This window comes from Sesamum indicum, linkage group LG7 (genome assembly GCF_000512975.1).
Source record: "Sesamum indicum cultivar Zhongzhi No. 13 linkage group LG7, S_indicum_v1.0, whole genome shotgun sequence".
Lineage (NCBI taxonomy): Eukaryota > Viridiplantae > Streptophyta > Magnoliopsida > Lamiales > Pedaliaceae > Sesamum > Sesamum indicum.
In genome coordinates, this window is record NC_026151.1 from 2,103,997 (window position 1) to 2,165,152 (window position 61,156).

The 61,156-nt window shown below is 35.1% G+C and overlaps 3 protein-coding genes across 3 annotated transcripts; 2 read left to right on the forward strand and 1 right to left on the reverse strand.

The window, feature by feature from the left end:
- On the forward strand, positions 27,469-32,011 carry LOC105165944. Its single transcript, XM_011085100.2, has 6 exons — positions 27,469-27,649; positions 28,010-28,142; positions 28,276-28,379; positions 30,357-30,528; positions 30,622-30,762; positions 30,837-32,011. Exons 1-6 carry the CDS (start codon positions 27,600-27,602, stop codon positions 31,803-31,805), a joined length of 1,569 nt encoding a protein of 522 aa, XP_011083402.1. The 5' UTR covers positions 27,469-27,599; the 3' UTR covers positions 31,806-32,011.
- On the forward strand, positions 37,668-38,715 carry LOC105165945 (ATP synthase delta chain, chloroplastic). The gene has a single exon (XM_011085101.2). It carries the CDS (start codon positions 37,743-37,745, stop codon positions 38,550-38,552), a length of 810 nt encoding a protein of 269 aa, XP_011083403.1. The 5' UTR covers positions 37,668-37,742; the 3' UTR covers positions 38,553-38,715.
- On the reverse strand, positions 48,022-48,684 carry LOC110012289 (uncharacterized mitochondrial protein AtMg00810-like). Its single transcript, XM_020695250.1, has one exon. It carries the CDS (start codon positions 48,682-48,684, stop codon positions 48,022-48,024), a length of 663 nt encoding a protein of 220 aa, XP_020550909.1.

Sequence of the window (61,156 nt, forward strand, 5' to 3'; positions counted from 1 at the left end):
GTTGAACAGTGTGTAACATCACAACAAATGCCTAAAGACTAATTGAATAACCCACGTAGTTGGATTGCACATAGGATGACAACTATGAAACCAACTTCTGAAGACTAGTCTGAAACATTTCAAGTGGAGAACCTCGAGACTGGGTATCGAAAGTCCTAAATAGACTTACACTAAGTATTCCATTGGATAACTATTGTGTTTCATCGGCGACAGACATGGGATGTCTATGCAATTTTAGTGGATTAGTTCACAAGGTTGTTAACTGACTGAACTGACTTACGGAAATCATCATATAGAAGCCTCCAATAATACAGGAGTAGTCCTTGGACTTGAAGAATCGTGGCAGTCGCATGCATATGATGGCTAGATCTGGCGAGAGATGACTGTATCTTAGATGTGGTCGTTATAAGCTGTCCAATGTAGTCGAAGTATGTAATGAGGACAGTGAATTTCAAGATAGAATCCGTTCCCTATTAGTATATGATGGATATATCTCCTATGCGCTCTGAGATGGTTTAGATTCTCTATATTTATGGAATAGCAATTGGTCGAATAGAAAATAGTTTAGGTGGTCGATCAATAGAGTTAACGCATCTCAAGTGTTCAACATAGTTGCCTGGTCCAAGATGGGAACTGGCGCCCAATTCCATGCCCTAAACTGAAGCCAGGAGATGCTCGACAGAAGGACCGGACCTGTATGAAACTCGAGAGCCTAAATATTCACGCCAACATTCACCTAGTCTCTAGTGCCATTGACCGTTGCTAGACGACTACCCATGGTGACGGGCGTTTTTGTTAATGATTAATTGGAAAAAACTAATTAAAATAGATTTAATTAATTATTTGTGTTGGACACAACGTCTAAGTCCAACTGAGGGTAAGCCTGAAGAGTCACATACAATTCACTATGGAATTGATGGAATTAATTTGGAATTGGTGGAATTAATTTGGAATTAATTCAAGAAGAAACGAATTAATTTAATTGAATTAAATGCAAGGAGAATATATATATATATATATGCTTTGATCATTCATTTAATAATCCATTTGATGGATTGCTCAACAATTAATTAATTGGATTAATTAATTTTTGAGTTTCACCTTTAATTAATTAGATTAATTTATTAAGTTTGGCTTAATTAATTGATTTGATCAATTAATTAGGGTTTGGGTTTAGATTTATTTAATTAGATTAAATGAATCTTTGAACTTTGTTGGGCTAAAATTAATTTAATTAATTATTGTCTAATGGATTTTGGTTGGGCATGATTTAATTTGATTATATCAAGCCCAATACATACTTGAAGTTCCATTTGAGAGATATTGGAGCAAGTTAAGAAGTTGAAAGTCCTCACCATAATGAACATGATGAAGTGGTTTTTTTATCATGTTGAAGGTTATATGCATGTGTGTGTATAGGTTGCCTTTGAGGCAAACTTGATAGTTATTGAATTTTGAATTCAGTTGTATGTAATAGACAAAACTACACACATATCAAACGTAACCTACCAAGCCACGAATTTGCTCATTTTTTCTCTATCAAAATATTTTCCTTTTGTTCTATATTGAATTGAATTCAAGTTAGAACATATAAAACAATGCAAAAGCACTAAACAGTAGTGTTTGTTTGGAGTTATTTTTCTTCTTGTTCTTTGTCTATCTAGCAATAGGAAAAAAAACTATATCTATTCCATATTGTGTTGTGTACAAATTAAAGGGGTTCTAATTTGGATACTAAAGTGAACGGAAGAGGAACGAAAAGGGAAAAAATGCACATTGCTGCTCATCTAAAGAAACAAAAGGTAAAGCTTCATGTTGTATTTCTATACTTTTGTGTCATCCTTTAGCCACATGTCTAACATGCTTATATATTTATTATTATGCTTCTGACAAACATCGAATGCCCGAGTATTTCATAGGGAACACCCCTTTGAATCATTTTAATTTTTTTTATTTTACACTTCCTCCACGTTCTTGCGCCATACCAATTCTTTCATCGGATCCACCCAAATCTGCTCCAAACCCGCCCCATTGCCACTCCAAGAAAATAAATTATAAATCACCTTAGGAGATCTTAATAAATTGTTAGATTTATCTTAGAATTTAGGAGGGCTTTTTTTAGTTTCAAAGAGTTTACATTTCCATCATTACATGCAATATTGTGGATTAAATGATTTAGGATAGCATGGACACCCTTACACTAGGTCCTATATATAATTTGGAGCTTCATTTATACGTGAATATTTAGACAGAGGCCTCGCAAATTTTGTTTGGAATACTCTTTTTTTTTCAACATGCAAAGTTACACATATCACAACCTTATTGTCTAATCACTCACCTATATTATTAGATAATGTATGCAACTATAGTAAATGACACAAATTCTTTAAATTTAAAAAATATACGGTATGAACGCCCATAATACATAAGGATTGTACCCAATGCATGGATTTATAGCAATAATATCCCTCTAGATTTTGGTTCTACAAGCAATTGTAATAGGTTAATATCATTATCCTTAGCATAGAAGAAAAATACTTGGGTAATATTGATAGTAAAATAACATACTTAAATAATTGCTTAAATCAAATATATACACAAGTTGGTCCTCAAAATAATGATGCTTATTATCAAAGGAAAAAGAATTAAAAAAAATAATGAAGTTAATAAAAATAAAGGAACAATATTGAAACAAAGAGTTAAAATAAATTGAATAAATAATAGAGAACTAAAGAATAAATTTTATCATGCATATATGCAAGCTATAGGAAAAAAAATAGTTTTATTAGTGCAATTAAATATTCAAATAACAACTGAATATTTAATATGAGCAAAACAAAGACATCTTAAAACACTATTTACATATCATTACAACCCAACTGATATCTTTTATTTCATGAATCTTATTATATGGGATTTGGAAGGCTTCCTTTGTTAATGTATCTTATTAAGGTTAAAATTTCAATCATATAGGGCTTATCATTATATTATAAATTTACTTGTTTTCGTATCTAGGTTTATTAGGTAACTAAGTAGTATAAATAAGTTATATAATCCAAAATATTGAGACCAGATCTCATCTTATCTTTTATTCTCCGTGTTTTCTATATAAACTTCTCTCTTTTCCTTTGATGTGTTTTCTTATTAGCATGTGAGGCTAGTTCTTTTATTTTTGATAAAAGCTATGGTGAATATTTGATTCAAATATATTGTGAGATCTAATTTGTGCTTTCTACTTCCATTCATTGAAGTATTTGTTTTTATTCTCTAAGCTCTTATTATATATAATCTGACTTTTGAATGATTTGATGTTATTATTCATTATCAAGAATATTTACTTAGCCAATTGAACTTTCAAATTCATAATTATTTGTTTAGTCCAATAACTAATGACGACACGACATAGTTCATTAGGTCATAGTTACCGATTGTGTTAAGGGGATTGCACAATCTAGTTTAAATAAATCCTCATTGAAATTTGTTTGTTAGAATTGGGCCTTTCTAATTCTTAATGTTATTTGAAAATTAAATCTTGAGTACGTTCTCAGCATTGCTTACTGATTAGAAAATTAGACCACGGACGTTCCTTGACTAATGAAAATACAAGAAAATGTGAGGTTGTTAAGTCGTAGCAATGACCACAATCAATTTATACATTATGAGTGATTATTACATTTACATCGATGACCAATAGAGGAATCAAGCATGATTCTTTTTTGAGGATATGAACCCATCAATAGAAAACCCGTAACTGCTTTTCCATTTTCGTCCAATTAATTTATGCAATGTACTATACAAAATAATATCTAACATAATTGTAAACCATATAAGACCATACATGTTACAAGTAATCTCTCCATTTCAAACTATATTGGTCCCCAAATGAATAGCTTAAGATAATTAATATTATTCTTACACAAGGACTTTTACACTCAATAAAGAGAAAAAAGGCTAAAGATACATATATGGCAAGAAAAGAAGGTTCCAAGAAAACTTATGACAAGCTACAACGTAATTTTATTCAATTCACATCACAAAAATTTGATTTCCTGGAAGTACTAATAACTAGAACCCTCACATTTAAATCAGTCTCATACAAACTTATAGTCAATGGGTTCGAAACAACTAAATGGACATAAACAAAGGCCCACGCAAGGGGATAGATTATCACCATATCTCTTCATACTTTGACCCAATATGTTAATATAGATAGTATCTGATGTTATCGGAAAAAAATAATTTGACTATATTAAGATACACAAAATGTCCCAAGCATCCCCATCTTATACTTTGTTGATGATTGTATGTTCTCATTTAAATCTTCATATAAAATAATCAATACTATTCAAATCATATTAAGATCGTTTGCCTTACCAGCATACCGAACCATTTGTTGGAAAAAATAAAAATATTATTCTCATTAAATATTAACACAAATGAAAAAATAAATATACTTGAAATTAAATTTTATTATACAAATGGGACAAACAAAGAGAAATATTTAGGAATCCCCTTAACAGGAGGAACGACAAGAAATAAAAAGTATTTTTTAAACTTCTCCCCAAAGTACAAGACAAAATATGCAGTTGGTACACAAAATTGTTATCCCATGCAGAACAACTCATTTTCATAAACATGTGTTGAGTACTATACCACTTTATACAATGAATATTTTTAAATTTTTCCATAACCATTATAAAAAAGGCGGGTTTCGGGGAGGGTTTTGAAATGGTATTTCTTTACTTTGAAACGGGCAGATGAATACTGAATTTATTTGGAGCAGATGTTGGAACAGATTGAAATCCGTCTCTGCAGTTGGCGTTATAGAAATGTAGGAACAATTTACGAAAAACCGTTCCAAATTGAGACGATAATTGTATCGGTTCTTCAAATTCATTCCTAATATCGATTTAGTCTGAAAAGTTATTAATTTAGCAATTGGAATGGTTCGGGACGATCTCTGGAATGGTTAGTTATGGTTTTTAGTTGAAATTTTAGAACGGTATTTGTATTACACGTGAGTTCATTTTTAAACTGTTTATTCTTGTTAGGAACGGACTTTGGAACATTATTTTGCAACGGGTGGTTGAATTTGGAACACATTGTAGAACTACGTTAGTAATAGAATTAGGAACGGTTGGCATAATTTGAAATACATATGACATACTTATTAATAATGCTATTTGTAACGGTTTGGTCAGTGTAGGAACACTTTTTGAGGAAATCTTTGGTGAGGGCTTTAGAACTGTGTGTAACATTTTATTTAGCATTACTAAACCCGTTCCTAAGTTTGATTTTTTTAAATTTTTATTATTTATTATTATATTTAATAAATATGAATGAAAAAATAAATTTATACATTTTAACAAATTTTCAAATATAATTAATTTAATTTAATAAATTCCTATAAATTTAATTAATTAAATAAATATAAAATAAGGGAATTTAATAAACATTAGGAAACATAAATAATTTTTAAAAAATTTATATTAATATAAAAAATATTTAATTACAAAAATGGAAACAAATATAAAACCTAATCTAACGTCTCGACCTAACCGATGTGATCTTACATGGCCAGTTTTGGTTTTGGCGGTGTTGGAGGGTGGCGATGGAGATATGTAGGTCCGGCTAGAGACGTGGGCCTCAAAACCAAGGTCGAATACTCAGCCCTTGTTCTTGCCCCCGACTGCAACCAGCCACAACTGTTGCTCCAACATCGCCATTGAAGCCTCGGACTTGGCGGGGGCACTGAGTCGTCGGTCGTGGGTTGGGGCTAACGATCCTCTAGCATTTTCTAGAACGTCTCCTATAAAACAAATAAAATTATTAGTACTTTATTAAATAAATAATTAATTATTAAAAAATAATCTCGTCGCCCTCGGCCCACTCCAACTGCCATTCTCTTTCTTCTTGTAGCAGCGCTCAAATAATTCCATCTGCTTCGGCAGCTGACCGAGCTCTTTCTCCTGTATAAGGAAATAGCAATTAATTAATTAATTAGCATAATATTTATAAATAATAATTTAATTAATACACAAATAATTTATATTTACTTACCAACTTCCTGTTGTGCATGTCGACTGAGGAAGACCCCCCTCCTCAATAGACAGTCGAGGACGCGATGGCGATCGCCACCTGGTTCACCTTATTCTTTGAGAACTCCTGTTGGCATTGCTAGTACGCTTGGCTTGGAGCTGGAGCCAAATCCCATTGGCCAGCCATAGGGGCCTGACCAGGCTGGACGAGGCGACGGAGAAGTTTTCCTGATGTACTTTCCGGCCCACATGTGGAAGACCCAGAACAAGGACTCATCGTCATAGTCCCACCAGTAGGTTAGCTACAGTATTAAGAATAAACAAAATATTAATAAAATAAATTAAACAATTAGATTACATATTAGATAAAAAAATAATTTAAAACTAATTACCTTCATACTCTTGAACCAGAAATACTAGTGCTCTGGCGGCACCTGCCTCAGACACGGCCATGGGTTGGGGAAGTGTCCCCACGACCGCATTGATGCGCTTGCAAACTCCCGGTCAAACCTTAAATGTATTTTAAATTAAATAATTAATTAACCTTTTAAAAATAAAATAATTCATAATAAAAAATTAGGTAAACTAGCTTACCTCGCCTCATGGAGGATGGTGGGGGGATTGATGGTGGTGGTGGAGCAGCCACTGGTGTGGCAAGTTGCTGTAATGCGTCATCCGGAGCCGTGCATACAGCTCCAGATGTAGCAACATTATCTGGAGTCTACAAGGCGAGGGACGGTACGGGTGTATGAAGTGGTGTGGGTGGTTGAGGGGATGCTTCCCCAACCTGGGAAGCATCTGATGGTACTAGTGGCAGTATCGAGCCACGATCGCGACCACACTTCTGCCACGTGGTAGAGGCGGCGTACCACTAGACATTATCTACACCAATTATACAAAAGTATTAGTCTAAATTTTTGTGTTATTGACATTAATATGTCATTAATATATTATTTACAAAAAATTATGAAATTGATCTAAATTAATTTTTTGATTATTTACATTATTATGTAAAAATATAAATATGTATTGGGAATATTGTTCTAATTTATTTTAATTTTTTATTAATATGTAAAAATATTAATATTTGGAAAATTGGTCTAAATTAATATTATGATTATATACATTATTATGTAAAAATGATATGGGAATATTATTGTAATTTATTTTTAATTATTATGATTAATATATAAAGTGTTAATATTGGAAAAATTAGTCTAAGTTAATTTTGTGTTATGTACATTATTATGTAAAAATGATTTTGAGGAATATTGTTCCAATTTCTTTTTAATTTTTTGAATATTATGTAAAAGTTTATTAATGTATTATTGTTAATATTGCATTAATTATTCTGAAATTCTTTATTAATGTGATTAAAAATTTGATTAAATTGCATAAATTACAGAAATTGTGTAATAACACATAAATTGCATAAATTTAACATATATTGCATAAATTGCATAAATTACAAAGAAATTTCATAAATTACACATGTATTGCATACATTACAAATAAACTGCATACATTACACATGTATTGCATAAATTATAAATAAATTGCATAAATTACACATAAATTTTAAAAAATACAAAAAAATTTATAGAAAATTTTTAAAATACCAAAAATTACCAAAAAATTAGGAAAAATTGCAAAAGTAGTTTTTTGAAAATTATTTCTAAAAATTATTACAAAAGATAATTTTAAAAACAAAAAAATTTAAGAAAATTTTTCAAAATACCAAAAATGCAGAGAAAATAGTTTTTCAATTTTTTTTAGAACATATCATCTGAAAATTACACAAACACTAACAAATGCAAAAAAATTACCAAAAAATTTTATAATTACCAATTATTATGAAATTTTGAAAAAGAAAATACATAAAAATATTTTCAATAACATTTCTCTTCAAAAACTGAAATTTTTGTAAATGTTTCAATAAAATTTCTCTTAAAATAATTTCAGAAATGGGTGAGGGGGAGTCGGGGATTTTTGTTGTAGAAATGAGGGTGGGCGGAAAGGGCGGGGTGGGGTGGGGGATTATGGACAAGAGTTACTTGGGAACCTGTTTGATGGCGGCTGAGAGGGAGATAACAGCAGCGGACGGCGATAGGCGAAGGGTCACAGGTGCAACACCCAGTAGAGATTGAGAGAGAGGAAGGGAGAGAAAAGAGAAGGAGGAAGGAGAGGGAAAAAATCTGCTAAGTGTTTTATATATATTGATTTTTGGAACGGGCGTAGGAGCAGTCATTTTTAAGTAACCCATTCCTACGCCCGTTCTGAACTAACAAAATGATAACGTTTCTTGTGACGTACTTTGCTTAAAAAATCATTCCTATTTAGTAACTGTTTCAAATCTGCTCAGGTTTGCGAAAGACCGTTCCAAGATGGAACGAGCTTCAGAATGGGTACCCTGGCCGTGTTAAATTTCGCCTTTTTTTTAAGTGAACATCATAGACCGAATAAATATTATCTATAAAAAGATTTTATGGCAATCTAAACTACAAGAGGAAAAAAATTAGTTTAGTAAAGGTGAACAAATATGTACAACACTATATATGAGAGCTCTACAATTTCCTTGATATCAAATCTTCAAGCATTGATACATATTTTAAGATAACATGTAGTTTGCTCTACAAATTCGGAGGAGATTGCATATACACATCAAAGAATATGTTTCAAACCCTTGGATTGAAATTCAAAGCTAAGAATTGGAGGATTACCTTCATTTCAAACAATGCAACACTTTTTATTTAAATTTATAAATTTTATTTTTTTCCATATTTTTCTAGTCTTGTAATTCTTTATTGCAAACTTGACATTTTGTGTGAACAAAATTTTGGCATGCCTAGTGGGAAAATCTCTGCCCTTTTTCTCTTCTTCATACATCAAAGTTCAATAACAACCAAGAAGGGTCAACTCCCCATGAATAAAAAGACATTTTTCGACGTCACCACGATCGGTGAACCCTCTACTTAGAGCAAAACCATTGACACAACTCCCTCTGACGATTAGAACTGCAAGTCCTACTGAGATCAGCTCAAGGTCTACTCCTTTCACTACCCTCTCGCCCTGATGATTGAAGTGACAACATGGAGAAACAACATGCACCAATGGCCCAAGCCATCGCCAATCTCCAACAGATCGTTGAGGAGAAATACCTCAAAATTAGTCAATCGATGAAAGAATAAGATTCTACAAATATTGAAGAATGCAAGCACAATCATACCTCCTTAAAACCATATTGAAAAAGATAAGCAATTGGATAAAAAACCACCAAAGCACGAGTATATGGAAAACTCTACTCATTCTAAGCTGACACTACGAAAAGGGACCATAGCTGGGGGAAAGCTTGAAGAACATACATGACAAGGATGCATGAGTAGGCAAAATGAATCTTGGCTTCATGAAGGATGCTTGAATGATGGTCTAGAACCTCTTTTGTGCAGAATGTTCTTATTGCAAACATATGTGAAACAAAATGCTTGAATGGCTAACAGATACATGGCGTCATGAAAAGATGCTTGCATGATGGCCTAGTGCGTATTTCATGAAAAGGGCCTTGTAAAACTTGGACTATGGAATCTTCCATGAACCCCATCGCGTGATGGAATGACAATTCAGAAGTATAATTTTTCCATCGGATTGTAAAATAGGTGACTAGAAAGCTAATTAGATTGGGCTTTTGTAATTCATTTCTAACAATTTCTATGTAATCTAATATTTACATTTTTAATAAAAGTAATATTCAATCAATGGCGTTATCTTTGTTGTGCAATTAAGAAAGCATTAACATAAAGAAGTAAACACAACAAAGAATCACACCATTGAATAAATATTACTTTTATTCGAAACAAAAATATTACATTACATCAAAATTGTTAGAAATGAATTGCAAAGCCTAATCTAATTGGTTTTATGGTCACCTATTCTAACATTCTTCCACTTGACCTAAAGCCAATCACTCATTTGCCTCAAACCTATCTTCCCAAGATGTTTTTCATGATCTAGGATACGGGCTTGGTCAGCGAATTCGCTATATTTTCCAATTGAGTTGACTCAATCCATCCTTACGTCACCTCTACCTACCATCTCTTTGAGCAGATGGTATCATCAATATGTTTGGATCAATGATGAGATCTCAATTCCTTGACTTGTGTTATAGCCTCGTTGTTATCACGAAATATGACTAGTAGCTCGGCAATGGTAAGAACTACACCCAACTCCTAGATGTAGTTTTTCATCTAAACCACCTCCTTAGCTGCTTTTGAAGTGGCTATGTACTCAGTTTCGATAGTGAAATCAGTTGTAGTATCCTGCTTGAAACTTTTTCAGGCAACCACACCACCGGTAAGCTTGATTACAAATCCTGACTGTGATTCGGCATCATCGTCATCCAATTGGAAGCTAACATAATTATAGCATTCCAGTATCAACTTTCCACTGCCATAGACAAGGACATATTTTTAGTCCTTCCCAGGTACTTAACTATGGTCTTGACTGCAGTCCAGTGTACCTTTTCGGCACATGCTTGATATCTGCTTGCTCCACTCAAAGCATGAGCGACGTCAGGCCTAGTGCACTGCGCAACATGTTGAATGTTGCCTACAGCGAAAACATAGGGGAAGTTCAACATCTCTTTAAGCTCCTCATCAATCTTTGGAGACTGTTTCTGGACAACTTAACCTCATGTTTCTTCGGAAGAAAACCTCACTTGTAGTGTTTCATCTTAAATATCTTTAAGACTTTCCCAACATCCATGTTTTAGGTCATTCCTAACATCCTCTTAGATCTTTCCTAAAGATTTTGATCCCAATGATGTAGGAAGCCAAGTCCTACATGGAAATTTAATTGGATAACCATACTTTAGTATCTCCTAACATCTTGACATCATTTTCAATGAGCAAGATATTGTTCAAGAAAAGCATAAGGAACGGAACAAAGCTCTTGTTTACCTTCTTGTATATAAAAAGGTCAAAGTTATTCTTGATGATATCATAACCCTATATAACTTTATCAAAATGTATGTTCCAGCTTTGGGAGGCTTGCGTCAAGCCATAGACGGATTTTGGAGATCACAGACCTTCTGCTCTTTTCTTTCTTCAGTGAAACCCTCCGACTGATTCATATAGATCTCATCCTCAAAGAGACCGTTAAGGAAATTTGTTTTGATGTCCATTTTTCATATTTCATAGTCATACCATGCTGCTCCATTTAGCATAGTCCGAATGGACTTAGCTATGGCTACGGGCTAAAAGGCCTCTTCAAAGTCGACCCTAGGTCGCTGAATGTATCCTTTTGACACAAGCCTAGCCTCAAAGGTTGTTACCTTCCCATTATCCCCACGATTACGTTTATAGATCCATTTGCACCCAACGGGCTTAACACCTTTACGTTGGTCCACCAACGTCCAAACTTGTTTCAAACTCATTGAGTCCATTTCAGATTTAATGGCTTCAAGCTACTTTTCAGAATCGGTGTCCAACATCACTTCTCCAGACATCTTTGGATCATGATCCAACTAACAGATCACGCCTAGAAAACAATACCTCTTGGGAGGATAGGCACTCTAGCTGAATACGAAGGAGTGGAACATTATCAATTGGAACATCAAGTATAGATGATGTACCTGCATTCGACTAAGGTGCCTCACTTGATTCCTCAAGGAGTAACTCATCGCGTCGAGTATCCAGTAGAAAAGTTCTTTCCAAGAACACTGCATTCCTTGAGAGAAATACCATTTGCTCAGAGGGTCACAAAAATAGTACGCTCAAATGAATTTTTCAATAAATGAGAAGTAAAATTGTTGACCCAAATGTTTGAACAACTTTTTCTATAAACAAGAGCGAAAAGACAGTAACATATAATATTAAACCAGAAGCTAGTGTTTGGGATGCAGTGCACTTGTTATATTTTACCCTGCCACTACTTCCCACAACGGCTCGTCAATGAGCAGGATCATTTTTCTTGGAATCCAACGAACACTAGGGCAATTAAGTAAGCTAGGTAAAGGTTACATGGAGCTCCTTCAAGTGATTCCAACAACATCAGCCACATCAATAGAATATTTGGGTGTCGAAGCACTGATTGACCTTAGCAATCGCATGACAAATGGTCGTTGGATTAGGGTTAACATGTGGGGAATGGGCTTCTTCAACAGTTCATACAAATGTCGTGATGACCACTAGATCCATGGCCTTGCCAAAATGTCTGTAGTAGAAGAAATATTTTGGGGGAGGACAGAGTTTAATGCACTTTTAGGATACAATTAAACATGCAAAGCAGGTGAATGATTGCTGATGGGATACTAATTGATACAATATTTATATAGGAAAAAAGGGAACACATGCATCTAATTAAAGGTTGGTGGTAGATAGTAAAGTGGCCAACAAACTTAAAATAGTAATTTCTAGCATCCTTGATGTAGCAACAATTTGACATCCATTTACTTGTTCGAAAACAAGTGTTTTTGGGTGACAAGTCAATATTTTTTAAAAAAGTAGAGCCGCCACTTTAGTATGTATATGCATAACAACATATCTTATCGTTTCTCCTTTATATTTGTATTTGCGAATAAATCATTACATTATTCCATAACTTAAAATGTTGGGGCTTTCGTATGACAAAAACAAGTGGGGTTGATGTAGTATTCTCACATTCTCCTCACAATAATAATTTTATAGCGCTTAGTAATAATGCAAGATATCAAATTTAATCTCAAATTGGCATGGTTACAAAATAGGAAATTGAGTACCATATTATTACATCTGAATAGGTGCTTATAGGGGAATTATAACTTCTACATATAGTATAGCCTCTGCATATCATAGAGTATAATTCCCCATCTTCAGGAAATCACAAGATGAACTAAGGTTGAGGGTTTGAACCAAGATATCATTCTACGTATTGTAATGGATGCCAAAGTATGCTAGGATCGCGGTAAGGGTAATTGCACTTTGTTGCACGTTTTTGCCTTGATTCAACACAGGCAAGTAAGTCTTCCTGCAACTCCTGAATTATAGCGTCTGAACAAGAGAGATATTCCAATAAACCTAGAATAACCTCGTTAGAGAGTTGGCATATAGGGGGATCATCCTAGGTGAATGTCCCACAGTACGACCCCTTGAACCGGAGGAATTAAACATGAAAAAATATTAAAACATCTCATCAATTAACTATAATCATTAACCATATAAGACACGAATTTATGAAAAATAGCCAATAATCAAATGGACGTTAGTCCTAGGGTATCCACATAATCATATTCCGGGATTTGTAGTCGTCCAAGATGTCCTAAGAATAACATTAAGGCCACAATTGCATAAGCGAAACACACTGTCCTTGTCTATTAAATGCTCGAAAATGAATTGTTTTCTTGATCTAGCATTTGAACTGGTTGCAGAGCTACATCTCGAAGCCATCTTATCTTCAGACATTAAATTAAAGTAATTGTTAAGAACACCAGAGCAGCTGGTTTTAATATCATGAACATTAAGCATTTATATTTATAAGAATTTGAAATTCACAATGATTCGTATTTATCTATTTTTAGTAAGTCCTCGATGGCGTAGTTTCACTTAAACTTCAAATAAAGTTCCAAAGTATGTAACTATATGAGGAAAGCACTAAAATCAATTTGGTCACAATTACATACGGCATAACATTCATCAATAATTGCTTTAGATGTAGGTAAATAATTAACACAGGAGAATGGGAGAAAGAACAGCAGCCCACATACTATGATTTATTTTCATATTCATAAGGAGAGTGAAACTTTAATAAATGATATAGTAAATAAACTATGATATACTGGCAGAGAGCATAACAAACACCTTATACATGGTTTGATGATTGATTCATTTGAGATTCCAGGTAATGTAGTGAAAAAGTTATTGTATTATATACAACACGATGAATGGAGAATCCTTATCATGGTCAAAATATAAATAAAGCCCAAAGATAATAGATGACCACGGAAGAAAACCTAAAATTGAATTACATTAATTTTCTTTCAGGAAGAATTCTAGATTTTCCTTGCATCAGGCAAAGCAGTTGGGTTGATGTTTATTGCAAGTGAATCGATGTATGAGCAAAGAACCAAGCCCAAAACATGAAGAATAGGGTTGCACGCAAACATATAAAGTTGATAGATTGATAAGAAATTTTATCTTATTCTAGTGCAACTAAGTAATTTGGCCACACTATCAACCATATTGTCCTAATCTAGTAAATACACATTATAGTAGTTATACATATAATCAAAAGCAGATTGAAACTAGTAAATGACTTACAAATCAGTCACTATCCAACTAATCCACAAGAAAAATCCCAAATACGCTATTTGGGGTATTTATCCCATATCTTAAAGTAACAATAGCCAACATATACTACACAAGACATAGAACAAATCAAAAGGACTCAAGTGCAAAACTCTCAGCCACAACGGAGCTCTACAACTGAGAAAGTTATACATCTTCCTTGGCATTAAATTTTAAGCTTTGATACCATATTTCAAGGTGACATGTAGTTGATCCAAGAAGCACGAAGAGATTATGGATCAATATCAAAGTACACTTCAGACCCTTGAATCGAAGTTCAGAGCGAAGAATATGGGAATTATTTTCACTGAAGAGATTGTAATACTCTCTATTTAAATTTATAATTTCATTTTGTCCATATATTTTTAATCTTGTAATTCTTTTCTGTAGACCTAAAATTTTGTGTAAACACAATCAATATATATAACCTATGGTTTTTAAATATTACATGAAAGCTGTAAATAATGAAGATAATACCCTATTATACTACTTTTAAAATGTAAAGTACTTTCAAAGTAAATACTCTCCTAGACCTCTCTTAAGGCGCAACACAAGGTCCTCTTCCTCCTCTTCTCTACAATTTTAATGTTTAAAATCACCATTTGGAATATGTTTGTTGTTTCCGCTACCTCTTTTTGTTGTTCTATTTTGCATTTGCACTCATCATGTATTTGTGAATTGTGCTAGGACTTTGGGACTGAATATGGCTAGTTTTGCTTGATATGATCTACTACTATTGCTCCTTTGGTCTTTTAGTTGGCAGGTTGATCCTTATTGGAATTTATGTCGCTTCCTTTTATCTTGTGAGCACTTTGGGTTTGTTTTTAACTCCTGTGCATACTTGTATATTGGATATCATGTTCACTTCTTTGCTTGAAGTGCTACATGCCTATTCTTTTGTGAGAGGGTGAGTGATTTTCTTAATTTTAAGCATTCCTCGTTGTAACTCACCTTCCTCTCTAACTTTGACAGCCTCTCTTTTTTGCCTTCTCTTGATCTAACTATATTTGGAGACGCTCTCCACACGTGGACGCTTGTTGGTTTTTGTTGCATAGTTTGTGTTACAGGTACTTTGTTAGATCCAATGATTTGAGAGTTCTGGCAGAAACTTTTTGACACATTAGATTATCGTCTCCAACTTTTTATAAGGGAGTAGTACTCCTTATTTACGCTTTCCTGCATTATTGTAGGGGAGTAGTAGTCCTTATTTATACTTTTGATGAATCTATTGTAAGGGAGTAGTACTCCTTATTTACGCTTTCCTGAATTATTGTAAGGGAGTAGTAGTCCTTATTTATATTTTTGGTGAATCTATTGTAAGAGAGTAGTACTCCTTGTTTATGTCTTTCTAGAAAATGATAGGGAGTTTGTACTCCCCATTGTAAAATTACTTTTATTTTGGCTTTAAAAAAGAAGGGACAGGGACCCCGAAAAGTTCCCCCCACCTCGAGTGGTTTAACTAAAAGTAAAATAAAAAAAATAAAACCTTTTACATTACAGACCAAACCTTACCATAGTCGGATTTGGAAACAAACACATAAAACAATTTTGATTATAAAGGGATCAATAAGATGGAATATTAGAAATGGAACTAAAATTGAATTCTGGAATCAAAAATCGCTAGATAATTATTATTGAAAGACATAGTTAATAATATATCCGACCACCTACAAGTATTACACATAACAAACTTTTGACACCACATTAGACTTGGGACTTAGACCCTATATAACATTCTATTAACCAAACCATTATCGACAAAATACTAGTAAACCGAATTTCCCATATAAGTTAAGAAGATAAATAATTATGAATTTAAAATAAGACAGGAAGGTTTACCATAAAAATCGTCTACCAGTACTTGATACATTACTACATAGTAGAAGAAAACTCATAATTGTACTTTGGGGGGGTGGGGGGGGGAGCCAATTCTAGTGTTCTTTTCTTCACATGCCTACTAACACACCATAATTGCCCATAGCAAACTTTCTTTCAAGTTGAGATCTCTTTAAGGGTATTTGAACAATATATGGATCTTGAGAAAAGAAAAATTGTTAGGCCTGTTGAAATGTCCCCAGTTAGAATCCTCCGATATTTAAGTTAATTTGAGATCTAGATAGAATAATTCAAACTGGAATATTTTATAAAAGAAAAAAAAATACAAGTGGATCGGTCCGGGAACGCGCAAGCGGATCGGTAAATTAAAAATTCATAAATTAAAAATCGAATTTAATAAAATCATGATTCCAAGGGGTGTACTCTTGAAGTTCCCAGGCATTCGATGTAGTAAATAAAATAAGCAATAGAAACTAAACCAGGGCTTATGGTGAAATTAAAACGAAAAGTGCAAGAAACGTAAATCAAGGAATACCCTTTTGTTTGATTTAATTCGTAACTCCTTTTGTTGATTCATTCACGCGAGACATAAATGTAGAAGTCCTCTAAAGATACGTCAACACCACATTGGAATATGAAATTCCTTAATTCCCTTTGCTAGAAGAGAATAAGGGAGAAAAACACACACCAAGTGTTTTGAGAAAGGGGGCGGCCGAATTTGGGGGTTCTAGGGTAGGAATAATTTTGTGCTATATAATCTTATTAATTATTCCAAATAACTAATATATATACCTTATATGGATGTACTAGAATGTGTCTAGGTTGATTCCACAATCCATAAGGTAATAATTCTTTGTTTCAAATAAAGAATAACTAACATAGCACTTAGCAAAAGTGAGAATTGCTAATTAATTATTTCCATTCCTAGAATTATCCAATGAGTTTTAATTAGGGGTTCTTTGGCTGATTTTATTATAATAAAATACAAGGCCCAACTAATTTTAATTAAATCTAATTTAATTAAAATCCACCTAATTAAGCCCATCATATATTTAATCCAATTAAATATATAAGTCTAATAAGTCTTTATTAATTAATAAGTCCAACTTATTAAATAATAAGGGCAAACTCAATATAAATTAATCCTATTAATTTATCCTTGGGCTCCTCCAGCCAGTGGATCTTTCTCATTCGTAAGTAATCCAATTACTTATAAAATTAAGTCTCAATTAATTCCTCGTCCTTCTCGGTGATTTGTGTGTGACTCTTTAGGTTCACCTTTCAACTAGACTTGGGTTAGTATCAAACACTATGGGTGGTCGTCTAGCAATGGTCTATGGCACTAGTGACTAGGCGAATTTTCATATGAACTTTAGGCTCTCGAGTCCATACGGGTACGGTCCTTCCGTCTACCATCTTCCAGCCTTAGTCTAGGCTTGGGATTGGGTGTCGCTCCATCCTAGACTAGGCGCCTATACTTAATACTTGAAATCACCTTTCGCCAAATTGCTCGACATAGGGACCTCTTTTCCTATTCGGCCAATGACTATGGCCACAGGTTTGTAGAGCGTGAACGCATCTCCAAATACATAGGAGATACCTTTGTCACGTATTAATAGGGGATGAATCCTCTTCTTGAAACTCACCATCTTCACTGCATGCTTTGACTATACTGGATAAGGCTTATGATGACCATGTATGAGACACGATCACCTCTGTCACAAATCCAAGATGCATTCATCATACATACATGACTGTCGTGATTCCTCATGTCTGAGGACTACTCCCATACTATCGAAGCTGGGGATTCGAGTCATACTCACCAAACCTCCAAGCTTCCATATGACGATCCCAGCGAGTCAGTTTAGTCAATTCGACACCTAGCTAATCGACCCACTAAGATCGCATAGACGTCCCACATTTGTCGCCGATGAAACATAGAACTCATCAAATGAATGTGAATTTTAATGCAAGTTTCCATAGGACGCTCGATACCGATTCTCGAGGTCCTCGACTTGGAACATTTCAGACCTAATCCTTGAAAGTTAATTTCATGACCGCCATCCAATGCGCAGTTCAACTATTGCACGATTGTCAAAGTGGTTTGTGGGCTTTGTTGGGATATTTAAAAGAAATGTAAATATATATAATGAGCACAATAAAGGAAACTCCAATTGCGAATACTCATTTTATTCATTAAATAATATTACATGGAATGGAGTTATTGTCAGAATGCATTACATGTATGCTAATCTAATTGGCTTTCAGGTCACATATTCTAACATTTTAATGCTAGTGAATTGTAGTAAATGTGCCTTACCCTAACATAAAGCATAATGAATGTATTTATATGGGAAAATATTCCCTCTTACTTGGTCCACGTGGCATCATCATCAACTAAGTGTAGTTCGACGATCGACGATCTTGATTTTATGGTTATTAGATTGGGTTATTGAAGCGGCCCGACCCAAACCAAAGTAGAAGGGTGCGAATCCTATGGCATAAGTTGTATTTTTCTTTATGAAGAACAACATTTATGTCCTTTTGCAGATAATTATAATATAGTCTTATCAAATTAGGAAGAAACTTATGTCCCCAATATGCACCCTCTGTAAACTAGAAGAAAAAAAAAATATAGGAGCATATGTTTACTGCTTACCCATACTTCATCTTTTTACAACAATATATACTTGAAATTACAAGAATAAAAACTGAAAAATGTACCATATGATAGGGATATAACCTGTTAGATGGAAAAAATCCTAAAAATGCCCTCTTAATGGTGAGAAATACCAAAAACACCATAAGATCTGTGCCCATGGCATCAGGTCCGGTCGCGCTTCATTAACCTTTTTCCAGAACCCAGATGACGTGTAATAACAAGTTAATCCTAAAGCCACAACCCGAACCGGACTCTGCTACCACTGAATGAATCGGTATGGCTTGGGAACGCGGTTGAAGTATGAAATAAAAAAAATTATTAAAACGAATCCAAGGGGTGTTCCCTTTAAAAATTCTGGGTGTTCGGTGTTTGTCAAAAGCATAATAATCAACATATAAACATGCTAGACAAGCTAGAGGATAAAACAAAAATCATAAAAACAAAATATGAAACTTTACCTTTTTATTTCTATAGTTGAGCAGCAACGTGCGTTGTTCCCTTTACGTTCTCTTGTTCACTATAGGATCCAAATTAGAACCTTTCTAATTTGTCCATACCACACCAAGGAATATATATAGTTCTTTTTTTATTGCTAGATAGAATAAAGAACAAAAAGAAAAAATAACTCCAAACTAACACTATAATTTAGTGCTTTTGGAATGTTTTATGTTCTAACTTGAAAATGTAGAACAAAAAGGAGAACATGTTTGGAGAGAAAAGAGAGCAAATTTCGTGGCTTAGGTATTGGTTATACATGATATAGGTGTAGTTTTGTATATTACATACAATTGAATTCAAAATTCAATAACTACCAAGTTTGCCTCCAAGGCAACCTATATACACACATGCATATAACCTTCAACCATGATGAAATAACCACTACATTATCATCATTATGGTGAGGAGTTTCAACTCCTTCTTAACTTATTCCAACCTCCCTCAAATGGGCTTGGACTTCAAGTATGGATCAGGCTTGATTTAATCAAATTAAATTAAGCCAACCAAAAATCCATTAAATTAATTTTTAGTCCAACTAAGTCTAAAAGTTTATTTAAACCAATTAAATAAATCTAAGGCCAAACTCTAATTAATTGATTCAATCAATTAATTAAGTCAAACCAAATAAATTAATTCAATTAATTTAAAGGTGTTAGGCCCAAAGTTAATTAATCTTATTAATTAATTCTTTAGTCATCCATCAAATGGACTATTAAATAAATGATTCACTCATTTATATATTATCCTTGAATTAATTTAATATAATTAAATTAATTTGTTTCTTCTCGAATTAATTTAAATTAATTCCATCAATTTCATAGTGATTTATGTGTCTCTTTAGGTTCACCCTCAGCTAGACTTGGGCATTGTGTCTAGCTCAAATAATTAATTAAATCTAATTTAATTAATTATTTTCAATGAATCACTAATCAAACATGCCTGTCACCATCGGTGGTCGTCTAGCAATGGTCAATGGCACTAGAGACTAGGTATATATTGGCGTAAATATTTAAAGCTCTCAAGTTCCATACAGGTACAGTCCTTCCGTCGACCATCTCCCGGCCTTAGTCTAGGGCATGGAATTGGGCGTCAATTCCCATTCTGGACCAGGCAACTATGTTGAATACTTGAAATTCATTTACTCTATTGATCGACAAAGGAAACCATTTCCTATTTGATCAATCGCTATGACCATAGACTTAAAGAGTCTAAACATCTCAAAGCGCATAGGAGATATATCCATCATATACTGATAGGGGGCGGATTCTATCTTGAAATCCACCATCCTCAATACATAATCCGGCTACACTGGAAAAGGCTTATAATGACCACATCAAAGACACAGTCATCTCTCGCTAGACCAAGATATAGCCATCATATGCATGCAACTGCCATGATTCCCAAGTCTAAAGGCTAATCCTGTACTATCGGTCCTGGAAATTCAAGTCATACCGACCAAGCCTTAAAGGCTTCCGTATGAAGATTCCCGCGAGTCAGTTCAATCAGTTAACAACCTTGTTAACTAATCTGCTAAAATTGCATAGACATCTCATGTTTGTCACCGATGAAATACGACAGTCATCCAATGAATGCAATACTTAGTGCAAGTCTCCATAGGATTCTCAATGCCCAGTGTCGAGGTTCTCGACTTGGAACGATTCAGACCAACCCTCAGAAGTTGGTTTCATAGCTGTCATCTAATGCACAGCCCAACTACATGGGTTATTTAATTGGTTTGTAGGTATTTGTTGTGACGTTAAAACCTCATTGAATGTAAATAGTAATCACAACAAACACATAATGCCATAGATGAATGCTTACTACATTCATCAAGATAACCCACATTCATAAAGATTGCAAAATGGTTCCCAAAACCGCTAATTCAATTGGCTTTCTAGTCACCATTTCTAACATTTTGTTGAATAGATGTCGTCACCGCCGTCCGAGCAGATGCACGATCTTTTTTCTTCTTTCTTTTTTTTTTCAACCGGGTCGATGGGTTCCAAGTTTGGTCGTTTTTTAAAGATTTTCACGGGTTTTGACCAGTTGACTCCGGGTTTGACCTCCCCTGTTTTCGTACCCTAGCCCGGACAGGATGCAAGTCAGATTCCCGATCCAACAAGCCGATCCAATCCGAGTTTGAAAACATTAACTTAATATAAGCAGCGAATTCATAGGTAATCAAGGTCAGACAGATTAGGACCAAACATGACCTCAAAGATAACTTTGCCAAAACATTTCGAATTTCCATTGGAATTTGTACAAACACTATGGCAGAAATTTGAGCCCTTAGAGATAGAATTTTACTAACAATACAAAAAAAAATTAAAAAATTTATGAAACTGACTCAAACTGTGTATTATAATATTATTGTCAGGAAGGAGAATAATTAATGTCATTACCTTGCAAGATTGCTAGAGAGCTACACTAACTTCCACATCTCGCTTAAATTTAAAAAAAAAAAAAAAAAGAAAATCCCATAGCTTGCAAATACTGTTCTGCTGTAGGGATCAAGCGGCAGACCTTTTGGCAATACTTGAACTATTAAATTAGACTCAAATTTTATACAGAAACTGCATTTATGTGTAAAAGGTTTCCCATTCTGAACATCGAACACATACTCTTGTATAAATCTTAGAAATAATTACGTTTCCTTCCATTTAAGTTTGGTATAATTATATATAAACCCCTTATAATTTAAAAAATTATATATAATTTCATTTAGTAAATAGATCTTTCGTTTGTAAGAATTCAATGAATTTGCTGACATTAACAAAAGAAAAAATGCTATATTTACCTACTTGTTACTGACTTATTGCAAGTCAAACAAATTTTTTCTAATTAAACTATCCTTATAATGATAAAAATATACCGTCTCACATATATTAATATGTGAAGACGTGTGAGGGTAATTTGATCATAGAAAAGTTTATTTGACTTGCAACAAATCAATAATAAGTCAATCGAGGGTAAATATAGGTTTTTATATGATTTTTTGTCAATATCAGGGAATTCGGTTAATTTTGCTTAATGGAAGGACTTGCATGTTAGATGGAAGCAAACTTTTGGGATGCCAAATATAATTTTTAAGTCATAGAGAGTTTACATATAATTACACCAAATCTTAGGGGAGGTTGGGTGTAATTATCCTAAATCTTAATATTATTAATACTGTTTCTGTTAAAAAGAATTAATAGGTAGCTTTTCTTAATGTAGTTTATGATATTTCCTTATTATCTAATTGACCAAAGTCTAAGGTCTCATTAATCTTGAAATTTGCTTACATACTAAGAAACCTCTCACCTATCTGAAGCTCATATACGTCTCCTTTTAGTATTTTTTCTCTCCTTAAAATATCTCACAGCCATCGGATTTCATCATCATCTCCCAAGAAAGTAATCACTATTCGGAACACTATGAATTCAGGTTTACTGCCATGGCGATGCTTGATTCATTCTTCAAACAGAGCTTCAAGCGGCAGACCTTTTGGCAAAAGAATCAATATTTGAAACTATTATATTAGACTCCAATTTTGTACAGATACTGCATTTATGTGTCAATCATCTTGGCACCGAAAAATAATTTTAACAGCATATCTAATATGCTGGTACGAAACCGCATAGACTTGGCTCATGCGGAGCATTATCGATTGGACATCACATGCCTATCACTATTTCTAAATGTCATTGGTCATTGACCCAGTACGATACTGCGAACCTTCCGGTTGTCCTCATGCCACTTCTCGAACTTCAAACGTTCTTCGCATGTGGACCCTTCCGGCAAAGTCCGAGGAAGAGACCCATCCAGAACATAGGTCTGGTTCTCAAAATCTAGGACAATCCTAAGATTTCGTGGCCATTCATTTGTATTTTATTTCGTTAAATTTATTAGTCTCAAGAAATACAGTTAGTGGATTCTTAGACATTTACACCAAATGGAAACAAAAATTTAGTAGATTATTGCAATATTATATATCAAGTTTAAGACTTAGTTTTTAGTCACTAACCCATCCGACTATTTCTTCAAAAAGCCCACCACTTTCAAGTGGGGTTTTTAGGAAACCATTCCCTAGTGGGCTTGGAGTCCACAAACGCAATTCTCCATGTCCCGCTTTTACGATTCATATGGAAAAAGGCTTTATGTGAGGTAACCTATACCATTCTCATCCAATGAGATCCTCATGTTATTTTGCCTCACTTCTTCACATGATCCCGAGGACTCCAAGCGAATCACGCTACTCAGTGTTAGGCCTGACCAATCAACCAAATGAATATCTCAACTGCCACCTCCCACAACTCGTGAGACCAACCGATCAACCAAACGAATATCTCAACTGTCGTCCCCCACGACTCGTGAGATAGGGAAACAGGAGTATATTCCATTCATTCACAATCATAGTGTAGCTTTCTTCCATTACAAACGTGGCATGACTCGTGAGACCATGAATGAGTGAATGTAGCATCCACAACATATTATTGTGGATGGAAGGCTTGAATTTAATCAAACTATTTGAATTTTAATCCATTATGGGCCTAATATTTAACTATGGACCATTCAAGTGAGAGTTAAGATTGTTGTAACTAAGACCTCATCATTATAAGATTTACATGCATCAGTTTTAATCATTGAGTATAAACAGATGCATTCCAAACACATCATACTCCAAATATTAAAACATACACCACATGCAAAAACAAGCCTAACATGCCCATGTTGGATGATCACAAGCCCAATCCTAAGTGATTCACTGAACTTGCAGTGAGTCTATTGTCAATCTAGGGTGTGGCCCTAACTATTACAAAATAGTAACCCATTACTATTCTAATGGGCCTTCCTCTTTATTCTTCTTCCGTCGTGAGCTCGGTCCAACGGGCCTAGGCCTTCCTCTCCTTAGAAGCTTACATTTATTCAAAATAAATAAAACCTCACTTTCCTAACTACACTCATTACAACTGAAATTGAAAACCCTAACTAAAAGTTGGGGGGAGTACAAAAGGAGGGAGAAAGCAAGCCTTATTATTCCAAGGCTAAAAACGAAAGAAGGAATTAAAACAAAGAGGCACGCATGCCTCACCCAACATAAAATTAAACCACGCATCCGGCTAATGGGCTTTGTGATCATCCCTATTGTTTATCCAATAAATAATAATTAACTCATTTATATCAAATATAAGCATGTTAACCAACTAAATACAACCCATGTATTTAACAATAGGTATCCAATATCTAATACTAAAAACATAATTAAACGCAGAAAATAATATACTAATAATGCAATTAAAAAATGGATATCAACCACACATCCAATGTACAATTTTTTTGTTTGCTTGGAAACCATTTTCAAATTAATTTAGGGCACAATTAAATTTTAAAAAAATCCAATTTAACTAAAATTAAAATTTGCTAATATTAAAAAATTGCAGAAGACAGAAAATTCTAATTTTTCGGAAAAAATGGCACAAAACGACCCAGCCGTTCGGACAGCAGATGGTCGTCTGCTATTGACCGCACTCCCTCCTGGCCAGTGACCGACCGGCAAGCCAGCAACGGTCGTACAGATCCATTTTTTAAATTTTATTTTTGAATTTCTACAATTAAAAACTGAAATAAAGCCATGCATTTCAGAAAATCCAATTTTAAAAAATGCATAGATATCCATAATTTAAAAGCTAAATTAATACACATTAAAATCATAAAACATGCTTTTCAAGAGCATATTAAACACGTTATTCATGCTCAACACATAATAACATGTTAATCGTAAAGCCACAACACTGAACCGGGCTCTAATACCACTGAAAGAATCGGTAGGCCCGGAACGCGGCAGAAGCATGAAATAGAAAAAATTATTAAAACAAATCCAAGGGGTGTTCCCTTTAAAATTCCCGGGCATTTGGTGTTTGTCAAAAGCATAATAATCAACATATAAAAGCATAGAAACAAAATATGAAACTTTACCTTTTTGTTTCTATAGTTGAGCAGCAACATGCGTTGTTCCCTTTCCGTTCTCCCGTTCACTATAGGATCCAAATTAGAACCCCTCTAATTTGTCCACACCACACTAAGGAATATATATAGTTCTTTTTCTATTGCTAGATAGAACAAAGAACAAAGAAAAAACAACTCCAAACTAACACTATTGTTTAGTGCTTTTTTTTTTTTTCTACTTAAATACAATTCAATGTAGAACAAAAAGCAGAACATTTTTTGGAGAGAAAAGAGAGCAAATTTCGTGGCTTAGGTGTTGGTTATACATGATATATGTATAATTTTGTATATTACAGACAATTGAATTCAAAATTCAAAATTTTGTAACTAATCCTATACTATCAGAGCCGAGAATTCAAGTCATACCGACCAACCCTCCAAGGCTTCCATATGACGATTTTGCATGTTAGTTCAATCTGTTAACAACCTTGTCAACTAATTCATTAAAATTGCATAGACATCCCATGTCTGTCCCCGATAAAACATGACACTAATCCAATGGATGCAATACTTAGTGCAAGTCTTCATAGGACTCTCGCTGCCCAGTCCCGTGGTCCTCGACTTGGAACGTTTCAGACCAACCCTCAGAAGTTGGTTACATAGCTGCCATCCAATATGCATCCCAACTACATGGGTTACTCAATTGGTCTTTGGGCATCTGTTATGACGTTAAAACCCCGTTCAACGTAAATAGTAAGTACAACAAACACATAGTGCCAATGAATGCTTACTACATTCATCAAAATAATCTCACATTCATAAAGATTGCAAAATGGTTCCCATAACCGCCAATCCAATTAACTTTCTGGTCACAATTTCTAATAATTTGTTGAACAGATGTCACCGCCATCCAAGCAGATGCACGTCCTTTCTTCTTCCTCTTCTTCTTCTTTCTTTTTTTTTTCAACCAGGTCGATGGGTTCCGAATTTGACTGGTTTTTATAGATTTTCACGGGTTTTGACCGGTTGACTCCGAGTTTGAACTCCCCTATTTTCGTACCCTTGCTCGGACCGGATTCAAGTCAAATTCCCGATCCAATAGGCCGATCCAATCGGAATTTGAAAACATTGACTCAATATAAGCAGCGAATTCATAGGTAATCAAGGTCAAACAAATTAGGACCAAACACGACCTCAAAGATAACTTTGCCAAAACATTCCAAACATCCATTGGAATTAGTACAAACAATATGGCAGAAATCTGAGACCCCTTAGAGATATAATTTTATTAACAGTACAAAAAATATATTAAAAAATCTATAAAACTGACTCAAACTGTGATTTATAATATTATTGTTAGGAAGAAGAATAATTCATGGCATTACCTTGCAAGATTGCTAGAGAGCTAGACTAACTTCCACATCTCGCCTAAATATAAAAAAAAAAAATTCCACAGCTTGCAAATACTGTTCTGCTGTAGGGATCAAGCGACAGACCTTTTGGCAAAAGAATCAATATTTGAAACTATTATATTAGACTCCAATTTTGTACAGATACTGTATTTATGTGAGAAAGGTTTTCCATTCTGAACATCTAACACATACTCTTGTTTAAATCTTAGAAATAATTTACATTTCCTTCCATTCAAGTTTGGTATAATTATATATAAACCCCTTATAATTAAAACAATTATATACAATTTCGTTTAATAAATAGATCTTTCGTTTGTAAGAATTCAATGGATTTGTAAAAATATAACGTCTCACATGTATTAATGTATGAAGACGTGTGAGAGTAATTTGGTCATAGAAAAAATTTATTTTGACTTACAATAAATCAATAATAAGTCAATTAATGGTAAATATAGATTTTTATCTGGTTTTTTGTCAATATCAACGAATTCAGTCAATTTTGCTTAATGGAAGGACTTGCTTATTAGATGAAAGCAAACTTTTGGGATGCCAAATATAATTTTCAAATCATAGAGAGTTTACGTATAATTATACCAAACCTTAGGGGAGGTTGGGTGTAATTATCCTAAATTTTAATATTATTAATACTATTTCTGTTAAAAAAATTAATAGATATCTTTTCTTAATGTAGTTTATGATATTTCCTTATTATCTAATTGACCAAAGTCTAAGGTCTCATTAATCTCGAAATATGCTTACATACTAAGAAACCTCTCACCTATCCGAAGCTCATACGCGTCTCCTTTTACTATTTTTCTCTCCTTAAAATATCTCACAGCCATCGGAATTCATCATCATCTCCCAAGAAAGTAATCACTGTTCGGGACACTGTGAATTCAGGTTTACTGCCATGGCGATGCTTGATTCATTCTTCAAACAGCGCTTCAATGCTGCCAAATGGTAAACCCCAATTTCAGTCTTCTTATCTTTATTTGATCTGACCTGACCTGATTCCTCTATAAATTCTGCTACATCATGTGCTTTAGGGTTTTATTTTAGCTTCTTCAAACTGTTGAAAAGAGTTAGTGTTCATGGAGCCGGAAACTTAATCTTGATCTTATTATTGATATGCGTTATGGTAGTATAAATTAATTATTTTAGGCGGAAGTGTTGAATCAGACTTATTTGCGGTGGTTGTGTCCTCTTTTTGTATACTTGAATTGTACAGTGATTAGTGAATTACCGGTGGTTTTATGAGTTGGTTGTGGAAATATGCACTCTGATTCAACCTGTTTTCAATCTTTTGGTGCGGAATTGCAGTAAAACTTTGCTAAAACTCACAATCCCTCGGATAAAGTTACTGAGGAATCGAAGAGAGATTCAGTTAAAGCAGATGCGTAAAGAAATTGCAAAGCTACTTGAAACTGGTCAAGAAGCCACTGCCAGGATTCGGGTATTAATACAGCACATAGTTACTCTTGTTATTTTGTCATAATGATCATCTGTATAACATTTATGTGAAGCCATTGAGGAGATGTTGAAGGATTTGTAGTCAACCTTTCTGAATGTTATTTTCTCTTGGTCAGGTAGAGCACATTATAAGAGAAGAGAAGATGATGGCTGCACAAGAAATAGTTGAGCTCTTTTGTGAGCTCATTGCTGTCCGCCTCCCAATTATTGAAGCGCAAAGGTATTACTTCTCTTCAAATGTTAACATTATTGATTATAGTAGTAGCTGCAATAGTAGAAGTAGTACTTATAAGAATTTGAATAGTGATAGAAGTAATTATTGGGTTCTGAGCTTCGTTTATTGTGAAATTATATGAGAATGGTTTATTTTTCACGAGGTTGAAATTGGTCTCAAAGATTTCTGAGGTCTTATGTTACTGAGGTCTGCTAATAGTTTTACGAAGTAATTACCAAACTTTGTGGTCCAAGCCCAAGATGCAAGTAAATATTGGATCCTTCACTCCTGATGTTTTGCTTTAGTATCCTTTGTATAATTCACAATTGTCATGCTGGCACTGTCACTTGTTTTTTCCCTTTTTCATTCTAGCGTAGTGAATAACAGTTTTTGCTTCTTTTGCCTTCTGGTTGGTGATTTGTAGATATCCTCTATCTCGCTTTCTCTGTGGTCTAGGACTGTCATATGTGAAGCCTGGCCCGTAACAGTATGGTGGCAATTGAGTGCTTTAGTAAATACTGTTCAAGTAATTCATTTTTTTGGTTGAAGTTTCTGTCAAACAAATTAATGGCACAGAAATAGAATTTACTAGCTCAGTGTCTTCTTTTGGAAAAATTAATTGTCTGAACAGTCTTGAAAAACTGAACTAGGACCATCCATTCACTTAGGTCTAGACTCTAGAATTATGCATTTGCCCCTTCAGTGAATAACATGTCCATCCATTTTTCTTGGAAAGCAAATTTGGTATCATATCCCTCCATAGACCGAGTCAGAGAATCCTGTTTCAAGGAGCACGGAACTAGAAATCCTAGAAGTCACTTGCACTTTTTCTTACCGGACGAGCTAACGTAACGAGCTTCCCTTCTACTACAGAAGCATAATGACAATGCGCATGTGAATGGAAGTGTGAGAGTGCATCAAATTGGAATTGAGTTAACAGTTTGATACCCCAAATGCATCATATAAATTGCACTAGCAATGCATATTTCTAATATGGACCCAATTTAATAAATCACAGCAGTATGCATTTGTAAGTCATCACACGTGGCAGATGAAAAGTAGCTTCGGTTTCCGGTAGGAAGAAGGGAATAAGAACTTCTAGTTGCATTCGAATATTTATTTTACAGCACCATACACCTGAATGAAGTTAAAAGTGTTGTATCTCACATTCATGGCAGTGTTGATCTATTCATGCGTCTGAATGTTGGTTCTTGCTATGAGCTGATGATTGCATGGGATTTTCTCAATATAAAGACACACTCACAATTAGCCTTTTATAGCATAGGCCAAGTCTACATTGGAAAATCTCATATGAATTCAATAGAGAATTGATTTTCGTCTTCGGTATAGATAAAATTTTTCATGTTGGTGAAAGCTTTTGGACAACCACCTTTTGAAGAGGATCTAGAGAAAGCCATTTCCAATTCCAGGCACTCCCTGTAGCATCCAAATTTACATCCTTTTCGGGTTTGGCTACAATCTGACGTTCTTGATAAAGTTGAGGCAAGATCTTATTATTGCATAGGTGCTAATTCAAACGAAGGACCCTGCCATTTGAGTTATGGTTAGGTAGGGGGAGGCCATTGAATCTTTACCTTCGGGGTCACATCATGTTTACCTTAGGTATGAACTGCAACCACAGGAACAAAAGTAAATCCCTGCCCCACTGCTAGAATGAAAAGGGAAGGGCCAGTATCGACAGACAGTCGAAAAGCATTGGCGGAGGCGTTCCCCCTTTTCACCAAGGAAGACACAAGCCTCATTGATGACGGAAGGGGGGAGGGGGGATTGTGGAAGTCTGAAATGAGGGTTGGTGTAGTCCGTTTCTTTTTCTTCCTCGTGGAGGTGGCTACTTTGTCCATTACCGTAACTATATCCTTTATTCTGTCCCAGTGACCCTCTGAACTTTTTTCTTGATGTGTGAACTTTTTGGAGTTTGATTTGTCTTGTGAGCTAAGCCTGTTCATGTTGTATGCATTTCAGGGATTGCCCTCTGGACTTGAAGGAGGCTATTTCCAGTGTATGCTTTGCAGCACCGAGGTGTGCCGATCTGCCAGAGTTGCTACAGGTGCAAATTCTGTTTGCTGGTAAATATGGTAAAGAATTCGTGTCTGCTGCAACTGAGCTTATGCCCGAGTGTGGGGTCAATCGGCAGGTTAGACAAAGTGGCTCTTGTGCTCCATTTTACATAGCCACTTGTATTCAGTTCTTCTGTCTAAAATTTTCTTTTTGAAATTTGGAATTGCAGTTGATAGAGCTTTTATCCATTCGAGCACCTGCACCCGATGTAAAGTTGAAGTTACTGAAGGAAATTGCTGAAGAGTATGAGCTAGACTGGGATCCAAGTGTTACTGAAAGTGCATTGTTGAAACCACATGAAGACTTGCTGGTAATTACTGCTGCTTCTTGATTGCATTTCAATGTTCTGAACTGAGCTCCTTTTCTTTTCCCTTCCCTTTCCAGAACGGGCCATCGCAGTTTGTCAGTGGTTCCAAAGTCCCTCTTCCCAAAGAGAAGCATGATGAAGACGCTACAGCGGAACCTGCCGCCGACGAACACTCTGATTCTGATGCAGACTTTGACATAATCGATTTTCCTGAAGTCCCCAAGCAGGCATTACAGTCAAATAAAGGCTCCGTCACAGCACCAGAGATGTTGCCCTTTCCTGCCTCTGCTCTATCCGATGTTGATGATCAAGAAGAACCCAATCCTTCTGGAGGTAACCAAAATCTATCAAACTTGGGGTCTGAGGATGTAATGCTGGAGAAATCAGCTATGAAAGAAGACGCATCACCCAAAATTTCAGCCAGTCCAGTGGGAGACAAACAGTTTGTGCCATTCATATCTCCTCCATCACAATCTCCAGCATCATTTCCTGCGAGAGAGCACAGTTCACCTCCTGCTGTTCCGAAGACAAAAAATGTTAATGTGGATTTGCAAGACGTATTGGCTGCAGCTCAGGCTGCTGCAGAAACAGCCGAGCGTGCAGCAGCAGCTGCCCGGTCCGCAGCAAGCATTGCTCAGCTCCGGATCAGTGAGCTTGTAAAGAATAAGAACGATGCCGTCTCGGTTCCTACTGTTGAGAACCCATTTCATCTCGAGAAATCCAAGTCAGATGTGGTGGAAAAGACCGATCTACTTAAACACAAGTCGGTTGGTGATTCTGACAGTGCTTCGACTTCTCCAAGCCAAAATGAGAGTTATGAACAATACACGACTCACCAACCAACAGCCCATCCCTCACACTTTGATCCACAAGTGGCTGCTGGGACTTCTCTCGGCAGCAATGTTCTCAATCAAGGCGCCGGACATCACCAGCCACAGAGATTGCCCTCGTTGGATGACGAGACTTACTTCTCATACCCAAACTTGTTCACATCTCAAGGCTCAAATGTCAGCCCTCATGCCCAGTCACCTGCGGACTCCAAGTAAGCAAGACAGGATTTACATCCGTTGTGTTGATATTAATTGCTATAGTCTTGTAGCATTTCTATTCTGTATTTGGGTTGTGAGGTGAATTGCGCTTTTCCATTCGAATAATTCTCTATCTGCACGTTCATACAACCTGTTGTAAATTGAGTTGATGCCATTCTCCATATTTCATATGAGACGAGTTATCAAAAAATAGTTTTTGAAAATGCTGATCTCTTTACTAGCAAGGTGAAAGTGATCTTGTTAGCAGGCAACACATGGGATGAATGCATGTAGTTTCAGACGCTTAACATGTTCGAAATACAGCCATCTCAAATTTGGAAGGAGATACGGTGCAAACACTCTTATGACACATTTTGAATACATAGTTGGTTCTAATGCTTTCAATATTTAAGCATTTCAAATGATTTTGATTCTGATTATTTTAGTTATAACTTGATATCTTGTATATTATATGCACACATATCTGTCATGGTTAAGCCGAGACCAATGCAAGTGTTTGAACTTATGTATAGCTTGTGTATATTATGGTCGAATTCATGAACACATTACTTTGTGCATTGAGTGTAAATAATTATTCTATACCTTTCTTCTTAAAAAAAATAAGGTATATGTCAACCATCTAACTATTCTGACACTTCGAGGTCGTTGGAAATTTTGCAAAAGAAGTTTTCCAAGTACAAATGATCCTTTGAGGTCGTTTGAAGTAAAATTCTGAAAAAAAAATTCAAGTAAATGACCCTTTGAGGTGGTTCGAAGTAAAAATCTGGAAAAAAAAAACAAAAATCTTTCCAAGCATAGATGACCGTTTGAGGTTCCATGCAAAGGGGTCAGTTGGGACTACGATAAGAGAATAAATTCATAAAGTAAACCAGACAACCAAGAAAGGCCAGTTCATTGCAAAATGTTATCAATGGAATCGGGAGGCCATCTTCACATTGAAAATTAGGAAAGGGGGATGGCTTCGCGATCGAGCATCGCGATTTGACCAAAAAAAAGAAAGAGACGAGAATTTCAAGTCAGAAGTACCCATTTTTCCTGTCTCCCATATTAGACTAGCAAATTCATCACTCTCCAGGCTGGCTGGATCTTCTTTCGAAAAAGCAGCCGAGTTATCATCCAATGGGGGTTGAAGCAAGGAAGTGTTGGATCCTACTGTAAAACTCTTGCATAATGTTTGGTTTTGTGTTTTGGAGTGTTCTATTTGTTAAATTGTTTTTTTAGGTATTGGGTCATTGAATACTCTTGAGTTTCGTATGATCCATCTATCTACGTTGCGACCAGTTGAGAGTCGGTGTATACATCTGACTGTTTTACTCCAGCATCCAAAGCGTTCTTAAGCCAATAATCAGGGCCTCGCATCATGCTTCATTGTTTGTGGTGGGGAAAACAAGCCTAGCTGCGACCTCGATTTCCAAACTTCCTGGTCCTTAGAGCAAGATTTTCGCTCAGCACTTGAGGTCGAGGATCCATGGCTACATGCAGCATCCATCCTTCCTCTCTAAGTTGTTCTCCTTCCTGTTCACCTACCAACTCAACTATAGAGTCAGCAAAGACTTGGGCTTTCACAACCATTTTTTATTGGTACTCTATATAAAATTCACCTAACTCTGCCACCCATTTTACTAATCGTCTTGAGGCATTAGGTCGAAATGTAATCTGTCTGAGCGAGTGATTAGTCAATATTACCATGTTGTGTGACTCGAAGTAAGGTCTTAACTTCCTTGGTGTTGTTACTAGTGCCAGGGCCAAATTCTTTATCTGGATGTATTTCTTTTCAGCTTCTGCAGCATCCTGCTAGTATAATATATTAGGTAGGTTTCCCTACTTCTACTCGCACCAAGACCGAGCTCACTACATCATCAAAAACCGCTAAGTATAAATATAAAGTTTCCCACACGTTGGGTTTGCTAGTAGTGGCTGGGTAATCCGGTATTGCTTCAAGTTTTTAAGGGCTTGTTTGCACCCTACTTCCACTGAAAATCCTTTACCTTCCTTAGCGTTTTGAAGCGAGGCAGATTTCTATCTGTCGACCTGGCTATGAAGTGAGCTAAGGATGCAATCCTCCCTGTTAACTTTCATACATCTTTGATTGTTTTTGGCGAGCTTATTTGAAATAGCCTCTATCTTCTCCAAATTGGCCTCAATTTCCTTTTCACTTACCATGTATCCTAGGAATTTTTCATATCTAACTTCGAAAGTGCACTTGGCTGGGTTTAGCTTCATGCCGTATCTCCTCATGACCGCAAAGGCTACTTGTAGGTGAGACAGGTGCTCCTCCTCTTTTTTGCTCTTTATCAGCTTATCATCTACATATACTTCCATGGATGTTTCAATGGGATCTTTAACATCCTATTGACAAGTTTTTGATATGTGGCACCTACATTCTTTAAACCAAACGACAATACATTATAATAATACATGTCATTTTTAGTAAAGAAGGAAGTTTTATCTCTATCTTCTTCGGCTATAAAAATTTGGTCATATCCCTAGTATGCATTCGTCATGCTGAATAAGGCACAACATGCAATGAAGTCCACTAACAAGTCAATCCGAGGTAGTGGGTAGGGATCCTTTGAGCATACTTTGTTCAAGTCCGTAAAATCCGTACACATCCGCCACTTTGTTGCTGTCTTTGGTACCACTACGACGTTGAGTAACCATTCCAAACCTCAGCTAAATAACCTACTTCTAACAACTTGTTTACTTCCTTCTCAATTATTCTATTGCGCTCTACCCAAACGATCTCTTTTCTGCTTCAGAGGCTTGGCTTGAGGATCCACGTTCAACATATGCACAATAACTTTTGGATCTATTCCTCTAAAATCTGAAGGACTCCATGCAAACATATTTGTATTTTTTTCTTATAAAATCGATCGTGAGGGTTCTACGAGCTCATACACAATCCAGTCCTTGTTGTTTTGTTTGGCTCCCCTGAGAACAACTCTATCCCCTTATGCTCTTCCACTGGCTCTATGCATCTCATTCTTTTATTTTCTTCCATCGTGCTACTCCGAATTATTTTCGATTGATAAGGCACTTCTCTATCTTTCTCAGATCTGTTTCGTCTATCTCTTCCTCTATCCCGATCTCAATCTCGACCCTAGTATTTGACCATTCTCCATCTTTTATTGAATTCATTTCATCTTCGTCTATGTATTTTTGGGCTAACTGCATCAATTGTTCTACATCCTATGGGGGTTCCTAGCTAACGCTGAAGCGAAAGATCACTTTTTTAGACCATTTACTAATATACTTACCATCATGTCTATTCTCACGTCCTGCACTTTCAGAGTTTTATTATTGAATTGACCTATAAAACTTTATGGATTCATCATCTGTCTGTCGAATAGTGAATAGGTAGGTAGCTTATCTTTTTTCTTTCCTTTTGCTACCAAAGTGGAAAGTGAATTTTTGGATCAACTGGCTATAAGATTCTATGGTTTCATTTGGTATACTAGTAAACCATTCATGTGCTTTTCCTATCAAAGTAATCACAAATAATTTTTCATTTATAGAGTCAGTTTGCCCATATAAATTCATTTCAAGTTCGATGGCTAATACATACTCTTGGGGGTCCTTGGTTCCATCATACTTAGGTAGATCTGGCAACCTGAGACTTGGGTCCACTAACTCAATGAGTATTTTGTTTGGAAATGGCGAGTTCTTATTCTATGCTACCAATTCTCCATGCCTTTTCAATTCACCTATATGTTGGCCCGGCCTTTCTATCTGCTTTCCAACGTCCTCCAACTCTGCTCGTGAAACTGTTGGATCCCTTCGTCTTTCTCTTTTGCTAGATCCAGACTCTGATATTTTCTTTTCATGACCTTTCTCAGGTACCTGCCCTTTGTCGCATTCTGCTCAACTTGTAACCTCCTTTGGGTTGTTCCTGATCTCTTTTCCTTTGATCCTGAACAACTGTCTCCTTACAGGTTCTCAAACAACTAGCATTGACCATTCTTCTTTCATACTCTACAATGGCATTTCTGCTAACCGCTTCAATCATCCGCTGCAATTCCTCATGGGTTAAATGTACTATTTTTTCTTCCTGTCTTCTGGGGTTCTGTTCCCCTTGCTCCAATTGTGTTGGTTCTTCCATAGGAGTGTGATCTCCTATGGAGGTTCCTTCCACCTCGAATTGAAATGATTCTTTTTTTAATTTCCTACAGATGACGCCAACTGATTAGGGGTTGCAGGTCGTAAACTACCTCGCGTCTTCTGAATAAGTGTTGGGATGTGAGAAAATAGCAAATTATTAGGCCTATTGAGAGGCCCCTAGTTAAGACCCTTCGACGCTTAAGTTAGTGATGGGTCGAGATAGAAGAAAACGATCTCAAAGTATTTAGTGAGATTTTTAGTATCATAAATGTCTTACCATAAATGAATTGTATATGGGACATTTATAGTGTCGGAATGGGACCACCAGCCTGTCTGAAAGGGTCTACTTACCTCGTGCCACGTGTCATGATCCTAAACTGTAAGATATCAGATGAATTGACGACCCTAAGCAATGGGTCCTTAGAACCGAGTCGTAGGTCCAGATCCGGCGCGAATCTTTACCCTGACCTTCTAATAAATACCTACTTTAAGGACATTTGTGTCATTTCTTCTATAATTTCCTTAGTCCCGATCATATTTGATGTATTACACACTGAGTGGAGTAATTGCAGGATATAAGAATTTACAGCCAAGCTTATTTTTTTGGGGTGAAGACAACATCAACAATTCAAACTACTGACACACTATTTATATCAATACACCTTGTTGAATATTATTAATTGTGCTTGAAGGTACGCAGTGGGTCGGGTCGGCTCAAAATCAGTATAGACTAGTTCGAAAAAATTCGGTTTAGAACTAACCCACTACTGTATAGGATCAGTTCTAAGCCTTTAAATGGGCCCTGATCGAGTCCATTTATGAACTCAATTCCAGCTCACGAACCAGCCCGATTGAGGCTTGAACGATGTCTGAATGTGCCTTTTTTGTAATTTTTGAAATAGAAGTTTTCTTTTGAATAATTACTTAGATTTATGATTATATTATGAAAAAAAATAAATTGAACTTAAATAATAGTTAAGAGTACATAATGAACTTAAATAATAACTTGACGAAAACGCTTACAATAATAAATTTAGATGATAATAAATTCAAAAAGTATTTAAATTAAATTTTGAAAAAAATAAACAAAGAGTAGTAAAGAATTAAAGTACTAAATATTTAGAAGTAGAACAAAAGATAATAATTTTTAGAGTTTTAAAAATATAAAAAAAAACTATTGAAATAGTTAATTTTTTTTATATATCATGCATTATTTTTATAAAAGAAAAGGTTCAATAAGTTCAGTCCAGCCCAGCTCAAACGATAAAATAAAATTATTTAAAAAAAAAAAGAGTGAGCAGGAAAAGAGATTTCAAACTTAAGAAGAGAGAAAAATAACAAATTGTGAGAATAAAGGGAAAAAAATAAAATAAATAAAAAGCAAATGACAGATAAAAAAAAATGCTCTTTAATTATATAAAACTACAGATAGTAATTGTAAATTTGACTGAACTTGAAGCAATAGATCTTATTTTACCTTCACACTATTTCAATATTTGCAAAACGGAAATTTGAGGAAAAAATATTGTTATATTTGGACTCATTTTCAAGAAATTGTTTTCTGAAATCATTGTGAAAAATCTTTCTTGGATGTGTTATTTCGAATTCTCAATTTTACCCCTAATAAAGACCAATAATCACGCGTAGGTGTCTGGCATTTTGGTCAATCTTCGCAAAATATGTGAAGCGCACACGTGTCAATTTCTTATCTCGTTGAGATAAGATGCCATTCTTCTCCTCAATCACTAGATAGTTACTCTAATCTCCACCGTTTGTCAGTTAAGCTTCCCGAATCCTAGCCGTTAATCCCTATCCAAAATCCCTCTTCTCCTATCAATGCTTCTCAAAATTCTTTCCCCCAACCAGAAGCAGCTGCCACCGTCGTTCGCAATGGCCGCCACAGCCGCCGCCGCCGCCGCCCTGCAGCAAACCCCAGTCACTTTCTCGCCGCTGTTATCCCAACTCCATTCCAAACCAATTACCAGACTATCCCTCTCGTCAAACCTTAAAATCCCTAAACTCACTATCAAGCCCCTTCTCCGCCGCCGCGGCCGCGGAGGCGGAGCCTCCGGCGCCAGAATGGCAGACACCGCAGCTGGAAGTTACGCCAATGCCCTCGCCGAGGTCGCGAAGTCTAACAACACGCTCGATGAAACCTCCGGCGACGTCGAGAAGGTCGAGAAAATATTCTCCGATGAGCAAGTGCTGAACTTCTTCACCAATCCCACGGTTGGCGAGGAAGAGAAGCGGAAAATATTGGACGAGATCGCGAAATCGTCAGGCCTGCAGCCTCACGTTGCGAACTTCCTCAACATTCTGGTGGACATGAAGAGGATCGATCTGATAAAGGAAATCGTGAAGGAGTTCGAAGTGGTGTACAACAAATTGACAGACACACAGGTGGCGATCGTCACATCGGTGGTACAATTGGAGTCGCAGCATCTGGCGCAGATCGCGAAGGAGGTCCAGAGACTGACCTCGGCGAGGAACATCAGAATCAAGACGGTGATTGACCCGTCTCTGGTAGCCGGGTTCACGATCCGGTATGGAAATTCCGGGTCGAAACTGATTGACATGAGCGTAAAGAAGCAGCTTGAGGAGATTGCTGCAGAGCTTGATCTTGGGGACATTCAATTAACTGTATGATTATTATTTTTGTTCCTAATTTTTGGGATAAGAACTCTCCCTCTCTCTCATGCTTGTTTCTGGGAAGGGTATAATATGTATGGATCTATGATTTTTTTGGTGGAGAATATATGTGTAGAGTTTAATTCTATCTAAATAAAGTAGGAACCTAATTAGAGTTTAATTTCTTGAAATCAATTAGCAGTATGCGCTATGGTTCAATATCATGAATTTTCAATTTGATTGATATATAATGTAGATGAGTTGAAAATAATATTGTGTTAATGCAATTTAATTTTTATGATATCTGAAATCAACATATACTTAATGTGAAAAAAAAAAAAATAGCAAATTATTTTGTGTTTCAAAAAATAAAGTAAATTATTCCTGTCAATTTTTGAATAGGGGATAATTTGCTTCGTTTTTCAAAATAAAGAATAATTTGATATTTTATTTTTTACAATGACATTTTGCTCATTTCTAATATAATTGAAGGTAAATTGTATTTTTTCCAAATAATATTTGATTAGTAAGATTGTTATATTGTTACTTTATGTAAGAATTTTTCTTTTTCTTCTTTTTTTTAAGTAAAGTTCCATTTAAAATTAAAATTTTATTTAGAATCTCTTGAAAGTGAAAAAAAAGAACAATGAATTTAAGATACAGATTTACTTATATTTTATAAATGTAAATTTAACTTTCAAAAACACCTCAAACATAGATAGAAATGATTTTTATTTGAGTAAATTATATTGATATTTTTTGAGATTATGTCCAATATAAAAAAGAGAATGTGTTTGGATATAATTTGTTATATAGGTATTTTGTACATATTGCATTCTGAATATATAGTATTATATTATTATTTTGGATAAATTACAACGACCTCTCTCGATGTTAAGCATAATTACGAATATCATCTCGTTGTTTGAAAAATTATCAATATCTCACTGATTTTAACGGCCGTTTAATAATTAGCCCATTCGTTAGTCTCCGTTAGGTTTTTATTTATTTTCTTGTGGTGAACAAAGCCCTCGTCGACTAAAGATTATAATTCGATTTCTTTTTAATTTTGTTATTGATTAAGTGAATAGTTTCTTTTGTAATTTTTAAAATTTTTTCATTAACTCTATTTGATTTTTTTACAATTTTTTTTGAAGAAAGAAAAAAATACAGTAAGAGTATAATTGATAATTTCATACTCCAATTCAAGAATTATATAATTTTATCAAACATCAGGGGGCATTTATAATTTTTACATAACGAGAAGTATTCATAATTACGTCAAATATTATCCTATTATTTTTGTTAAATAAATCAATGTGACATGACAACATTTTTTTACTAGGCAACCATGATGTCTAAAAGTGTGGTTTAAGTAGATTATCCTGCAAATTTTCAATGAAATTAGCTAAACAAATTGAGAAAGTATAATGTAAAACACGAATTTACATCAAACACAACAATCTAAAGTAAAAACTAATTGTTTATTTGTGGTTGGACTCTTTTTATTTTTCTATTTCCTTTTTAATAACTATTTGTGATTGGAGTTATTTTTATTTCCTTGTAAAACTAATTCAATATTATTCCCAAACTCTCTTATTATAGATTGAGATATATCTTTTATCATACGTTTCTGATTTGAGTTGTTGATGGAGTAGAATGCTATTGCCAAATCTCAGGGAAATTGGTGGATAGAATTGCCTCTCTCTCATTGCCACACCCTGCTCTTCTGGCTTCTACTTTGGACAATAAATATAAGGGAGGGGTCAATATGGGTTACGATCCATGGGTTCAATTTGATCTATTTAGTTTTGAGTTGAATTGAATTTGTTATAATTTAGAATGGGTTTTTATGGATGAAATTTAAAAAAAATTATATTTTATATGAATTGGATATGAGTTGTTAATGTGTGTGTTACGGATTTTTGATAGACTTAATATGGGTTGATTATGGGTTCAATCTAGAGGGATTAATGTGGGTTAAGATCCATGGGTTCAATTCAATTCAATGTTTTAGCAGGTTTGGTTTGTTTTGATTTAGAATGGATTGTTATGGGTGGGATTTAAAATAAAATTATATTTTATATGAATTAGATATGAATTTTTAATGGTTAATGGGCCTAATATGGATTAATTATGATTTAACTCATAAAATAGAAGTAAAGGTAATTCTAGAAAAAAGAGACTATGCACTTTTTTGTAAATGGCAATTTGAATTTTGATCCCATGACGATTCATATGACAATTGAGAGAAAGGGAAAATGAAAAAATTAGTCCTGTAAGTTTGGTTAACGGCACATTTTAGTCCTTCAACTTTTGGGCTAACAGATTTAGTTCTATAATTTCAAAAAAGAGATAAATTTAGTCCTGTAACTTTATAAAAGCGACATTTTTAGTCCTGCGATCAAATTTAAGTCAATTTTACCCTTGTTTAACTTTAAAATGAGTTTTTCTAGTCCAATTTCAATCCTATTTGAATTTTACTCCCATGCTCACAAAAAAAGGTACGAGTCTAAGTTTATTGAAAAAATATTTAATTATATTATATTTAGATATTTTATCCACTAACGGAGGAGATTTTTGAGAGAATTGGAACCAAATGAAAGTTCGAGTTGCAATGGGAACATGGAGTATTTCCAAATTTTGGAAATACAAAGAAGGGAATTTATTATGAAAATTCTTGAGAAATGTTGCAACAGTCCTAAAAGGATTGACTTGGATCTTCTCAGGAAAGAAAAAATAGAGGAACTGATTGGAAAGAACTTGAGCTGGACACCTTGAAGATTTCACAAGATCTAAGAGAAAGTCAAAAGACAGTCCAAAACTGTGGACATAAGTTAATTCATATACCTGTGAAAATAGAAAAACTTGAGCCAAAAGGTGGATGAGATCCTTAAGATCTTCCAAGATCTACACAAGAGTCATGCAGATATAAAGATAAAAGTTGCATATATAAAGAGAAACCAAAGGGAAAACCCTGAAACATTCAAATCCTGACAAGAACGTATCAGGGACGCCCTTGGAACAGTGCCTCTTCTACACCAGAAGGGGAAGGCTACAGAGATTCCAAAACTAAAGACCTGAGAGGATCTGATCACTGCATCCATCATATTTATAAAATAATGGAAGTAACAAGGGTAAATATACCAGATCTACAAAATTGGCTGAACCCTTTCCCAACTTGGGACTGTGGACTTAGTCAACATTCAAATCCATAAATTAATCACTCCAGCCCTACCACCGTGGGAGGGAAGTACAGGTTCCAATGATCCTCCAGGATCATCCAATGATAGAAAGTACAGATTTCCAACCAACAAGACACCGACACTCGTGGGAACCTGACTTACAGAGAATTTAGGGAGAAATCCAAGGAAGGTGCCAGAAAATACATCTTGGGCAAGGACTATGCTCCAGCCCTTGCATCCATACGGGTCATGAATGTTATCAATTTTTAGAATATCGAGAAGTTGATAGATGAATAGGTTGCAACCCTAAAGATAACGACAACTACCTTAAAACTTGACAAAGAAAACTTCATAAAACTAGTGGAGTTAAGCTTGGGGGGTTCGGTGAAGATCGGATGGGATAACACCCCAGAAGTGACCAAAGCCAGCATTCTTGTTGGAGATTCACAGACCAATAGCAGATCGCTAGGAAGGCTTATCAAGATACACTTCATCGGAGACGGATACTTTGAGGGAAGTAAAGCACAAAAGGCTAGAAAATATGCACAAGCTCTCTTTGGCCTTCAATTAAGGAGTATTTGGGTATTAGATGAATATATCTATTGGTTTCGCAAGTTTTTCTTTTAGAGTGGAGTAGCAACAAAAGTAGCAGCTCCAATATTCTTTGGGAAGATCTACAGTCCATGGAGGAAAATATTGATCCAGTCATACAAAGTACCCAAAGGACAGCTGGATTCCGTTGTAAGGAGGATGTCTTTTCTTAAAGACAAGCTGAAAGATTGATGTTATCAAGTATCCATCCAGGAAAACATGAAGAAATTGAGAAGTAAGATCAAACGAATCCCTCTCTGTTGCGATAATAATGATTTTCCTACAGTTATAGGGGAATCTAACGAGTCAAGGAAGAGGAGAAATCATAATAGTGACCCCTACCCTAGGAGTTCTAGAAAAACTTCTTTTAGGCCAAGATCATGATGGTCTAAATCAAAAGCCAGATCATACAAATATGGACAGAGACAGGACCAATAAGGGCTTCATTCCGAGGATCTAGACGAACAGATGTAAGATCCATAGGAAGAACACCTACAAGGAGAACTTTTACACGGGCATATACCTAACCTAATGAAAATTCCAAAGACTGCAACTGCTGGACTTGCGAAGCATAAGGTCATATATCTTCAAATTGCCCGCAGAAACGTGGTGAATTATGAAAATTTGAAGCCACGAAGAACATCCTAGATGCAGTCTACTATGGCGATTTGGTACCCATTTACCAATTCCAAGACCTTCCTTTAGACGAAAGCGTCCATGAGGAGGAAATAGAGACTGATTCGGATGGATCTTCAACCGAGTCAGAATAATTACAATAAGGGAGATATGCTCCAAACCTTGAAAAGCCTGTCAGATTTCTTTTCAAGGATGATGGTGTCAAACAAAATCATGGAAAGAATCATGTGTCAAGACTCCAACCTCAGCCCATATGATGGATTTAGAATTAGAGGGATTGGGAGAGTCCTCAACCAGATAGGACGAACCAAAGGAAACATCACATAATGTACAAAGTAAATTCAGGTGATTGCTATTCCCATGGAGCTTAGGGTAATGTGATGAAAGTGCAACTTATCCATAAAGAAGAAATTCTTGAAAAATTAAGTAAGATTAGAGAAGAGGAAATTGTTACGATGAAACGGATCCATATAGGAACTATTAAGGTAGCAACTTTTAATGAAGGAATTATTGAGGTAGTAATTAAAGCAACTTTTAATGAAGAAATTGATTTAAAAATACATTTATCTATAATGATGGAAGAATCAATAACTTAAAAGATGGTTGTCTTGGGACAATGATAGGTAATTTATATGTAGGAAAATTAATGTTTGATATCTATCCTAGGATTACATACAACCTAGCAAACCAAGATTTCAATAGAGTCTTGACCTTTGATCAACATTTTAAAAGAAAAGATCTTATGAAAGAAGGTAATAGACTATATTTCATAACTTATAGAATAGCTTATGCCCTTTTCAATACACATTATTTTGAGTATATTGAGATTCCTAAAATTTTCAAGAAATTTGCCAAGATGATGACACCAAACCCGATTAGGATACCTAGAGTAGGTGGTGTCGAAATCATAATCAAGGATCACACAGTTTCAGATCGATCACTTAGCTCTATAATTGAGTTTAGTAGTAGGAATGTCTTTTTTTGAAGATAGGATTACAAAGGCTACAAAGGAAAAGAAAAGTAGTTGATAAGAACATTTATTCATCAAGAAATTAGGGTAGATAATGTAAACTTAGATGCTCTGAAGGAGGAAAAGAAACACAAGTTATATTTGACATCACTAAGAAAGAAAATCATTTTCCTTGTGATGACTTATATCATTTGTAGCAACCTGTTATTGATAAATATGAAGGCATGCTAGAAATAGCAGGATATGAGATCATGATTGTAGAGGTTGCAGGAACAAAGAATGGGAGTATGACTTTGGGGTTAAATTTTCTTGAAGATCATAAACCATTGGGAAGAAAAGGTAACGGGATGGAATTCAATCTGGATGGTGTTATCATAAGATTGCATGACCAGTCCCTTTTCTATATACATATTTGTTGGTATGTTATATGATCAATATAAGATATAGTACCTTTGCAGCTTATATTGACTTAGGATCATAAATTTCTACAACAAAGCCTGGAGTTTTTCCTAGAAAAGCTATGAAAACTTACCCATTATTGCAGACAGGGTTTTTTCACAATACTCAATAAGGGTATATGAGAAGCAAAATCATGATTGAAGAAGCATTTGGAGCATCTTGGTACAAGGTGAAAACACCTCCTATTTACTTTTATGATACAAGTGCTGTGCAGGATAACAACAGAAAACTGTTGATTTTTACTACTAACTGTGGTAGTGAGATACAGGTTTTGCAAAGAGAAAAGACATTCAACAGGATAATGTCTATAAATTTTTGCAGCCAACATGGTGATGATGTCAAATTAACTCATTAAAAAATGTAGGATTAGAGAAAATTTGGTAAAAATCTTTTTGTCTTTTACGCAACAAGGACTCATTGATAGCAATAGTTTCTACGAGGAATCTAAAGAAGAGATTAAAAACCTCAAGGAAGCATTGCAGGAGATAAAGTCACTAGACATACGTGCGGAGAGCAGACTTTCCCTCGAAAATGTCAAAAGACTCATCTGGAAAAACTTTAGTGAAAAACCCTCTAGCATGGTGAGATAGGAATAAACTCGAAGCTACTATGAAGGTTAAAGAAGGGTGCAAGTACGAGTATGTTCGACAAAAATCTATCCAAATGAATATGGAGGATAAGAAGGATATGCAAGAAATTATCAATGAGCATATCAATCTTCGACTCATCAGGCCTGGAGTCTCTGCCTATAGTAGCCCTGGTTTCTTGATAAGAAATCATGGGAATACTATATTAACTTGAATTTATTAAATAAAAAAAAACCAAAAATTGACCTATAGTTGTGTCAGAAAAATTAGAAAATTTCCAAAAATTACAAAAAAAATGCAATCAACAAAAATAACGTAGACAACGTCACAAAGTACACACACTTGAAACATATATACCAAACCCAAAAAAGAAAGAAAAAAACCAAAGGAAAAACCATAAAATCTAACATTGCTTCTGTTAAAAAGGAAAAAATTCCAACATTTGAGTGTTAAAACGTGAGTACAACAATACTATGAATAAAAATGCGCAAAAAAAAAAAAAAAAGGAAATTGTTGATAGTTATGAGAAAGTATGCATAGCTTTTCTTCTTCACTCAAACAGTTGAGGCGATGAACAAGACTTCTCACTCCAGCAGAATAGCGACTATCTCATACAAAAGATGGCATGTGGAAGCTTTGAAGTGAATATGATAAAAGGCAACGAGAGGAGAAAGGTTTTTGTGTTAATAGGATTTGTTCTTGGAAATGTTATGGAGATGAAAAGACGTGGGAGAAAAGAGAAAGAAACGGGCAAAAGACTGAGGGGCGAAATGGACTTTACACAAAGTCATATTTTTCTAATTTTTTTCAGCCATAAAGAAAAGAAAAAAATAAGGGTAAACGTGACATTTTTGTACCAACCGTCTAAGGATTACATGATTTTAGCAAACTACAGGAGGGTATTTACAAATTTTGAAATAACAACATGGTATTGGTAATTAAGTCAAACCTTAGGAAAGGTAGATGTAATCTACTCTTATATTTATACTATATTGAATAAAATTGTCCTCTAACATAGATAACAGGAGCAAACAAATTGGCTTGTCAGTCACCTATTCTAACAAACATGTAACCACTTAACCTATTTTTAGCTACTTTCTTGCTGATGTGGTAGATTTTTGCTAGCTTGGGACACTGATGATGTGGCATCCATCTGGACCGACCATATTATGAGAAACTAAGTATCCCTAGAAATCCGAAGATATCTTAATCAACCTCAACAGCTTCCCCCTTTCTCCCATCCTGCTCCTAGAAATATAGATTTAGATAAGTCAACAGAGGTAACTCATTTTTTTCAAGTACCATTTTCACTTCAACTCTCAAACACGAAATTCTCTTCAATATTCACTCGTTCCAGTTTATCCACATGAGTTCTACATATTTCATCATCAAAATCACTTATTTTGAGTAGCTTACTAGTGTTCCTATTTTATGTTCTCCACAACATTTTGCTGACTTAAGCATCGCAATATTAACCCAAATTAGTCATTCTATATTTTTAGCATACTCGGACGATGGTTCGAAAACGTGTAGTGCTACTAGACTCCATTACCATCATATATGAAATTTATACTTCATTATCAATTGGGTGAATTGCAACAACTCTCAATGTAAAAACACTAACACGCAACAAAAACTCCTAATAACAAAAAAAAAACAATGCGGCTCCTGATGTTGGAAGCAATCGGCTTCTCTTTAAAGTTTCAAGGGTTGCTTTTTTACATTTTTTTTTTGGTGGGGACTTTTTGCTTATTAGTATTTTAACAAAAATATAAAACATAGTTAATTCATATAATACAAAGTACGCAATACCCTTATGCATCACGATCATTGGCACTACACACCTAGCCAACGACGAAGTTGAGGTCCAATTCTTATGATGTTATTTGGGCTCAGATCCTATATATACCTATTTTCATATTTTTGTGTACTTTAAACAGATATTTTGTTAAATTACAATAATCTCTTCTAAGATTTAGCATAATTAGAAATACTTATTGTTTGAAAAATTATAAATACCCCTCTAATGTTTGATAAGTTATGTAATTTTTGGATGAAGGTCATATGAAATTGCCAACTTTGACCTTACTGTAATTTTTAGTTTTTAAAAAATAAAAGAATTATAAAAAATCAGACGGAGTGGATGAAAAAATTATAAAAAATATAAAACTATTATCCGCTTAATCCATAAAAAATAAAAAATAAATAAAATAAAATAATTTTTAATTTTTAATCTCAAGGGTATTTTTATCAATTCATACAAAAATATATGGAAACCTAATGGATTGAGTTAAATGTTAGACGGTCGTTACACTCAGGGGGTATTGTGTTGAGAAACTGAATTGCAGACATGAATTGAAAACGATGGAATGAATTCAAAATGGGAATCAAGTATATGAACAATACTTCTGTATTTCTTGGAAGTTCTCAGAGTACATTGCATTCCTTCAGGAAGAGAAAGGCAGTGTATATATACACTGTTGGACCCAACTAACTTAACAACTACTAAGTTGCTGAAAAAGTAAACGAATAGTAAAAAACGCAATTAACAAAAACACGACTATTGCAGATAAGGGAACACTTCTAGCAGCAGCTACTGTAACTCCTTCGTTCTGAACAATTGAATCTGCAACTCCAGACCTGTTGCTCTGTTTCCATTTAATGCTGAATTTCATCACCCCCCTCGCAAGCTGAACTTGAATTAAGGTTTACCAAGGACAGTTTGGACCTGAGATGAAGGAACGAGTTGCTAGGCAAAGGTTTTGTGAATGCATCTGCTACCTGCTGTTTTAAGACCACATAAGTTAGCAGTATAACTCCTTCCTTAAACTTGTTTCTCACCACGTGACAATCTATCTCGAGGTATTTTGTTCTTTCGTGGAACACTGGGTTCACTGTTATGTGTAACGCGGCCTTGTTGTCACAGAAAAATGGTTCACTTGAATGTCCAAGCTTTTCAAGAGGTAAATCAACCATGTCACCTCACATGTAGTGGTTGCCATACTACGGTACTCAGTTTCAGCTGAGGACCTTGCCACCATAGTTTGCTTTTTAGTTTTTCAGGATATAGGAGTCTGCCCAATGAAGATACAGAACCCACTTAGTGATTTTCTTGTTAGATGACATGCAGCCCAATCTGCATCATAAAAGACACGAAGTGAGAAATCGGCATTAGAGGGGAAAAACAAACCTGTGGAGGCAGTACCTTTCAAATATCTAACAACATGTGTTGTAGCATCCCAGTGTTTTTCACAAGGATGCTGAAGATGCTGGCTCAGTTGCAGCACAACATAGCAAAAATCTGGCCTTGTGAAGCTCAGGTATAATAGCCTCCCAATGAGCCTTCTATACTTGGAAGGTTCAGTAAGGTCAGCCCCTGTTTCAGTTGATAACTTTAACCCTGCAGGCAATGGAGTAGTGGTATGTTTTCCTTTGCTCAATCCTATATCTTTGATGATATCTTGAGCGTATTTGTGTTGTGTAACAACTAACCCTTCAGCTGAATGAGCAAGTTCAAGTCCTAGGAAATATTTGGCAGTTCCTAAGTGCTTCACAGTGAACAGTTCATTGAGATAATCCTTAACATTCATGATTTGTTCCTCAGAGGCTGAAGTGATGAGTATGTCATCTACATACACAAGTAAAACAGTTAAATTTATACCTAAACCCCTTATAAATAGACAGTGATCATGATCACATTGCTCAAAGCCAAAATTCTTCATTTTGTTAGTGAACTCCTCATTCCACTTTTTGGAGGCTTGCTTCAAACCATACAAATATTTTCCAATTTGCAAACCTTTCCTGATGGTACTGTGTAACCTTGTGGAGTGCCATGTAGGAAGGCATTATTCACATCAAGGTGGTGTAAAGGCCACCCTCTTCCCACAGCCACAATAAGGAGAAGTCTTATAGTGACTGCTTTTGCAATAGGTGCAAAACAGTCATTGTAGTCTTCTCCCAATTTGGCTGTATCCTTTTACCACTAATCTGGCTTTATACCTTTCAATTGTGCCATTAGGATTGAGCTTTAGTTTGTAGAGCCATTTGCATCCAATGGCTTTCTTATTTTGAGGTAGGTATGTCAGTTTTCATGTTTTATTTCTTTCCAGAGCATTGATCTCTTCTTTCATGGCCTGCTTCCATTTTGGATTGTCTTGAGCTTCTATGTAACTCTTTGGTTCCTGCAAGTTAGAGACATTCTCCACAAAGTAGCTATGTGCAAGAGTCATTTTAAGGTTAGTGGGATCATCAGCATTGCAACAGTCATAGTCTTTCATCCACACAGGTTTGCTTACAAGTCTACTTGACCTTCTAGGTGCTAAATTATCACTATCATGTTCTTGACTAGGAGCTGCAGGCACTATGTCAGGTTCACTGTTATCATCAATCTCATCATGTTCAATGATGGTAGGTAATGGGCACACTATGTCCTTGTTTTCTTCTACAGTGGTTTTAAAGGGAAAAGAGTCTTCATGAAACACTATATCTCTACTAACATGTATGTTACCTGTGTTTAAATCTACAACCTTATACCCTTTTATACCTTGCACATATCCTAGAATTTGCATTTTTGTCCCCTTGGTTCAAATTTCCTTTTAAAAGAGTGTACATTAGTAATATAGCAGAGGCACCCAAAAACTTTGATGTGATCATATATAGGTTTTCTGTTATATAACAGTTCATAGAGGGATTTCCAATTCAAGTTTTGAGTTGGCAGTCTATTTACAAGGTATGTGGCCATTAGTAAATCTTCTGTCCAGAATTTTGAAGGGAGACCAGCATGAAACATAAGGGATCTGGCAATTTGCAAAAGGTGTTGGTGTTTCCTCTCAACAACACCATTCTGTTGAGGTGTGTACACACATGTCCTTTGATGTATTATCCCTCTTTTGTGGAGAAAATCTTGGCACTCTTTGTTAACAAACTCAGTGCCATTATCAGTTCTTATCTGTTTTATTTTAACATCAAACTGTGTTAGCACCATATTACAAAATTGTTCCAGTTTTGATTGAGTTTGTGATTTATGAACCATTAAATAAGTCCATGTGCTTCTACTGAAATCATCTACAACTGTGAGCATGTATTCATAGTTATTAATAGAGTAATTTCTGTAGGGACGCCACACATCTACATGAATCAATTCAAAGATGGACTTGATCTTGATTTCACTATTAGGGAATGGTATTCTGTGCTGTTTTGCTAAAGGGCATGCTTCACATACAATTTTGTCATTAACATTGTCAGTACATAGTTGCATTTGTCTCAAAACACCTAGGCTAGTATGACCTAACCTATTGTGCCATAGCCTTTCATCACATTTAGGCTTACACCTGTTTACATTGCATATATCAACCTTTATATTTTTTGTATTTGGAGTAGTCATTCTAAAATCAGTGGGTATGTGAGCTGGTAGGTTCTTCTCTAACACATAGAACCCCCTTTGTTGTCTACCTACGGCCATCACTCTTCTAGTCCATAGGTCCTGCACAATGCAAGTTTGATTTGTGAAGTGTATATTGTAATGTTCATCTCTACATAACTTGCTAACAGAAAGCAGGTTGTGTTTGAATGTGGGCACATATAAGACATGTTTTGGTGTAATGTTTTCAGAGATATGAACTTCTCCTGAGATCTTAATATGTTGGCTGAATCCATTAGGTAATTTCACAGAAATTTCATTATCAAGAATGTGAATGTTTGTAAAGTCCTTTATAGAAGCACACATGTGGGCAGAGGCCCCACTATCAATAATCCAGACATCATTAGTAATAGGAATTGTACCTGCATAGCTTTGGAAGTCTGAAAAATTCGAACTTATCTGGCTACTGCTTTGATCTTGCATGACCTTGAGGACCTCCTTCTTGATTATTTCTGAAAGGCTCTTATCATTTGCAGTATTGAAAGAGGTCTGTACATCATTCATTTCTTGTTCTGTCCTAGCATTCATAGCCCTTGAATTTAATGATCTACCAGCAACTTTTCTTTGGTCAAGAATAGTTTTATACGAATCTGAGAAGCCTATTAGTTCAAAGCATCCCTCCTTTAGGTGTCCTTTCTTCTTGCAGTAATCACACTGTAGTTGCTTTTTGTCCATTGGTAGCCATTTCTTGAGATTTCCTTTTATGTAACTTTGCTTTCTTGGCTCAAAAGTCTGCACAGCCATGACCCCTTCCTTTTCTAATTTAGAGGTGCCAGAGTTGACTTCCCTTTGCTTCTCAACCCTATGCACCATAGAATAGGCTTTCGCAGCAGTTGGTAAAGGGTCCATAAGTAAGATCTGTTTCCTCACATGGTCATAGGCATCACTAAGGCCCATGAGGAATTGCATTAATTGGTAAGAAGCCGCCCTATCAAACAACTTCTTGCTTGCCCCACAGGAACACTCAGGCAGAGGGTCCAATGATCCTAGTTCATCCCACAGCCTTTTAAGTTTTGTAAATATACAGCTACAATCATATCCTTTTGTGATATTGAGGCAATTTCCCTTTGTATCTAGTAGAGTAGAGGGCCGTTGCTATCACCAAACCGTGCTTCAAGTTCGACCCACAAGTCCCTAGCTGAGTCTGCATACAGGAAAGCTTCTGCAATTTCTTTTGCAATGGAACTCAAGATCTATGAAACCACCATGTAATCATTCCTTTTCCAAGCCTCTATGGCCTCCTTACCTTCTGTAGGTTTTTGGTATGATCCATCAATGAAGCCCAATTTCTGTTTTGCTCCCAGGGCTATCTTGATGGATCTTGCCCATGATAGGTAATTATTTCCGTTCAATGGTGCTGACACAAAGTTCATTCTAGGTTGATCATTTCCTTGTGATTTCAAATTGATGAAATCAGAGGAGTTTTTCTCTTCCATGGTGTTCTATCAATTGTTTTCTTGGATTTTGCAGTTTTCTTGATTCCAAGAACTGATAACAATGGCGCAGCAGTTGGTGGTTTCTAACAGTTTCAGAGCTTTGCCTGCTCTTATGCCATGTTGAGAAACTGGATTGCAGACATGAATTGAAAACGATGGAATGAATTCAAAATGGGAATCAAGTATATGAACAATAGTTCTGTATTTCTTGGAAGTTCTCAAAGTACATTGCATTCCTTCAGGAAGAGAAAGGCAGTGTATATATACATTGTTGGGCCCAACTAACTTAACAACTACTAAGTTGCTGAAAAACTAAACGAATAGTAAAAAATGCAATTTACAAAAACACGACTACTGCAGATAAGGGAACACTTCTAGCAGCAGCTATTGTAACTCCTTCGTTCTGAACAATTGAATCTGCAACTCTAGACCTGTTGCTCTGTTTCCATTTAATGCTGAATTTCATCATATTTATAATTTTTTAAACAATTAGAGGGTATTCGTAATTATATCAAATTTCAAGGGAGGTCATTGTAATTTATCCTAAATATTGATATATTTTAATAGTAATTAATGTCGAATCAATAATTTATTCATTGTCTTGTTAAATTTTGATTTCAAATTAAAATTTAAATTCACAAACTCGAAACCTATTAATGGCAATTATTATTTACTACAGAATATCATCTACTCAGATCACATTATATTTAATTTATAATCCACAATCCAATTTCTTTGATTTGTAATCGATCCAGCCAGCACATTTCCGAATATACTTTCTATATTATGAACTATTAAATATACAATACAAATATGCCATATATATAAATATAGTCTCCTCCACCCAATTCATTTCAATTTGAAAAATATTCGACACTAATATGAACTCTTCTCTTCTCATTTTTTGCTTTATTCTTCTCATTTTTGCCAAAGAAGGTACGTAATTCATCCCATACACGTCGCGTCAAATACAACAGACTCTTGTAATAACAGTAACAAACAAAAAAAAGGGGCAACGCGATCTCCTTTCGACACTGCGACCCTCTGATGCTATAAGTTCAGGGAGCTCTTTTTTTTTTCCTTTGTTTAGGGAGATTTTTTTTGTCTATTAATATTTTGATATGAGGTGCATGAAATATAGTTAAAATGCCAATGAAGCCTTTTTGGATTGGTTTGATCGAGGGTTCACAACTAAAAAGTTGTGGGTCCAAGTGCCAATAAAGTCTTTGTTCACTTTAAACATATTCGCTGGTCTGAAATATTAGTGTATGAATCAGAATTTGAATTTAATTGTACAGAATAATGTAATAAATTTTTATTATTAAAAAAGAAAAAAACATGTAGCTAACGTAACAAAGATTTGCGCATGTTGTGCTGTAGGGACGAGAGAAGTGGAGGCTTGTCTGAATATGCTGTGTTCTGTGGCAATGGGAGTGCAAGAATGTACGATGGGGAAGTGCATGGTGTCGTGTGCTACAAAGTATAGCGGCATTCGTTATGGGGAGTGCCTCTCTAGCACCAATTGCCGCTGTGTTGTTGATTGTTGTATTTAATGATGAAAGAGTTGTTTCTTCAATTGGTTCAAATTTAAATACAACCAATTTTCACCCTCAGTTATGTGGTTTCTTCTCTGTGTGTGTGATCGATGCTTTAAAATTTTACTAATAGATAACTGATGGAGGACAAACAAATTGCAGAATAAAGGGAAAGATCGTTCCAGTAAAGAAGGGAGGATACCGCCTTAAAAGGAAAGTTTGAAGTCAAACTTACCAAAATATTGTAATTCGACAGATTACGAAAATACTCTTTGTAGACAAATTCTAACCATGTGAAAGTGTAAATATAATTCTAGCCATGTAAATATAAGATAAAAGTATTCCAGGTAAAGACATGATCATGCTTAATTCAACGGTCGATCATAAATGCAAATATAACGATTATTCATTATAGATAAATTGGGTATGGTCATTGGTACGACCTAACGATCTCACATTTTCTTACCTTGTGGATAGTCAAGGATCGTCCATTGACTAAATCCCTGATCAGTAAACAATTTTGGAAACGTTCTCAAGATTTAATTACCGACAACATTAAGAACTAAAAAGGCCCAATTCTAACCAATGAATTCCTACGAGGATTAATTTAAGTTAGATTGTGCATTCCTCACAACATAATCGAGAACTTCTACATAATCAATTATGCTATATTACCACTAGTTATCGAACTAAATAAACAATTACGGATTTGCAAGTTCAATTGGCTAGACAAATATTCTTGATAATAAATAACGGTACCTATCATTCATAAATCAGATTATTTCTAATAAAAGCACAGAGAACAACACAAATACCAATATGAATAAATATAGAAAGCATAAATTAGATCTCACAACTTGTTGGAATTAAGCATTCAACAAGTTTTCAACCGGAATGAGAGAACTAGCTAGACATGCTCATGGAAGAACGCATGAAAAACAAAGTAAGAAAATATCATAAAAACGTAGAGAAATAGAGAGACGAGAATTCAAGGTCTGAAATTCTCAAGAGTTCAAAAGTTTATTCTTAAAGTAAATTACATCACATATATATATATTAACTAGATACTAATTCTACTGGGATTAAAGGTAGTCCTAATTGGACTAAAAGACTAATAGAAATAAAATTATAATCCTAGTTAAACTCCTCATTCATCAAAAGGTAGTCCAAGCAGTTCCAAATTCTTGCCAAAAATTGAGTTTGAGTCTTGTCCAAATTTCCATTTTGGTTCTTTTCTTTATTTTTTATTTTATTTGTCCTAATGCTGCAACATAATATTTAATTAGGAGCATTTTGGTCACAAAATAGGTCAAAATATCACATGAAATAAACACAAAATGTGATCCTATCAAGGACGAAACGTTATTTTGCCTTTACCTACTCTAAATTCGCTTAAGTTTTGTACTAGTATAAATACCCAACTTCATTTGAGGAGGGATTTTTTGGGAGGAGAATTATAGTATGAAGAGTGCTGAATGGCACCCCTATAATACAAATCTAATCGATCTTGCTTTTTAACGATATAAGTAACATGGCAGTGAAATGTATTTTGGCGCACATGAAAATATTAGTGAGAAATCCTCTAAATAAAGAAAATATCACATGCGGCCCCCTAAGATTTTAGAAATGGAGATCATTGTTTCTCGTGGGGAATTTATTTAAAAAATACAAGAAAAAAAATTAAAAAAGTAATGTATTTTGAAAAAAATTAGAAAAGTAAATGGCACCGCGGTGAGTAACTGCAATGCCATAATTTTTTATTTAAAAAAAAAATTCACTATGTCACCGCGGTGGTCAACCGTGGTGACATTGTTTTTAAATAAAACAGATTTTTTGATGTGTCACTTTTTTTTTTAAAAAAAAATTATTTTATTTGACGACAAATTGCTGCCAATCTCTTATTAAAATTTCGGCACCATCATGGCGAGTTGTCAATCATTAAATATACCGTTTGACTCCCCTTGATGAGGCGAACATTTTCCCACAAATAATTTCAAGTTTTATCAATCGTAAATAATGAATTTTTAGCACGAACACCGCACCTTTCGACCGTCGATTCGCCGCCACCGGAGCGACCCACGATGACGAACCACCACCAGTGGACTTGCCTCGACCTAACTGTTCTAACGAGACCAACCTAGTTCAGTTTTATTAAATATTTGTTAAGATATGAAAATTTGAAGATTTTTTCGCGAAAATTCGCGCTGAAGCTGTTTGCTACCATTTCTACAGCACGATTCACAGATTAAGACCATAGCCGTTCGAATTCTGTCGTCCAAACGATTCCAACAAGACCAATCTTGCTCAATTTCATCAAGTATTTATTTGTTCAATTAAAATACATATTTTATAAAATAGTTATAATTAATTAATAATACTATTTATAATAAATAATTAATTAATAATACTATTTATAATTAATTAATAATTAATAATACTATTTAGATCAGTTTTGCTCACTTTCATCAAGTATTTGTTGAGATTTGAAAATTTGAAGATTTTTCCACCAAAAATTCGCTGAAACTGTTTGTCAAATTTATTTTCTTTTTTTTTGTTTTCAATTAAAATACGTATATTTTAAAATATTTATAATTTTATTAAATTCTATTTAATTAATTAGAAATAGTATTATTAATTATTAAATAATTAGAAATAGTATTATTAATTATTAATTAATTATAAATAGTATTATTAATTAATTAAATAGAATTTAATAAAATTATAACTATTTTAAAACATATGAATTTTAATTGAACAAAAAAATACTTGATGAAATTGAGCAAGATTGGTCTTGTTGGAATTGTCTGGACGATAGGATTCGAACGGCTATGGTCTTAGTCTGTGATTCGTCCTGAGGGTGGAGAAACGGCAGCAAACAGCTTCAGCACGAATTTTCGGCGGAAAAATCTTCAAATTTTCATATCTTAACAAATATTTAATAAAATTGAACTAGGTTGGAAAAATACTTGATGAAATTGAGCAAGATTGGTCTTGTTGGAATTGTCTGGACGATAGGATTCGAACGGCTATGGTCTTAGTCTGTGATTCGTCCTGAGGGTGGAGAAACGGCAGCAAACAGCTTCAGCACGAATTTTCGGCGGAAAAATCTTCAAATTTTCATATCTTAACAAATATTTAATAAAATTGAACTAGGTTGGTCTCGTTAGAACCGTTAGGTCGAGGCGAGTCCAGTGGTGGTGGTTCGTGATGGTGGGTCGCTCCGGTTGCGGCAAATCAACGGTCAAAAGGTGCGGTATTCGTGCTAAAAATTCATTATTTACTATTGATAAAACTTGAAATTGTTTGTGGGGAAATGTTCGTCTCATCAAGGGGAGTCGAACGGTATATTTGATGGTTGACAACTCGCCATGCGTAAAATAAAATAAATTTGTTTTTTTAAAAAAAAATTTGTCAAAGCGGTTCAAAATCACAGTGACACATTAAATTTTTTTTTTTTAAAAAATAATATCACCGCGGTTGGCCACCGCGATGACATAGAGATATATTTTTTTTTTAAAATAAAAAATTGTGGCACCGCGGTGCCACTTATTTTTCTAAATTTTTCCAAAACACATTACTTTTATAATTTTTCTTTTTTCTTGCATTTTTTAAATAAATTCCCCGTTTCTCGTTTTATGGTGCCATCACTAAAAATATTATAAATAATCATATTTTAAAACTTGTGGTTAGTAAATAAAATCGAAGAAATAATTTTAGTTTTTATTACGATTGATCAATATTCGCCATAAGTTTTAACCATACCAAAATATTTGTCATAGTTTTGGTCATATCTAATATTTTGATCATACTTGTATAAACATTAACAGCCAATCACCTTTACGAGATCATAATTGATTTGTATTCATTATAATTTTCTTTTTTTAATTATAGTAATAATTAACTGTAGTAAAAAATTTTCTACTCCATATTGCCCTTTTTTTAAAAGTTAAATAGGGTCATATTCCCCCCACCCTCCTTCTAAGGAGATCTTTTTGCCTACTAATATTTTCATAGGGTATCACTAGCTTGTTGCATTTAACACAATAAATTGATGAATTGAAATTTGACTTTAATTCGATTTTGGATCTAATTATATCATAATTAAAAATTTTCAATAAATTGATATATGAGCTCAAATTTCACTTGATATATGAGCTCAAATTTCACTACAAGAAAGTAGGGTATCATGGATGAATATTACAAATATATATTCTTTTTTTCATCTTGATAGAAACGGATTTAGAGACAAAAAGTAATTTTTTCTTAATATTGTGAAGTTTTAAATCATAAAGAATTGTGGCGGGTGTATTCTTCCGTTTGATTCGAGTCGAAATCCACACTACCTCTCTAGACGAAATGATTTGCTAGGCTGTACGAGTTCGCTACCTCTACCAGACAATGTTAAGAGCTCTGAGAAAAGAAAAGCAGATTGTTAGGCTAGCTGGGGTGGCCCCAAACTAAGACACTTTGATGCTTAAGTTAGTGTTTGGTATCGAGGTCGTCAATAAGCGGGTTGCTAAAGCATAAGCGAGCTCCAATGATATAAAATAGAGTGTTGACCGTGATTAATGTCTTACCATAAATGTACTGACCATAGAGTATTTATAGTGTATGAGGGGGTCCATTTCTCCAATAGTTGTCCGCCACGTGTGTCGGGTTATTAGGACAGCTCGCGGGTCTCGACTCGAGTATCAACCTAAACCCATCAAAAAGACGCGGATCTTCTGGGTAGAGTTGAAATGCGAACTCCTTCAAGGGAAAAATAGTCTTTTTCAAACAAATTAGGGTTATACCCATTATTATTCCCCTACTTCTTCTTAGTGTCTCCAACACAGTAAGAGAAGTTAAAGAGTTATTCAATCTTAGCCTTTTGATTCTCTTGTTATCCTTAGCATCTAGCCCTTAATTTCGACGCACTTTTCCATTGTCTAGGTGCAATCTACTACCTCTAAGTGCGATTTGCTTGTTTCCTGGTACCTTCATTCCCAGGTACTTCCTCGCAACCTCCCATTTCCTTTTAATCATTTATTCGAGTTCTAGTTCAAGTTTGGAGTCTAGTTCCAACTCCACTTCTACCAGTTCGTCCGCGACCTCCCGCCAGCCTTTAACTCATAAGAGTCAAGTTGGCCCCTCTTTTAGGATTGATATACATGATAATGTAGAAATCTTAGCTCCCTATCTTACCCTTGAGCAATACAAAACAATGATAGCTGACGAACCCTGGCTTGGTATTATAAGTACACTACAAATGACCGTTGCAACGATTAGGAAACTGATTCGGGTCGAAATCCACACGACCTTCCTAGACGGAATGATCTGTTAGGTTGTTCGAGTTCGCTACCTCTCCCAGACAAATTTTAAGAGCCCTGAGAAAAGAGAAGCATATCGTTCGGTTTGCTGGGGCGGCCCCGAGCTAAGACACTTTGATGCTTAAGTATAATGGATGATACCAGAGGAGTTTCTCCTGTGGCGGCCTTGATTTTATTAAAAATTATTATGTTTGGTCTTTGTAGCTTGATGAAGTGAAAAGTTGGATGAAACCCTTTTCCTTCAATTTCTGGAGCTGCTAAAATGAATTTTTACTCCAGGATATCTCCTCATTTTAAATGGGGGTTATTTTTTCCATGCGCCGTATACTGCCCCACAGATCCATTCCGGAAATTTTGCGATCTCCAAAAAATCTGGTGACATAGTATGAACTTAAACGAGTGCTCAAAAATTATACCATTCTCTGACATCTTTTGGTTTAGACCTCTCGAGCATCCAGATCCAATAATATTCTCCGGATGCGTCAATTACGGTCTTGCTTGGATTAACACCTATGCGGAAACCAATTTTTCCACATTCTCCGGTATACCTGCCAAGCAGAAACCGAAGATATATTAACTTTAGAAGTGTTTGTTGTCCTGAGGCTAATCTCTCCCTCTTTAACCCCAGAGGTGCTGGGTTAAATTGAACCATTAGGAGCTTGTACTTTCTGTGACTCAATAGTTGCCTTTTCACTAGAGTCTAGCGATAACCTTGTGTAAGCACTACTTGAATTTGCTGCTACAGGTGTTGAGTCCTGTACTCTAAGTGTAGGTTTAGAGCCCTACTCTCTCAACTCTCGAGTCATCATCGAAGGCGATGCTTTTCGAATTGATTCCATTAGATCGTGCCATAATAAGCTAGAATCCAGTTTGGTACCCCTGATTGCCATCTATAGTGTCAAGATCAGCCTGTTGAACTTGGCCAGTTATTTGGGTTTTCAACGTTAGTTGTCCAAACTATCAAGCTCCTCAAGATTTTTCCTGAGATGCATAACCTTATAATGATGAAATATACTTTAGATGCCTCCATCTTTGTCAGGAAATATGCAAGAACATTGTCATGAGATTTTATAACAGTAATATTGGCTTTCTGCTTGCCATGATACTACGTGCTTTCTCAATTTTTGATTCGAGTTTAGTTTTTAAGAAAGCTTTAACATTTTTTAATTATCAACTTTTAAAGTGAATTTTTTGGCAAGTAAGAATAAAGGCCATTTTTTAAATGCCTTCCAAACCACAAAGAACTCTTTTTCGTTGATACGCCAAAGTTTAGCTTGTTGTTGTGTAAACAATCCTCCTGTGTATGTACATGGGCTCTTCATCAGTAGTTGTCTTTTTCATGAGCATGGTGTAAAATATCAAAACCCAAAACAGAGTGCCATGTAAATCAGAGCCAATGCATTGATCATAAACCCTTTTTACAAAAATCTCACGTGTGTATTGATGAACTACTTGTAGGGAAGAAATAACCTGCTTTAAGTAGGAGCTCCCTTCAACTATTAAATCAAGAAACCAAGAAGGAATTAATAAACTGCTCCAATGAACTCACCTAACCTCTACTAACTAACCTGAAGATAAGAAGTGTTGAACTAGCTAAAAACATAAAAGACAAATAAACGCTTAAGCTATTAAGCTAGCAACAACAAAGTGTATTACTAATAAAAGTGTAAAAAGAAAAAAGCGACTGCAACTAGTCGTTAATACTTTTATGAACATTAACTCTGAAACTCTGTTCTGTTCTCTGCACTATTGCTTGCTATTCATATCTTAACATCCACTCCTCAAGATGGACATGGGAGAAAATTGATCAAGCCTAATTACCCAAAAGAGGATGGAATGAAGGACTAGGAAGAGATTTAGTAAAAATGTCGGCAAGTTGTTCCATAGAAAAGATGTGTTGAGGGGAAAGAAACCAGATTCATATTTGTCACGCAGCAAATGACAAACGATTTCAAATTGCTTGGTTCTTTCACGAAAGTATGGAGTGCTAACTATATGAAGAGTTGCACGATTATCGCATAGAAAAGGAACTAGTGTAGAAACATTAATTTGAAAATCCTGTAGTAAGGAATAAATCCAAGTAAGTTCACACGCTACAGATCCCATGGACCTGTATTATGCTTTAGCTGTGGACTTAGAAACAATGGCTTTTTTTTTTGTTTTCCAAGAGACTAAGGCAGGACCAAGAAGCACATAGAAACCTATAAGGAAACGACCAATATCAACGCAAGAAGCCCAGTATACATCACAGAAGAACTTCAATTCAAGGGCTCATCCTGAAGGGAAGAAAAATCCTTTCTGCATTATGCCTTTAAGATAACGCACTAGATGTAGTGCAACATCCCAATGCTGCTTGCATGGTGTTTTTGGAGAAACTGACTTAGTTGCTGTGTAGAATGATATATATCAGGGCTTGTGAACCCCAAATATAACAGGCGGTCAACTAGTCTTCTATACACTTTAGGATGAGGTAAAGGATTTTTTGCCTACACAGT

Bases quoted from the DNA above. Each gene is read 5' to 3' on its own strand.
- LOC105165944 (XM_011085100.2), top strand. From the start codon at position 27,600: ATGGCGATGCTTGATTCATTCTTCAAACAGCGCTTCAATGCTGCCAAA. The intron at 30,529-30,621 runs GTTAGACAAAGT...TTGGAATTGCAG, and splicing joins AGTGTGGGGTCAATCGGCAG to TTGATAGAGCTTTTATCCAT. The intron at 30,763-30,836 runs GTAATTACTGCT...TTCCCTTTCCAG, and splicing joins AACCACATGAAGACTTGCTG to AACGGGCCATCGCAGTTTGT.
- LOC110012289 (XM_020695250.1), bottom strand. From the start codon at position 48,684: ATGAAGAATTTTGGCTTTGAGCAATGTGATCATGATCACTGTCTATTT.
- LOC105165945 (XM_011085101.2), top strand. From the start codon at position 37,743: ATGCTTCTCAAAATTCTTTCCCCCAACCAGAAGCAGCTGCCACCGTCG.